Genomic DNA, 72,089 nt, shown 5'->3' with positions numbered 1-72,089 from the left:
GATTCACGGGTGGTCAATCTGCTGAAAACAGAGCACTACATTTTAGCCACCGTGCTCGATCCTAGATTTAAAACCTACGTTGTATCTCTCTTTCCGGCAGACACAAGTCTGCAGAGGTTCAAAGACCTGCTGGTGAGAAAATTGTCAAGTCAAGCGGAACGTGACCCGTCAACAGCTCCTCCTTCACATTCTCCCGCAACTGGGGGTGCGAGGAAAAGGCTAAGAATTCCGAGCCCACCCGCTGGCGGTGATGCAGGGCAGTCTGGAGCGAGTGCTGACATCTGGTCCGGACTGAAGGACCTGGCAACGATTACTGACATGTCGTCTACTGTCACTGCATATGATTCTGTCACCATTGAAAGAATGGTGGAGGATTATATGAGTGACCGCATCCAAGTAGGCATGTCAGACAGTCCGTACGTATACTGGCAGGAAAAAGAGGCAATTTGGAGGCCCTTGCACAAACTGGCTTTATTCTACCTAAGTTTCCCTCCTTCCAGTGTGTACTCCGAAAGAGTGTTTAGTGCAGCCGCTCACCTTGTCAGCAATCGGAGTACGAGGTTACTTCCAGAAAATGTGGAGAAGATGATGTTCATCAAAATGAATTATAATCAATTCCTCCGTGGAGACATTCACCAGCAATTGCCTCCAGAAAGTACACAGGGATCTGAGATGGTGGATTCCAGTGGGGACGAATTAATAATCTGTGAGGAGGGGGATGTACACAGTGAAAGGGGTGAGGAATCGGAGGATGATGATGAGGTGGACATCTTGCCTCTATAGAGCCAGTTTGTGCAAGGAGAGATTGATTGCTTCTTTTTTGGTGGGGGCCCAAACCAACCAGTCATTTCATTCACAGTCGTGTGGCAGACCCTGTTGCTGAAATGATGGGTTCGTTAAAATGTGCATATCTTGTTTATACAACATAAGGGTGGGTGGGAGGGCCCAAGGACAATTCCATCTTGCACCTCTTTTTTCTTTCATTTTTTTTTGCATCATGTGCTGTTTGGGGACAATTTCTTTGAAGTGCCATCCTGTCTGACACTGCAGTGCCACTCCTAGATGGGCCAGGTGTTTGTGTCGGCCACTTGGGTCGCTTAGCTTAGTCACACAGCTACCTCATTGCGCCTCTTTTTTTCTTTGCATCATGTGCTGTTTGGGGACTATTTTTTTTAAGTGCCATCCTGTCTGACACTGCAGTGCCACTCCTAGATGGGCCAGGTGTTTGTGTCGGCCGCTTGTGTCGCTTAGCTTAGTCACACAGCGACCTTGGTGCGCCTCTTTTTTTCTTTGCATCATGTGCTGTTTGGGGACTATTTTTTTTAAGTGCCATCCTGTCTGACACTGCAGTGCCACTCCTAGATGGGCCAGGTGTTTGTGTCGCTTAGCTTAGCCATCCAGCGACCTCGGTGCAAATTTTAGGACTAAAAATAATATTGTGAGGTGTGAGGTGTTCAGAATAGACTGAAAATGAGTGTAAATTATGGTTATTGAGGTTAATAATACTATGGGATCAAAATGACCCCCAAATTCTATGATTTAAGCTGTTTTTGAGGGTTTTTTGTAAAAAAACACCCGAATCCAAAACAAACCCGAGTCCGACAAAAAAATTTCAGGGAAGTTTTGCCAAAACGCGTCCGAATCCAAAACACGGCAGCGGAACCGAATCCAAAACCAAAACACAAAACCCGAAAAATTTCCGGTGCACATCACTAGTATTAACCTTGGAGAAGTGATAAAGCAGTGATAAGCGCAGTGCCGTTTCTTGCGGCGGGTGAGCTGTGCAACCGCACGGGGCGCCCGCTGTGGCACTTCTTGAGAACTTTCAATCCCCCCTCCCCTCTCCTCCCGAGTGACAAATGTAATGTGTAAAATGAGGACTTTTTTCATCCTGTGGTGGCCGTGATGATGAGATCAGATGAGACCACGCCCATCTTAACAAAGCCATGCCCATTTTAACGAGGCCACACCCCTTGCCGGGTGCGCGCGCATGCTTTTACTCTTTATATCTATGGGTGGGGGGGGCACATTTTTTTTATGTGAATGGGAGGGGGGGCGCATTTTTAAATCTCGCAATGTGAGCCAAATTGGCTAGAAACGGCCCTGGATAAGCGGAAGGTGATAATGCACCAGCTAATCAGCTCCAATATGTAAATTTACAGTTAGAAGCTGATTGGCTGGTGCGTTATCACCTTGTACTTATCACTGCTTTTCACTAATCCAGGATTAGTACATCTGCCCCAATATTCAGTGACCCCAATTGTGCAGGCCTGTGTAATTGGTTTTGTCACTAGAGACCAAGCTTGGCAGAGAGACCTGGGACAGTGTGTATTTAAGGACAATTGGGAAGGCATTTCACAAAATACAGCCTCTAGTTCCATTTGTGCAAAGTTAAAAGAACAGCCCTATAAACTATTATATAGATGGTATCTGGTTCCAACCAATTCCCATAATTTCCCTATGTCTACCTCAATCTGATGTTGTAGATTCTGTACTGCAGGGTATGATTGGCCATCGATGATACGATCGATTATAACCATTGATGGCACATAAACCATCTATGGTGAACCATTGATGGTTTGCACCACTCGATGACCACTGCTGAAAGGTGCTGGCTGGGCCGCGTACCAATAAAAACAACATGGGCGGGGCTTGGTGGGTGTCAGGGGCGGAGCTATGCTCAGTGTACTGGCACCTTGTAAAAGAAAATATATATATATATATATATATTTGTTTATGGTTTTCTTCCATCGATGGTAAAAGTATTCAACATCGGCCATAAACCAACAATGTTTAGGAATCATCAATGGTCATCTCTACTGCAGGGTTGGGTACGAATTGTTGACATTCATCAAGTAGACAGTGCTGAAATGTCGTCATGTTAGAATATCTACATTACGTCCTGGTGGTTCAGTTGCGGACTTACCTGCTGCAGCTGCGTCTCCCGGTTCTCGGCGGGCATGTGACTCTCACATCCAGATCAGACATCCGATGTTGCAGCGGTCAACTATTTGCACCCTTTCCCTAACCCTAATCGTAGGGATTAACCCTAACCCTCCTGCCCGCAGCCTAACCCTAATATTGACATTCTGACAATGTCAACATTTTACCTGTCAACATTCTAAGCATGTCAACATTTTAGCAATGTCAACATCATAACTGTCGTCATTGGTATTGTCGACTTTTTGACTACATCCCGTAGTGCATATGGCACTTTAGCCACATCTGGTGGCACTGCTCTAAATTTCTGTGTTCTGGCTAGTCATCAGACATCTCCTGCCCACTGTCTCCCAGCAGCTTTTTCCTGCCACTGAATGCCCCTTCCCTCCTCCCCAGAATGCCCCTTCGCCTCCTAGCATGAAAATAAATGACTCTGCCATCTTGTATAAGCGACTATCCGTCAGACTGCAGTTAGCTGCTTACAATCTTAACCCCCATCCATCATCAAAATCTTCTGTGAAAGTGTGGGAACCTTGGGCTGCTCACCTCAATGTTCACCCCCCATATTTAGAGGTCAGTCCATCTGCCCTTTAATTAACTTCTACTGTGTATATGTGTGCACATACAGTATACTAGTATATTTCAGCATCATTAGTGATGCCAATTGCTCCAGCCCTATTTAAGGATGTCCTTACCTTCATACATTATTTATTATTTTCTTTTATAACGCAGCAAATTCCATTGCGCTTTACAATTCATTGATCAAAGGGCCTAATATAGAGTTGATCGCAGCAGCAAATTTGTTAGCAGTTGGGCAAAACCATGGCCCTCATTCCGAGTTGTTCGCTCGCAGGCTGCTTTTAGCAGCATTGCACACGCTAAGCCGCCGCCTACTGGGAGTGAATCTTAGCTTAGCAAAATTGCGAACGAAAGATTCTCTAAATTGTAAATAGAAATTTCTTTGCAGTTTCTGAGTAGCTCGATACTTACTCTGCCACTGCGATCAGTTCAGTCAGTTTCGTTCCTGGTTTGACGTCACAAACACACCCAGCGTTCGCCCAGACACTCCCCCGTTTCTCCAGCCACTCCCGCGTTTTTGCCAGAAACGGCAGCGTTTTTTCACACACACCCATAAAACGGCCAGTTTCCACCCAGAAACACCCACTTCCTGTCAATCACACTACGATCACCAGAACGAAGAAAAAACCTTGTAATGCCGTGAGTAAAATACCAAACTTCTTAGCAAATTTACTTGGCGCAGTCGCAGTGCGAACATTGCGCATGCGCAATTAGCGGAAAATCGCTGCGATGCGAAGAAAATTACAGAGCGAACAACTCGGAATGAGGGCCCATGTGCACTGCGGGGGACCCAAATATAACATGTGCAGAGAGAGTTAGATTTGGGTGGGGTGTGTTCAAACTGAAATCTAAATTGCAGTGTAAAAATAAAGCAGCCAGTATTTACCCTGCACAGAAACAAAATAACCCACCCAAATCTAACTCTCTCTGTACATGTTATATCTGCCCCACCTGCAGTGCACATGGGCCCTCATTCCGAGTTGTTTGCTCGCAAGCTGCTTTTAGCAGCATTGCACACGCTAAGCCGCCGCCTACTGGGAGTGAATCTTAGCTTAGCAAAATTGCGAACGAAAGATTCTCAAAATTGCGAATAGAAATTTCTGTGCAGTTTCTGAGTAGCTCGAGACTTACTCTGCCACTGCGATCAGTTCAGTCAGTTTAGTTCCTGGTTTGACGTCACAAACACACCCAGCGTTCGCCCAGACACTCCCCCGTTTCTCCAGCCACTCCCGCGTTTTTCCCAGAAACGGTAGCGTTTTTCCACACACTCCCATAAAACAGCCAGTTTCCGCCCAGAAACACCCACTTCCTGTCAATCATATTACGATCACCAGAACGAAGAAAAAACCTCGTAATGCCGTGAGTAAAATACCAAACTTCTTAGCAAATTTACTTGGCGCAATCGCAGTGCGAACATTGCGCATGCGCAATTAGCGGAAAATCGCTGCGATGAGAAGAAAATTACCGAGCGAACAACTCGGAATGAGGGCCATAGTTTTGCCCAACTGCTAACAAATTTGCTGCTGCGATCAACTCTGAATTACCCCCATAGTCATAGCTGGTGCTTTTGTGCTGACCTCATGACATCCTTTGCACCGACTCCAACATTCACGTTATGCCCACATTATTGCCTGTCCTGCTCTGTACCGATGCCCTTGCAATATAGTTCTCTTTAATACCTGTGCCGTGTATCTGGTGTACTTAATCTGGCTACCTTGACTTCACATTCTTTGCAAATGATGTTCCCCTGCAATTCATATATATCCAGACTGTCATTGTGTGTATTGTATCTAGCTTCTCCGATTGCGCATCTTGCATCTAGTCTTCCAGTGCTGTAAAGCAGCTGTAGAATATCTTGCATCCCCAGGCTCCAGCTAGTGGAAGTTCATCCATGGGTAACAAGCTTAATAAATACCCTGAGCGTGACAACAGATGAGATCATCTCCTAGCGCCACCTCTCCCTATGCAGTAAACTGGCCCCAGGTCACATCGACTTGGCTTATCCATTTACACTGCACCGCAACCAGAGTCCTTCCCACGACCAACCCTGCAAGATAGTCAGGTTGGATTCCCGGGTCACTGGACCCGGATTAACACTTTTACACTGAGCCGCTCACGGGTTATCACAGCAATAACCAGGGTTGTTAGTGGCAGTGGAAAAGGGGTATCAAAATGCAGGTTTTAGTGATACCCAAGCTTCAGCACAGATGGTTGAATTAAAATAACAGAGGTACTAATTAAGCCACCTGTGCTCAAGCATGGATATCTCTAAAACCTGCGCTGTTAGTGTGCCTTGAGAACAGAGGATGAGAATGCCTGCACTATAGTCACAAAAGTTTCACTAAAACCTGTCCAGATCTTATTGTCAGTGATCTATTGATTGTCATTTTGACGCTCCGGTAGATACACGGCAACACAGCATGATCAGTTGATTAAACTGAGTGAACCCAAAGGCTGGCAGCAATTAGGCTGATAGGGTCAAGGCTGGCGGCAGTTAGGCTGATGGGGTCAAGACTGGCAGCAGTTAGGCTGATGAGGTCAAGGCTGGCAGCTGTTAGGCTGATGGGGTCAAGGCTGGCAGCTGTTAGGCTGATGGGGTCAAGGCTGGCAGCTGTTAGGCTGATGGGGTCAAGGCTGGCGGCAGTTAGGCTGATGGGGTCAAGGCTGGCGGCAGTTAGGCTGAAGGGGTCAAGGCTGGCAGCAGTTAGGCTGAAGGGGTCAAGGCTGGCAGCAGTTAGGCTGAAGGGGTCAAGGCTGGCAGCAGTTAGGCTGATGGAGTAAAGGCTGGCAGTAGTTAGGCTGATGGGGTCAAGGCTGGCAGCAGTTAGGCTGATGGGGTCAAGGCTGGCAGCAGTTAGGCTGATGGGGTCAAGGCTGGCAGCAGTTAGGCTGATGAGGTCAAGACTGGCAGTAGTTAGGCTGATGGGGTCAAGGCTGGCAGCAGTTAGGCTGGTGAGGTCAAGGCTGGCAGTAGTTAGGCTGATGGGGTCAAGGCTGGCAGCAGTTAGGCTGATGAGGTCAAGGCTGGCAGCAGTTAGGTTGATGAGGTCAAGGCTGGCAGCAGTAAGGCTGATGGGGTCAAATTGTTCATGTTTCCGGTTTGATGAAAGCTCTTAAAACTTCTTATTTACATTTCTAGACATTACTAGCTCTTTTTTTTTTCTTTGAATATTCTTTTAATTGAAATATTTAAAAGGGGAATGTGCAACTGTAGGAAAAAAAATAAGATTTTACTTACAGGTAAATCTATTTCTCGTAGTCCGTAGTGGATGCTGGGGACTCCGTAAGGACCATGGGGAATAGACGGGCTCCGCAGGAGACATGGGCACTTTAAGAAAGAATTTAGATTCTGGTGTGCTCTGGCTCCTCCCTCTATGAGGTCTGGAGGAGGGACAGTTAGAGAAACTGTGCCCTGAAGAGCCGACAGTACAAGGAAAGGATTTTGGTAATCCAGGGCAAGATACATACCAGCCACACCAATCACACCGTATAACTTGTGATAAACTTACCACAGAGGTTCTCAAACTCGGTCCTCGGGGGCCCACACAGTGCATGTTTTGCAGGTCTCCTCACAGAATCGCAAGTGAAATAATTAGCTCCACCTGTGGACCTTTTAAAATGTGTCAGTGAGTAATTAATACACCTGTGCACCTGCTGGGTTACCTGCAAAACATGCACTGTGTGGGCCCCCGAGGACCGAGTTTGAGTATCCTCTGACTTACCCAGTCAACAGTATGAACAACAACAGAGCATCAGTACAACCCTGATGCAACTATAACATAACCCTTATTGCAGCAATAACTATATACAAGTATTGCAGAAGAAGTCCACACTTGGGACGGGCGCCCAGCATCCACTACGGACTACGAGAAATAGATTTACCGGTAAGTAAAATCTTATTTTCTCTAACGTCCTAGTGGATGCTGGGGACTCCGTAAGGACCATGGGGATTATACCAAAGCTCCCAAACGGGCGGGAGAGTGCGGATGACTCTGCAGCACCGATTGAGCAAACACAAGGTCCTCCTCAGCCAGGGTATCAAACTTATAGAACTTTGCAAAAGTGTTTGAACCTGACCAAGTAGCCGCTCGGCACAGCTGTAATGCCGAGACCCCTCGGGCAGCCGCCCAAGAAGAGCCCATCTTCCTAGTGGAATGGGCCTTAACTGATTTTGGCAGCGGCAATCCAGCCGCAGAATGAGCCTGCTGAATCGTATTACAGATCCAGCGAGCAATAGTTTGCTTTGAAGCATGCGCCCCAAGCTTGTTGGAAGCATACAGGATAAACAATGATTCTGTTTTCCTGACCCTAGCCGTTCTGGCTACATAAACCTTCAAAGCCCTGACCACATCAAGTAACTCGGAATCCTTCAAGTCAGTAGTAGCCACAGGCACCACAATAGGTTGGTTTATATGAAAGGATGAAACCACTTTCGGCAGAAACTGTGGGCGGGTCCGCAATTCTGCTCTATCCGCATGGAAAACCAGATAGGGGCTTTTATGTGACAAAAGCCGCTAATTCTGACACACGCCTAGCCGAAGCCAAGGCTAGCAGCATGACCACCTTTCCACGTGAGACATTTCAATTCCATCGTTTTGAGTGGTTCAAACCAGTGGGATTTCAGGAAACTCAACACCACGTTAAGTTCCCAAGGTGCCACTGGAGGCACAAAAGGGGGCTGAATATGCAGCACTCCCTTTACAGCGTCTGAACTTCAGGTAGAGAAGTCAACTCCTTTTGAAAGAAAATGGATAGGGCCGAAAGCTGGACCTTAATGGACCCCACTTTTAAGCCCAAATTCACTCCTGACTGTAGGACGTGAAGGAAACGGCCCAGCTGGAATTCCTCCGTAGGGGTATTCCTGGCCTCACACCAAGCAACATATTTTCGCCATATACGGTGATAATGTTGAGTTGTCACGTCCTTCCTAGCCTTTATCAGCGTAGGAATGACCTCATCCGGAATGCCTTTTTCTGCTAGGGGACGGCGTTCAACCGCCATGCCGTCAAACACAGCCGCGGTAAGTCTTGGAACAGACAGGGCCCCTGTTGCAACAAGTCCTGTCTTAGAGGCAGAGGCCACGGGTCCTCTGTGAGCATTTCTTGCAGATCTGGATACCAAGTCCTTCTTGGCCAATCCGGAACAATGAGTATTGTTCTCACTCCTCTTTTTCTTATGATTCTCAGCACCTTGGGTATGAGAGGAAGAGGAGGAAATACATAGACCGACTGGAACACCCACGGTGACACCAGTGCGTCCACAGCTATCGCCTGAGGGTCTCATGACCTGGCGCAATACCTCTGTAGCTTTTTGTTGAGGCGGGATGCCATCACGTCCACCTGTGGCAGTTCCCACCGACTTGCAATCTGCGTGAAGACTTCTTGATGAAGTCCCCACTCTCCCGGGTGGAGGTCGTGCCTGCTGAGGAAGTCTGCTTCCCAGCTGTCCACTCCCGGGATGAACACTGCTGACAGTGCGCTTACGTGATTCTCCGCCCAGCGAAGAATTCTGGTGGCTTCTGACTGAATCAGAACCGGTTGGTCGCGAAGCAGGGTCTCCGCTTGACGTAAGGCGTTGTATACGGCCCTTAATTCCAGGATGGTGATGTGAAGGCAAGTCTCCTGACTTGACCACAGACCTTGGAAATTTCTTCCCTGTGCGACTGCTCCCCACCCTCGGAGGCTTGCATCCGTGGTCACCAGGACCCAGTCCTGAATGCCGAATCTGCAGCCCTCGAGAAGGTGAGCACTCTGCAGCCACCACAGGAGAGACACCCTGGCCCTGGGGGATAGGGTGATTAACCGATGCATCTGAAGATGTGATCCGGACCACTAGTCCAGTAAGTCCCATTGAAAAGGTCCTCGCATGGAACCTGCCGAAGGGAATGGCCTCTTATGATGCCACCATCCTTCCCAGGACTCGAGTGCAGTGATGCACTGACACCTGTTTTGGTTTTAATAGGTTCCTGACCAGTGTCATGAGCTCCTGAGCTCTCTCTATCGGGAGATAAACCCTTTTCTGGTCTGTGTCTAGAATCATGCCTAGGAAAGGCAGATGAGCCGTAGGAACCAACTGCGACTTTGGAATATTTAGAATCCAGCCGTGTTGCCGTTACACTTCTAGAGAAAGTGATACGCTGTTCAGCAACTGCTCTCTTAATCTCGCTTTTATGAGGAGATCGTCCAAGTACTGGATAATTGTGACACCTTGCTTCCGCAGGAGCACCATCATTTCCACCATTACCTTGGTGAAGATTCTCGGGGCCGTGGGGAGATCAAACGGCAACGTCTGAAATTGGTAATGACAATCCTGTACCGCAAATCTGAGGTACGCCTGATGAGGTGGATAAATGGGGACATGAAGGTATGCCTCCTTTATGTCCAGAGACACCATAAAATCTCCCCCTTTCAGGCTTGCGATGACCGCTCTTAGCGATTCCATCTTGAACCTGAACCTTTTCAGGTATATGTTCAGGGATTTTAAATTCAATATGGGTCTGACCGAACCGTCCGGTTTCGGGACTACAACATGGTCGAATAATAACCCCCTCGTTGTTGAAGGAGGGGAACCTTGACCACCACCTGTTGAAGATACAATTTGTGAATTGCAGTTAACACTATTTCTCTCTCGTGGGGGGAAGCCGGCAGGGCCGTCGGTGAGGGGGCATTCCTCAAAGTGCAGCTTGTATCCCTGAGACACAATATCAATTGCCCAGGGATCCAACAGGGAGTGTACCCACTTGTGGCTGAAATTACGAAGACGTGCCCCCACCGGGCCTAGCTCCGCCTGTGGAGCCCCAGCGACATGCGGTGGATTTTGTAGAGGCCGGGGAGGACTTCTGTTCCTGGGAACTAGCTGTGTTGTGCAGCTTCTTTCCTCTGCCCCTGCCTCTGGCAAGAAAGGACGCACCTCGGACTTTCTTGTTTCTTTGTGATCAAAAGGCTGCATTTGATAATGTCGTGCTTTCCTAGGCTGTGCAGGAATATAAGGCAAAAGATAAGAATTACCAGCTATAGCTGTGGAGACCAGGTCCGAGATCCCTTCTCCACACAATCCTCAGCCTTCCATATGCCTCTTAAGTCGGCATCACCTGTCCATTGCATATTCTACAGGACACGTCAAGCAGAAATCGACATAGCGTTGACTCTAGAACCCAGTAGACTAATGTCTCTTTGGGCATGTTTTTATATATATATATATATATATATATATATATATATATATATATATATATATATATGTATATATATATATATATATCTTAAGACAGCATCTTTAATATATATATATATATATATATATATATATATATTTCTCTGACGTCCTAAGTGGATGCTGGGGACTCCGTCAGGACCATGGGGATAGCGGCTCCGCAGGAGACAGGGCAGAAAAGTAAAAGCTTTAGGATCAGGTGGTGTGCACTGGCTCCTCCCCCTATGACCCTCCTCCAAGCCTCAGTTAGATCTTTGTGCCCGGCCGAGAAGGGTGCAATCTAGATGGCTCTCCTAAAGAGCTGCTTAGAGTAAAAGTTTTGTTAGGTTTTTTATTTTCAGTGAGTCCTGCTGGCAACAGGCTCACTGCATCGAGGGACTTAGGGGAGAAGGAGTGAACTCACCTGCGTGCAGGATGGATTGGCTTCTTAGGCTACTGGACACTAGCTCCAGAGGGACGATCACAGGTACAGCCTGGATGGGTCACCGGAGCCGCGCCGCCGACCCCCTTGCAGATGCTGAAGAGAGAAGAGGTCCAGAAATCGGCGGCTGAAGACTTCCCAGTCTTCTTAAGGTAGCGCACAGCACTGCAGCTGTGCGCCATTGCTCTCAGCACACTTCACACCAACGGTCACTGAGGGTGCAGGGCGCTTGGGGGGGCGCCCTGGGCAGCAATGAAAGTACCTATGCTGGCTAAAAATACATCACATATAGCCCCTGAGGCTATATGGATGTATTTAACCCCTGCCAGGTTGTCAGAAAAACGGGAGAAGAAGCCCACCGAAAAGGGGGCGGGGCCTATTCTCCTCAGCACACAGCGCCATTTTCCCTCACAGAACTGCTGGTGGGAAGGCTCCCAGGCTCTCCCCTGCACTGCACTACAGAAACAGGGTTAAAACAGAGAGGGGGGGGGGCATTTTTGTGGCGATATTATTACATATTAAGATGCTATAAGGGAAAACACTTATATAAGGTTGTCCCTGTAAAATTATAGCGTTTTGGTGTGTGCTGGCAAACTCTCCCTCTGTCTCCCCAAAGGGCTAGTGGGGTCCTGTCCTCTATCAGAGCATTCCCTGTGTGTGTGCTGTGTGTCGGTACGTGTGTGTCGACATGTATGAGGACGATGTTGGTGAGGAGACGGAGCAATTGCCTGTAATGGTGATGTCACTCTCTAGGGAGTCGACACCGGAATGGATGGCTTATTTAGGGAATTACGTGATAATGTCAACAAGCTGCAAGGTCGGTTGACGACATGAGACGGCCGGCAAACCAATTAGTACCTGTCCAGGCGTCTCAAACACCGTCAGGGGCTTTAAAACGCCCATTACCTCAGTCGGTCGACACAGACACAGACACGGACACTGACTCCAGTGTCGACGGTGAAGAAACAAACGTATTTTCCATTAGGGCCACACGTTACATGTTAAGGGCAATGAAGGAGGTGTTACATATTTCTGATACTACAAGTACCACAAAAAAGGGTATTATGTGGGGTGTGAAAAAACTGCCTGTAGTTTTTCCTGAATCAGATAAATTAATTGAAGTGTGTGATGATGCGTGGGTTTCCCCCGATAGAAAATTAAAGGCGCTCACACGCTTATCAAAACAAGTGGCGTTACCGTCTCCAGATACGGCCGCCCTCAAGGAGCCAGCTAATAGGAGGCTGGAAAATATCCTAAAAAGTATATACACACATACTGGTGTTATACTGCGACCAGCGATCGCCTCAGCCTGGATGTGCAGCGCTGGGGTGGCTTGGTCGGATTCCCTGACTGAAAATATTGATACCCTTGACAGGGACAGTATTTTATTGACTATAGAGAATTTCTATATATACGAGATGCACAGAGGGATATTTGCACTCTGGCATCATGAGTAAGTGCGATGTCCATGTCTGCCAGAAGATGTTTATGGACACGACAGTGGTCAGGTGATGCAGATTCCAAACGGCACATGGAAGTATTGCCGTATAAAGGGGAGGAGTTATTTGGGGTCGGTCCATCGGACCTGGTGGCCACGGCAACAGCTGGAAAATCCACCTTTTTACCCCAAGTCACATCTCAGCAGAAAAACACACCGTCTTTTCAGCCTCAGTCCTTTCGTCCCCATAAGGGCAAGCGGGCAAAAGGCCAGTCATAACTGCCCAGGGGTAGAGGAACGGAAGAAGACTGCAGCAGGCAGCCCCTTCCCAGGAACAGAAGCCCTCCACCGCTTCTGCCAAGTCCTCAGCATGACGCTGGGGCCGTACAAGCGGACTCAGGTGCGGTGGGGGGGGGTCGTCTCAAGAGTTTCAGCGCGCAGTGGGCTCACTCGCAAGTGGACCCCTGGATCCTACAAGTAGTATCCCAGGGGTACAGATTGGAAATTCGAGACGTCTCCCCCTCGCAGGTTCCTGAAATCTGCTTTACCAACGTCTCCCTCCGACATGGAGGCATTATTGGAAACAATTCACAAGCTGTATTCCCAGCAGGTGATAATCAAAGTACCCCTCCTACAACAAGGAAAAGGGTATTATTCCACACTATTTGTGGTACTGAAGCCAGACGGCTCGGTGAGATCTATTCTAAATCTGAAATCTTTGAACACTTACATACAAAGGTTCAAATCAAGATGGAGTCACTCAGAGCAGTGATAGCGAACCAGGAAGAAGGGTACTATATGGTGTCCCTGGACATCAAGGATGCTTACCTCCATGTCCCAAATTGCCCTTCTCACCAAGGGTACCTCAGGTTCGTGGTACAGAACTGTCACTATCAGTTTCAGACGCTGCCGTTTGGATTGTCCACGGCGCCCCGGGTCTTTACCAAGGTAATGGCAGAATTGATGATTCTTCTTCAAAGAAAAGGCGTCTTAATTATCCCTTACTTGGACGATCTCCTGATAAGGGCAAGGTCCAGAGAACAGTTGGAGGTCGGAGTAGCACTATCTCAAGTAGTTCTACGACAGCACGGGTGGATTCTAAATATTCCAAAATCGCAGCTGATTCCGACGACACGTCTGCTGTTACTAGGGATGATTCTGGACACAGTCCAGAAAAAGGTGTTTCTCCCGGAGGAGAAAGCCTGGGAGTTATCCGAGCTAGTTAGGAACCTCCTAGAACCAGGCCAAGTGTCAGTGCATCAATGCACAAGAGTCCTGGGAAAAATGGTGGCTTCTTACGAAGCGATTCCATTCGGCAGATTTCACGAAATAATTTTTCAGTGGGATCTGCTGGACGAATGGTCCGGATCGCATCTTCAGATGCATCAGCGGATAATCCTGTCTCCAAGGACAAGGGTGTCTCTTCTGTGGTGGCTGCAGAGTGCTCATCTACTAGAGGGCAGCAGATTCGGCATTCAGGACTGGGTCCTGGTGACCACGGATGCCAGCCTGAGAGGCTGGGGAGCAGTCACACAGGGAAGAAATTTCCAAGGAGTGTGGTCAAGTCTGGAGACTTCTCTCCACATAAATATACTGGAGCTAAGGGCAATTTACAATGCTCTGAGCCTAGGAAGACCTCTGCTTCAAAGTCAACCGGTGCTGATCCAGTCGGACAACATCACGGCAGTCGCCCACGTAAACAGACAGGGCGGCACAAGAAGGAGGAGGGCAATGGCAGCAAGGATTCTTCGCTGGGCGAAAAATCATGTGATAACACTGTTAGCGGTGTTCATTCCGGGAGTGGACAACTGGGAAGCAGACTTCCTCAGCAGGCACGACCTCCACCCGGGAGAGTGGAGACTTCATCTGGAAGTCTTCCACATGATTGTGAACCGTTGGGAAAGACCAAAGGTGGACATGATGGCGTCCCGTCTGAACGAAAAACTGGACAGGTATTGCGCCAGGTCAAGAGACCCTCAGGCAATAGCTGGGACGCTCTGGTAACACCGTGGGTGTACCAGTCGGTGTATGTGTTCCCTCCTCTGCCTCTCATACCCAAGGTACTGAGAATTATAAGAAGGAGAGGAGTAAGAACTATACTCGTGGCTCCGGATTGGCCAAGAAGGACTTGGTACCCGGAACTTCAAGAGATACTAAGAAGGGACTTGCTTCAGCAAGGATCATGTCTGTTCCAAGACTTACCGCGGCTGCGTTTGACGGCATGGCGGTTGAACGCCGGATCCTAAGGGAAAAAGGCATTCCGGAAGAGGTCATCCCTACCCTGGTCAGAGCCAGGAAGGAGGTGACCACACAACATTATCACCGCATTTGGCGAAAATATGTTGCATGGTGTGAGGCCAGGAAGGCCCCCACGGAGGAATTTCAACTCGGTCGATTCCTACATTTCCTGCAAACAGGAGTGTCTATGTGCCTCAAATTGGGGTCCATTAAGGTTCAAATTTCGGCCCTGTCGAATTTCTTCCAGAAAGAATTGGCTTCAGTTCCTGAAGTCCAGAAGTTTGTCAAGGGAGTACTGCATATACAACCCCCTTTTGTGCCTCCAGTGGCACTGTGGGATCTCAACGTAGTTCTGGGATTCCTCAAATCACATTGGTTTAAACCGCTCAAATCTGTGGATTTGAAATATCTCACATGGAAAGTGACCATGCTGTTGGCCCTGGCCTCGGCCAGGCGAGTGTCAGAATTGGCGGCTTTGTCTCACAAAAGCCCATATCTGATTGTCCATTCGGACAGGGCAGAGCTGCGGACTCGTCCCCAGTTTCTCCCTAAGGTGGTGTCAGCGTTTCACCTGAACCAGCTTATTGTGGTACCTGCGGATACTAGGGACTTGGAGGACTCCAAGTTGCTAGATGTTGTCAGGGCCCTGAAAATATAGGTTTCCAGGACGGCTGGAGTCAGGAAAACTGACTTGCTGTTATCCTGTATGCACCCAACAAACTGGGTGCTCTTGCTTCTAAGCAGACGATTGCTAGTTGGATGTGTAGTACAATTCAGCTTGCACATTCTGTGGCAGGCCTGCCACAGCCAAAATATGTAAATGCCCATTCCACAAGGAAGGTGGGCTCATCTTGGGCGGCTGCCCGAGGGGTCTCGGCTTTACAACTTTGCCGAGCTGCTACTTGGTCAGGGGCACACCCTGGCTGAGGAGGACCTGGAGTTCTCTCACTCGGTGCTGCAGAGTCATCCGCACTCTCCCGCCCGTTTGGGAGCTTTGGTATAATCCCCATGGTCCTGACGGAGTCCCCAGCATCCACTTAGGACGTCAGAGAAAATAAGAATTTACTTACCGATAATTCTATTTCTCGTAGTCCGTAGTGGATGCTGGGCGCCCATCCCAAGTGCGGATTGTCTGCAATACTTGTACATAGTTATTGTTACAAAAATCGGGTTATTATTGTTGTGAGCCATCTTTTCAGAGGCTCCGCTGTTATCATGCTGTTAACTGGGTTCAGATCACAGGTTGTACAGTGTGATTGGTGTGGCTGGTATGAGTCTTACCCGGGATTCAAAATCCTTCCTTATTGTGTACGCTCGTCCGGGCACAGTATCCTAACTGAGGCTTGGAGGAGGGTCATAGGGGGAGGAGCCAGTGCACACCACCTGATCCTAAAGCTTTTACTTTTGTGCCCTGTCTCCTGCGGAGCCGCTATCCCCATGGTCCTGACGGAGTTCCCAGCATCCACTACGGACTACGAGAAATAGAATTATCGGTAAGTAAATTCTTATTATATATATATATATATATAATATATATACATACATACATACTAGGGTCTCAATCTCTGCTGATAAGGTACCTGACCACGCTGCTACAGCGCTATAAACCCATGCCGACACAATCTGAGTAGTGTACCAGAATGTGCACGCTATCTGCAGGATCCCTGAGGATAGCTGTTAAGTCAGGGCTACCTTTTGGGCAAACGTGACACCCTAGGGGAAGATTCCCATCGTATCCTGGCCCTAGTAGGGAAAGGATACTCCCTGAGAATTCTTTCTGGGAAACTGCAGTCTCTTGTCTGGAGATTCACGCTCTTTTTCATCATGAGAGGAGGGAAATTTACCTCAGCTTTCTTCCCCTTAAACATGTGTACCCTTGTGTCAGGGACAGATGAGTCATCAGTGATATGCAAATCATCTTTTATTACAATAATCATATATTGAATACTTTCCTGCCATTTTGGCTGTAACTTTGCATTATCGTAGTCGACACTGGAGTCAGACTCCGTGTCAATATCAGTGTCTATTATTTTGGATAGTGATCATTGATAGACTCTGAAGGTCTCTGTGACATAGGGACAGACATGGGTAGATTCCCTGTCTGTTCTCTAATCTTTTGTGCAATAATTTCACCTTAGCACTTAATTACACATATCCAAACAGGTGTCGGCGTTGTCGACGGAGACACCGCTCACATACACACATTTGCTCCATCTGCTCCTTAGGGGAGCCTTTTACCTCAGACGTGTCGACACACACGTACCGACACACTACACACTCAGGGAATGCTCATCTGAAGACAATTCCCCCACAAGGCCCTTTGGAGAGACAGAGAGAGAGTATGCCAGCACACACCCCAGCGCTATTAACCCAGGAATAACACAGTAACTTAATGTTAACCCAGTAGCTGCTGTTTATATTGATTTTTGCGCCTAATTATGTGCCCCCCCTCTCTTTTTACCCTCTTCTACCGTGTATCTGCAGGGGAGAGGCTGGGCAGCTTCCTCTCAGCGGTGCTGTGGAGAAAAAACATGGAGCTGGTGAGTGCTGAGGAAGAAGCCCCGCCCCCTCGACGGCGGGCTTCTGTCCCGCTTAAATATAAATTTTCTTGGCGGGGGCTCATACATATATACAGTGCCCAACTGTATATATGCTAAACTTTTGCCAAAGAGGTCCCAATTGCTGCCCAGGGCGCCCCTACATGCGCCCTGCACCCTTACAGTGACCGGAGTATGTGAGGTGTGTGTGGGAGCAATTGCGCACAGCTGCAGTGCTGTGCGCTATCTCAGTGAAGACCGGAGTCTTCTGCCGCCGATTTCGAAGTCTTCTTGCTTCTCATGCTCACCCGGCTTCTGTCTTCCGGCTCTGCGAGGGGGGCGGCGGCGCGGCTCTGGGATCGGACGACGAGGGTGAGATCCTGTGTACGATCCCTCTGGAGCTAATGGTGTCCAGTAGCCTAAGAAGCAGGACCTATCTTCAGAGAGTAGGGCTGCTTCTCTCCCCTCTGTCCCACGATGCAGGGAGTCTGTTGCCAGCAGAGCTCCCTGAAAATAAAAAACCTAACAAAATACTTTCTTACAGCAAGCTCAGGAGAGCTCACTGAACAGCACCCAGCTCGTCCGGGCACAGATTCAAACTGAGGTCTGGAGGAGGGACATAGAGGGAGGAGCCAGAGCACACCAGAATCTAAATTCTTTCTTAAAGTGCCCATGTCTCCTGCGGAGCCCGTCTATTCCCCATGGTCCTTACGGAGTCCCCAGCATCCACTAGGATGTTAGAGAAATAAATGTTTCCTTTACATCAAAACTTACATTTTTATAGAGGATCTCCACTGAGAAGGGAGAGGCAGTGGTGTAACTAAACTCCATGGTGCAGAGGGCAAATTAAAAACTGCACCCCCTAAAACTAGTTCTGTAAAAGCTGGACAGAAATCTTCTATAGGTAATAAAAATGGGTAATTGCTATGATATTGGTTACAAAGTGAAATACAAACAACACTGATCTTTAAAAACATGAAACTTTTATTGTTGCCAATATATATTTGTAAACAGTAACATAATTTATTCCACATTGTAGTGCCTTCAGTTCTCAGTATGTCACATAGTAGAGCCCCAGGTGCACAGTATGTCACAAAGTAGTGCCACCCACTTCACAATATACCACATTATTATACCAAATTGCAGTGTTCTAAGGCAGGCCTGGCCAACCTGTGGCTCTCCAGCTGTTGTACAACTACAAGTCCCATCATGCCTTGCCACAGTTTTGCTATTAGGAAATGCTAAAACTATGGCAGGGCATGCTGGGATGTGTAGTTTCACAACATCTGGAGAGCCACAGGTTGGCCAGGCCTGTTCTAAGGTAACAATACCAGAGTGTAGAGCAGAGGTTCTCAAACTCGGTCCTCGGGGGCCCACACAGTGCATGTTTTGCAGGTCTCCTCACAGAATCGCAAGTGAAATAATTAGCTCCACCTGTGGACCTTTTAAAATGTGTCAGTGAGTAATTAATACACCTGTGCACCTGCTGGGTTACCTGCAAAACATGCACTGTGTGGGCTCCCGAGGACCGAGTTTGAGAACCTCTAGCGTAGAGCATCCAGTTCTCAGATTGCTATATAGTAGTGCCCCTGTTCACAGTATACCATTTCATAATGCTCCCAGCTCACAGTATGTCACATTGTAGTGCTCACAGATCCTTGTATGTCACTTTGTAGTGCTCCCAGTACAGTACTGTATGCCACATTTGTAATCAATTTAAATTAAATCAAATTTAAATGAGCCCAGGCAAGAATGCCTGTTCCTAGGCCCACAATGCTTAACACGGCTCAGACAGACAAAAATGTCTATTCTGTGTTTACAGCAGCCTTAAGGTACACACTGACCGATTTATCTGTCCAATCTGTCTGGTGAGAACAAAATTCTGGTAATGTATGGAAGCAAATGACAATCGACCATTTTCTCCCCAACACTGGTAAATGGATTGAAACAATTGTTTGGATAAATTTGTTAAATAAAACAGTTTTAACCTATTTGTTTGAACAACCATTATCTGTTTTTCAGTGGTTGGGAGCATATGGTCGATTGTCGTTTGCTCCCATACATTATCAGATTTTTGTCCTCACCTGACAGAATGGACAGATAAATCTGCCAGTGTGTACGCACCTGTTTAAATTAGACTTTGCAGCTAAATGCACCTGGATGGCAACAGCTCAGGAGATCCTCACTTACTGCTGTGCTGCTGAAATACTCGATTGCAGGGCTACAGTAACACCATACAATCAAGTTGTTGGCAGCTCTCAGTCCAATCCTGACACACTCTCCTCCCACCCTTGTGACGCATTGACGCTACAGGCACATCTGTCTGCCAGACCCCAAAACGAGTAGTGAACACCGTTGGAGGTGAGATACTCCATACCCTATAGATAGCAGTAAACACAGTATGGGAGTAGGATCCTCCGGCAGGGCAGCATCGCACCAAAGACTACACTGCCCTGGTGCCCCTTTCCCTGCTGGGCCTACCCTGGCACCCAAGTATAGGTACGCCGCATGCCCCACCCTAGTTACGCTTACATGTAATGTGCACCCATTGTCTTCCCACATAGAGGAAGCAGTCATTGTATAGTGTAGATCCTACTTACATCCACCCGGCAGCTGCACCGTATCTTGGAGTGCCCCTCAATCTATATATACACTGCTCAAAAAAATAAAGGGAACACTAAAATAACACATCCTAGATCTGAATGAATAAAATATTCTTATTAAATACTTTGTTCTTTACATAGTTGAATGTGCTGACAACAAAATCACACAAAAATTATCAATGGAAATCAAATTTATTAACCCATGGAGGTCTGGATTTGGAGTCACACTCAAAATTAAAGTGGAAAAACACACTACAAGCTGATCCAACTTTGATGTAATGTCCTTAAAACAAGTCAAAATGAGGCTCAGTAGTGTGTGTGGCCTCCACGTGCCTGTATGACCTCCCTACAACCCACACAAGTGGCTCAGGTAGTGCAGCTCATCCAAGATGGCACATCAATGCGAGCTGTGGCAAGGTTTGCTGTGTCTGTCAGCATAGTGTCCAGAGCATGGAGGTGCTACCAGGAGACAGGCCAGTACATCAGGAGACGTGGAGGAGGCCGTAGGAGAGCAACAACCCAGCAGCAGGACCGCTACCTCCGCCTTTGTGCAAGAAGGAACAGGAGGAGCACTGCCAGAGCCCTGCAAAATGACCTCCAGCAAGCCACAAATATGCATGTGTCTACTCAAACGATCAGAAACAGACTCCATGAGGGTGGTATGAGGGCCCGACGTCCACAGGTGGGGGTTGTGCTTACAGCCCAACACCGTGCAGGACGTTTGGCATTTGCCAGAGAACACCAAGATTGGCAAATTCGCCACTGGCGCCCTGTGCTCTTCACAGATGAAAGCAGGTTCTCATTGAGCACATGTGATAGACGTGACAGAGTCTGGAGATGCCAAGGAGAACGTTCTGCTGGCTGCAACATCCCCCAGCATGACCGGTTTGGCAGTGGGTCAGTAATGGTGTGGGTTGGCATTTCTTTGTGGGACCGCACAACCCTCCATGTGCTCGCCAGAGGTAGCCTGACTGCCATTAAGTACCGAGATGAGATCCTCAGACCCCTTGTGAGACCATATGCTGGTGCGGTTGGCCCTGGGTTCCTCCTAATGCAAGACAATGCTAGACCTCATGTGGCTGGAATGAGTCAGCAGTTCCTGCCAGACGAAGGCATTGATGCTATGGACTAGCCCGCCCGTTCCCCAGACCTGAATCCAATTGAGCACATCTGGGACATCAAGTCTCGCTCCATCCACCAATGCCACGTTGCACCACAGACTGTCCAGGAGTTGGCGGATGCTTAGTCCAGGTCTAGGAGGAGATCCCTCAGGAGACCATTCGCCACCTCATCAGAGGCATGCCCAGGCGTTGTAGGGAGGTCATACAGGCACATGGAGGCCACACACACTTCTGAACCTCATTTTGACTTGTTTTAAGGACATTACATCAAAGTTGGATCAGCCTGTAGTGTGTTTTTCCACTTAAATTTTGAGTGCGACTCCAAATCCAGACCTCCATGGGTTTATAAATTTGATTTCCATTGATCATTTTTGTGTGATTTTGTTGTCAGCACATTCAACTATGTAAAGAATAAAATATTTAATAAGAATATTTCATTCATTCAGATCTAGGATGTGTTATTTTAGTGTTCTCTTTATTTTTATATATATATATATATATATATATATATATATATATATATATATATATATATATATATATATATACACACATCAGATTTTTTTGTAGGTCCTTGTGAATTGATAGGCTGCATTCCCATTCATATTTCCTCAGCCCTTAACGGCTGACTTTACGTTGTTCAGATGAAGGACATGCTTTAATTTACAGTAAGCAAATTGCATTTTTGTGCACCGCAATTGCCCAATGTCTTGTCATAATTATATCCTAATAAGGATAACTGGAAAAATGTTATATCACTGTGGTCAGTCCAAGTTCAGTGTGTATGAAGCAATACTTTACATAATCCACATTTCAGAATTTTATGAGTATATAAATCTAGAAACACTGGAACTAGCCATATACTATTGCGAGTGATTCTTATTTGGGAGCAAAGCAAAAAATATAAAACAAGTAACTTTTCACATGGACAAACCATGCTGCAATTAAAGAGGTAGTTAATAAATGTATTGTTTTTGCATGCAGAGTAAATACTGGCTGCTTTTGCACGTATCCCACAAATGCTGGACGGCTTTATTTTTACACAGCAATTTAGACTGAGTTTGGACTCGGTCCTCTCACATGTAAATCTCTCTGCACATTTTATATCTGCCCCTCCTGCAGGGCAAAATGGTTTTACTTGTTGTTTTTGCTGTACTTCCAACTCAGAATCAGTTCCTATATGTCAGACACATATACAGACACCATACGAAACATATATAGTGAGAATGGGGCAGATGTATTATAGCGGCATGGATCGTGCCGCTATAGCACTTCCTGTTTAGCCTTATTACTGATACGAAGCAGCAAGCTACACCGACAAGATGTATGAACATCTTGTCTGGCAAAGCAGGGGGCTGAAAACTACCCCCTCCGGCAATACTCGCCACAGCACACACTGCATCAGCCACAACGTGTGCTGATACCACTTCTCCCCTATAACAGGGGCTCGTACAATGGGGCCATAGTATCTTCCCGAGGAATCCATATACCTTAATCATGGTTCTTATGTAATCATGCTAAAAATCATACTACTCTATGTTTAGCAGAATTAATACAGTTTCTATACTGTGTTTTAGAAGATATACATGTTAACTGTTCAAGAGGCAGGGTTCTGGAGTCGGTATGCCGAACCTTCGACTCTTGATTCCTATCCCCCACTTCTCTCTATAGCCATACGAAGGTTTAAAAAGTGTTCAAATGTGGTGATGTATGGTATTTAGCTTTCTTAGTACTTTATTACTTTTTTTTTTGTATTATTGTTTTGACTGAATAAAAATATATATTTTTAAAAAAGTATTACAATTATTTTAGAAATTGTGTTTTGGGGGTTCTGTCTTCTATTACTGAAATGTAGATACCTTCCAGGAGAATACAGGAGTATAATTTGCCTGTTTCTGCGTTCTAAAGGGCTGTACTAACGGGGAGATTTCCCCAGAGATGTGTGCTGAGCGGTCTAGCACAGACTGCTCAGCAAACATCTCTCCCCACGCTCAGCACAGCGCAGCGCAATGTGCTGAGGCGGTGGTGGGAGCGTGGGAACGACACGGGAAACTGCTCATTTCATCCAGCGGTGAAATGTGCGGCCTGCTAGATTGTGCCTGCACGCAGGCCAATCTAGCAGCGGCGATAGTGACTGACCGCGCATCGCTGTCGCCGGCACCCCTACACACGGAGCGATGTTCTAAGCAATCTAGTCAGATTGCTTAGAAATTAGCTGAACATCGCTCCGTGTGTACCTCCCTTAAGACTTGGTTTTGGATCGATAATTCTGTATGCCAGTTTGCCACCTGATAAGCATTGTTACTTTTTGTCTAATTAAATCTCATTTATTAATGTTCTGTAGAAATCTTCAAGAATTTGACACGTCTGTAAGATGGAGTATTTTACCTGTATTCTAAAGACCACACTTTATCACAGGTTACCATTCTAATAAACAGCCTGTAATGATGTTTTCCCCTGTGTCTTTCCCTGGGCTGTTCTATGCTATAGACCTATGACAAGCTGACGGACTTCCTTACCTCTCCAACAACCACCTTCCTCCGGAGTGTGGTATAACAGATCCACAATGGTTGACATACATTAGATTGACAGGTAAAAAAGGTCGGCAGAAGTGTAAGGTTGATAGGTACAAAAGGTTGACAAGGTCAAAAGGTCATCATGGCAATGGTCGACACAAAAGTGGTTGACAATTTTTGTATCTTTCATGTTCTGTGACCACCTATTCCCAATAGATTTCCATGTGGATATTAAATCAAGCAGATGTTGGTAAAACATGTGAAAAAAAAAAAGTAAAAGTAAAAGTATGTGTAAACCGTAGTCGACCTTTTGAATCCGTCCGCCATAAGCACTGTTGACATAGTGACTGTCCACCAAAACACTGTCAATCTATCATCCAGATTTCATTTCTCCCTACCTTTCATGATATCCCCGATTTATTGTCTCCCCACCCTTTTCTTTAGTTAGCCGACAGGGATCTTGTTTCAGGTCATCTTACAGTGGTACTCTGTATGTTCTTTATTGTTATTGGATAATTACTAAGCTTTGCCATGTTTTTCTGTCTTTGCATACTTAAAGACTTTTCCAGTTATATAGACATTTAGTGTATGGGGAAGATTCTATTAATGTTTAGACAGATCAGGTGATATTATGCTGGATTAACCCTTTCACACCCAAACCAGCCCCTTGTTGTGACAGCTCAGTGGTGTTATTTTCAAGTATAAAAGACACGGTCATGAAATACTTTGTTGTGCACACAAAATAAACTTTTATTATTATCACTGAAAAAGAACAGGTATCCGTAACCACAAAAGTGGCAATGGTTCTAACACAGATTACAATGCTCTATAGCAGAAACAGACACGTTCCGTGAGACAACAAACCCTCCTGAAATCATGAAGAAAAGGATTGGTGTGTTTAGTTGCACTTTGCATGCATGTCATTAGTTAACACACTGCTTTCAAAATGACTTCACGGCAGCACAATTAGTTCTCAGGAATTAACAATTTAACAGTCCCTTCCATAAGAGTCTGTCCACTTTCCGTTGCAATACATGACACACTCATAAACACCACGGATCTCTTTAACGTCTTCACTTCTGCTCTTGCCACCACCTCCTGCCCGGCATGGAGAGGTGCTGTGAAGCTAATGTCCTGGGAAACGAGCACACAGCCCTCCCCCGGCAATTTAGTGCCCAGAACGGCAGATACCAAACCATTAAGGAGTATACCATGGACAATGGGCTTCCCAAATCTTGTGTTCTTGGCAAATGCCTCATCCAGGTGCAGGGGATTTGTATCACCAGTCAGTTCAGAGAAGAGCTTAACATCATTCTGGGTGAAGGTCTTGGTGATCTCAGCACTATCACCAACCTGTAGGTGTACCAGCCGGTACAATGTTAGTTTACTGAACCAATTAGACAATGAAAGAGCGGTACAAAGTGCTGTCCTGCAGGTGACCAAATGACGGAACATCCTTACAAATCGCTAGTCCAGAGCTAGTTCTCTGCTGTTACCAGCTAGCGCCAGCAAGAAAGGGGATGCCTTAATAATGAGAAGAACGGAATGTTAGTCTGTGTAGAACAGTGTTTCCAAACTCGGTCCTAAAGGCACCCTTACAATCCAGATTTTACGGATTTACATGCTTGAGCACAGGTGACTTAGTCATTTTGATTTAACCATCTGTATTTAACAATGGATATCGTTAAAACCTGGACTGTTAGGGTGCTTTAAGGACAGAGTTTGGGAATCACTGCTGTAAAAGAACTTTACCTAGTTAAAACTAAAGTATAAAAATGTTCAAACAGTACAATCCATAGGTAATGAGTAAGGAAGTTGTGCATACCTCTATTTAAACAAATATAAATATACTGTTGTACTGACACAGACAGGCAGCTGTATTAAGCCTGGAGAAGTGATAAAGCAGTGATAAGTGCAAGGTGATAATGCACCAGCAACTCAGCTCCTAACTGTAAATTTAGAGGGGGGGGGGGGGGGGGGGGGGAAACTTTCCATTTCCCAAAGCAGACATTGAACTGCAAACATCAGCCAAGATGGGACAGAATAGGAAATCTAGCACTGTGCAGTACACAGGTATATTGTGTTTTACCTACCTGTAACTATAAATTTGCATTTACAATATACAGATCATGGCAGCCATTTGATTTTAGGATTCTTAACCTTGTTTTCCACATTGGTAGCAGTTTCCTAATGTAAAGAGCAGCCTATCAGATTGATAGTTCAGTGAAGGGGGGGGGGAATTGCATTTCAGCTAGAGAAACCCAGAAATATTTCCTTTCAAGCAAGGTAGAAATAACACAGAGATCAAGGGGTATATGCAATTGCGGTCGAATTCCCGAAAATGTCGAAAAACGGGACATTTTCACCAAAAAAAAAAAAAAAATTCGGCAATGCAATTCAGTACTTTGACAAAAAAACTGACTTTTACAAATTCGACATTTCTGCAATGGTACAAATTCGACAAAAGTACATTCAATTGAAGATTGTAAATTCGACAACAGTGCTTTTAGACAGTAAATTCGTCATTTTCAATCCGCCACACTTTGCTGGCGGAATCTAATAAAAAAAATTTGAAAACATGTTTTTTTTTTATTGGTAATAGCATATCTATTTATATTAGAAGGGATTAGGTACTTGGTTTGTCTATTTTGGAGGCACAAGTATTATTTATATATTTTTGAAAATATTATTGTTGGGGTTTTTTTTTAAATGGAATGTTAAAAATCAGAAGAAAAAAAATTGCGTGGGGACCCCTTCCTAAGCATAACCAGCCTCGGGCTCTTCGAGCCGGTCCTGGTTCTAAAAATCCGGGGGGGAAAATGACAGGGGATCCCCCGTATTTTTAAAACCAGCACTGGGCTCTGCGCCTGGTGCTGGTGCAAAAATACGGGGGACAAAAAGCGTAGGGGTCCCCCGTATTTTTTACACCAGCATCGGGCTCCACTAGCTGGACAGATAATGCCACAGCCGGGGGTCACTTTTATACAGCGCCCTGCGGCCGTGGCATTAAATATCCAACTAGTCACCCCTGGCCGGGGTACCCTGGGGAGTGGGGGCCCCTTCAATCAAGGGGTCCCCCCCCCCCCCAGCCACCCAAGGGCCAGGGGTGAAGCCCGAGGCTGTCCCCCCCCATCCAAGGGCTGCGGATGGGGGGCTGATAGCCTTGAGAAAATTGAAAGAATATTGGTTTTTCCCGTAGTACTACAAGTCCCAGCAAGCCTCCCCCGCAAGCTGGTACTTGGAGAACCACAAGTACCAGCATGCGGGAGAAAAACGGGTCTGCTGGTACCTGTAGTTCTACTGTAAAAAAAAAATACCCAAATAAAAAACAGGACACGTACACCGTGAGAGTAAAACTTTATGTCACACACATACTTACCTATGTTCACACGCCGACCTCTGTCCACTTGTCCAAGTAGAATCCACGGTGTACCTGTGAATAAAATTATACTCACCTCAATCCAGTGTCCGGATCTTTTAAAATAATCCTCGTACTTGGCAAAACAACAAAAAGGTGAGGTGAGTATAATTTTAGTCACAGGTACACCGTGGATTCTACTTGGACAAGTGGACAGAGGTCGGCGTGTGAACATAGGTAAGTATGTGTGTGTCGACATGTGTGAAATAAAGTTTTACTCTCACGGTGTGCGTGTCCTGCTTTTATTTGGGTATTTTTTTCCCCAGTAGAACTACAGGTACCAGCGGGCCCGTTTTTCTCCTGCATGCTGGTACTTGTGGTTCTCCAAGTACCAGCTTGCGGGGGAGGCTTGCTGGGACTTGTAGTACTACTGGAAAAAACAATATTCTTTCAATTTTCTCAAGGCTATCAGCCCCCCTTCCGCAGCCCTTGGATATGGGGGGGGGGGGGGGGGGGGGGGAGCCTCGGGCTTCACCCCTGGCCCTTGGGTGGCTGGGGGGGGGGGCCTTGATTGCAGGGGTCCCCACTCCCCCAGGGTACCCCGGCCAGGGGTGACTAGTTGGATATTTAATGCCACGCCGCAGGGCGCTGTATAAAAGTGACCCCCGGCTGTGGCATTATCTGTCCAGGTAGTGGAGCCCGATGCTGGTGTATAAAATACGGGGGACCCCTACTCTTTTTGTCCCCCGTATTTTTTGCACCAGCACCAGGCGCAGAGCCCGGTGCTGGTTTTAAAAATACGGGGGATCCCCTGTCAGTTTTCCCCCCGGATTTTTAGAACCAGGACCGGCTCAAAGAGCCCGAGGCTGGTTATGCTTTGGAGGGGGGGACCCCATGCAATTTATTTTCCAGTTTTTTAAAAATCGGATCAAAATCCGTCAAATCGGCCATTTTTCGACAGCGGGACTGTCGAATCCGTTTTTTAATGAATATGTTGATCCGGCACCCACTTGCCGGAATTCGACGGTTGAATTGTGTAGAATTAAAAAACGGGCGAAAAATTGTCGCGATTCGCCGGTAATTGCATATACCCCCAAGTCTGTCCAGTGTTCAGCTTTTTCCTGTTTGTGTCCATTGCTAAGGATGAGATGACAGCTCTGACATAAGTGTAAAGCCAGTTTGGTGGCTCATTACCTACCTGTATCACACGAATGCTGCACTCGTGATTCTGGTAGTGTCCCAGCAGGGTCAGAGAGGTCCACAATTTCACAAGACCACTGCAAGGGAAGATTTAAAGCCTCAGTGAAATGACATATTTCTCAGTAACTAATACAGCACAGTACTAATCTTCATCCCTGTTCTCACTAAACCCCCTCTCTCCGCTGTCCCGACATTACCAGTGTCCCGGACTATTTCATTCCAGTTGTTACTTCCTGCCTCACTCTGGCTGCTTCACCTGGTGACCTCGGCCCCACATACAGGAGTCACTGGAGCTGAAGGTCAGGTGACTGTCACTGGCAACCTGCCAGTTTTATTTCTTGATAGCTATATCATTCTATGGACAAAGGGATTTGCTTTGCTGGGTCAGGTTTTGTTCTTCTGTCATTTTGTTTTTATTTTATTTTTTCTCTGCCAGACTCGTGCGTGACAGATGCCGGTACATGCACTAACCCGATCTAAGTGGGAGATAATAAATGCAGACATTAAACAGCCTATACAGATGGGTTCTCATACACTATTGCCATAGCTGCATCAAGCTGCCCTTCTCTTGCCAAGCCCTGTGTGACTCTGTTACGCCAAGCGTCTTACTCATTGGAATGTGCATCTTAGTCGCACAAAATAAACAATCGGATACGACATAACAAGGCTGCACTGATTCATTTATTGAGACACTTGTACATCTGTGTGCGAATGAGTCTGAATCTGTATACATAGTGCTGTGATGCAGAAGCCGCAGTTTTCCACGTCAAGTACCGCTGTGCTTCATCTGCGACTATGGGGGTAATTCAGACTTGATCGTAGATGTGCTAAATTTAGCACATCTACGATCACTTTCACAGACATGTGGGGGGACGCCCCGCATGTCGGGCATTGCCCCACAGCACAGGTACAAAAGCATTGCACCATGGTGATGCTTTTGTACCTGAAGAGTAGCTCCCTACCAGCGCAGCTCCTGCACGCTGGCAGGAAGCTACCCGTCACTCTCCGGGTCGCAGCGGCTGCGTGTGACATCACAAAGCTGCCGCGGCCCGCCACCCGCACGGGCCAGCACATGCGCAGTTCAGACCTTATAGCACGCTGTGCGAAAACGCAAAGCAGCGATCAGGTCTGAATTAGCCCCTTTGTGGTTAAAGTCGCAGCCTGGCGTCTCTGGTACAGACTGGGAGTGTTACGCTGCGACTGCATTGCGAATAAGGTGCATATTTAAAGAAAAAGTCGCTATGCCACACTGTTCTGTGTGGCTCACTCATGCTGGGTGGTTTGCGCTGTATGGCATATTAAGGTTTGGTGTATGAGGACACATCTGTACTTGTCAGTTTCCCAAGCAACACGTACCCATGTAATGCCACTGTAGTGCAACCTTGAAATATAATGGCACTGGCACAATCTACAAGGAACTCAACATAATCATGAAGCTCCAGAGTTTTCCAGTCCTTCGCCCTACTTGGGTCTTATTTGGATCAGTTATAGGTGCCTCCACTTATTTGCTGGTGGCCCATACGCAATATCAGTGACCCTCTAAACGTAGTGACTTGCAGTCACACCACACTCCATTGGGCTGACTGAAGGGATCACCTCCACTGGTTAGGAAAGCATGTTGTGAATTAGAGACACAATTATGAGACTTGGCTATGACACAATTCATCCTCAGGTGACGGTCTTTCTGCAAAGACAACACTTATTTCCATCAGGTACTTCCAAAGGTCTCTGGTAGCTTCCAAGGACAGGGTAGAGCAGTGGCTAGTTAGAAGCAATGTTGGTGAGCAGCACAGGGGCGTTCCACTGCTTGTGCTGTTCTTTGGGGCTGGCTGTTGCCTGACTGGCACTTCTGCCAGTGTGGTAGAACAGCCATATACTGGTCTGCCAACCAGGCAGCTGGTTCTAATGTAGAAGGTTCCCATTCCAATAAATCCATCTTTAAAAGCAAGGGTAGCCCCGAGTCTGTGACTGCCAGCATAGTGGAGATCTTCTGAGTCTAAAAAAGCTAGGAAGGAGTAGAACTTCTGAGTCCGTGAATGTCTGGTTGGGGGAAGATCTCCTGAGTCATGTGTGATCATTAAAATGAAAGAACACCCCTTTTACGAAGAAGAATACTCCTGAGTCTGTGGGTGCCAGGAATGTGGAATTTGGCTGCTTCTAATGTCCTCCATCCCATTCCCTGATAGTTTACAATCACCTGTCGTGTACTGGTTGGCAGGGGGTGCGACTTTATGTTACCCTTTGTGCTGTGAAATCATTACGTCCCACCTACTCCATGACTCCCAAGTAATTAGCAGTGCTGGAGTTTTAGGTAGGTTTTACACCTGTTTGAACTCCTGTAGTGCTGAGGATGAGTGGGACTCATCCTTAGCACTTTTGAAGTATAGGGGTATATTTACTAAGGTATGAGTTTTTAGAAGTGGAGATGTTGCCCATAGCAACCAATCAGATTCCACTTAACATTTGTCTGTCTGCTTCTACAAGATAATAGCTAGAATCTGATTTGTTGCTATGGGCAACATCTCCAGATCTAAAAAAAAACAAAAAAACCTCACACCTTAGTAAATATACCCCATAGGATCAGGGCACATACCACTTATCTTTAGTATATATGCGCACAGCACCGAGATTTCATTTATCAATTTAACTCTTATATGACCATACCACTTTTGGGGTTTGGACGGAGGGGAACCCAGTCACAATGTATACTTAATAACATTCAACATTGACTGTGATAAGTTTCTCAGCTTTTCAGTGGTCAACGAGCTCTTCTCAGCCTATCTTCTGAAGTGTGAGGTTTAAGAGCAGAAATGGGCCCACGCTTATTGCTGGACTGGGATTATAAATTAATTAGCACCCAGCTGGTGGCAGTGTTTCTTCTTGCTTCACCCAGAGCGAAAGAGGCTGGGGAATCAGAGAACCAAAACACTTGGTTTTGGTCAGGGGTCTTATCCCAGTAGCCTTGGCAAAGAGGAGTTTTGGAGAAAAGAGTCTCTGATGAGGCGATTCTCAGCCTTCCTGCTCTGTGAGGGTTGTTGAACGTAACTATTGGGAAATAAAACTACGAGTAGCCTGGGAACTGAGGACCTCACTGCATGCATAGATTGTTATAGCTACCGTTGTGAACAAGCTACATTCACACATTAGTTTGTACCCTGGTTAAAGATTTCAGCTCTGCTTTTTATTACTGGCAAGCTAAAACTTGGAATATTTTTTAATCTAGAACAAGGATGCATCTTGATTAATAGAACTCATTAACAGTGGGTTTTGTTTGACTTTTGGTACCTAACACTACTCTAAAAGGTGATGGCTAAGGTCAGCATGAACTTCACGTGATATGGCTATGCCAACATATTAGCTAATGTAAAACTATCAAAAAACATTTTCCAAAGCTGTGTTACATTAAATGCAGATGTAATTGCTGGAGACCTTAGCTATGATTTTCCTGTTATACTGAATATATCTGCATACCTGCTACAGATTCTCACTATGGCACACAATGTCTTTTCATCAAATTTTAACAGGTCCAACGGGAAAGAGGCTCCCACCTAGAAATGAATATGGAGAAAGTAGACAGATTCCTACAATTATCTAGGAGTTCAACACTCACAACTTGTTATGAACAACGTCAACCTCAGTTAGGGTGAGGGCTACACAGGTGACTGTGTAGTGGTTATGAAGATGTGACAAAGTGTACAGCAACAACGTGCTATTGAGACAAAGGGGTAAATGTATGAAGCAGTGATAAGAGTGGAGAAGTGAGCCAGTGGAGAAGTTGTCCATGGCAACCAATCAGCTGCTCTGTATTATTTTAGATTATGCAAATTAGAAATGTTACTTCAATGCTGATTGGTTGCCATGGGCAACTTCTCTACTGGCTCACTTCTCCATTCTTATCACTGCTTCATACATTTACCTAACAGTTTTGATAATGAGGGAGGTTTTTTCCGTATGCATATCAAACAAGACGGCTGTTATGTAGTAGGGCTTCCAGGGCAGGATGTATGCAACAGTGAAGAGTAGAAAAGTGTGCAGTGGAGAAGTTGCCCATGGCAACCAACCAGCTACTACCTATAAATTTATAGAATGCACTTGATAAATGTTACTTCAAATGCTGATTGGTTGCCATGGACAACTTCTCCACTGGCTCACTTCTCCACTCTTTTCACTGCTTCATACATCTCCTTCTCACTGTCTAAAGATGCTCATACATAGGCAGGTCCAGCTACTCTAGCTGAGCACTGTGGGCCTCATTCAGATGCGGTCGCAATGCTGCTATTGTAAGCAAATCAGCCGATGTTTTCTTACTGTACAGGTGTCTGAGCTACAGTGCGCATGTGCAGCGAGTCGCACCAAGGAATTAGTGGCGAAGTGAGTGACAGGAAGACAGCGTCTGGGGGTGGTAGCGGGGAGTGGTCAGATAAACACAGGCATATCATGGCCATTCAGACAACATTTTCTGGGTATGTATAAATGGGTGTGGATCATTAGATCGACAGTGTCTAGGTCGACAATGTTTAGGTCGACAGGGTTTTAAGGTCGACATGTCAAAAGGTCGACATGAGTTTTTCATGGGTTTTTTGGTGTCGTTTTCTCCGTACAGTGACTGGGAAGCCTAATTAGTGTACCATGTCCGCTCGCCATGCTTCAGGCAAGGTGCCTCGCTGCGCTCGGCACAGGTTACTATTCCCAATCGAAGTCCGCGTGGATCGTTAAGTATGAAAAAGTTCAAAAAAGAATTTAAAAAATAAAATATGTCGACCTTTTGACCTAGAACATGTCAACCTAGAAACCCTATCGACCTTCAAACCCTGTCGACCTAGTGACTGTCGACCTATAGTGGTCGACCTAGACACTGTCGATCTTCAGACCGGATCCCGTATAAATTAGCAGCTGCGCTCTTACTTGCTATATAAACAATAGTAATATATACTGATGAGTGTTATTAGTAACGCATTCATATAAGTTAACGTGAGCATTAAGATGGTGGTATTTTAATACTGAATACCTTGTATTACACTACGGTTGGCCCCACACACTGTTATACTGTATTGTGCATGACGTCCAAAGGAGTGATGCACGGTAAATCCATCTAATCCTAGGGACCACTCAGCACAAGTGACGCACAGCCAAATCTGCCCACAGTTATGGTGACAATTATCAGAGACACTGTGGCTTTGGGTTCCGCCCATGTGGCAAGTTAAACGATTGCTGAAAATCATTAACGGATAGTTAAAGTTTGCATATACCTCTCCGTGCAATTCCTTTAAAGCTGAAATGACCAATAACTTGAACTGAGCCGCAGACAGCTTGACGCCCTGCTCCTGAAATACTCTGCAGACCAAACACAAGTATATCAGCAACTATCCAGCACTATTATAATCACTGTAACTAAGCTCTGCAACTTACAACTGAATCTTCAGATAGTGATACTCAGAGGTGTTCTTCAGTACAATCCTTTCATAGGAGATTGGTTCTGATACCTTGGAGGGCTCTTTCATGTTTACACAATAATCTCACTGCTGTGAATAGACAGGGAATACATTAAGAAAAACAAAAAACATCTCTAAACTTGTTAGAAGGGTCACATGGATGTTACAACTGATTGTTTACAATTTTAAATCCACCAGCATTGGACAGCAAGCTAAGGCTAAAACTCTGCACACCTTTCATATGGAGTGTATATGGAAAGGTTTCCATACATTACACAACTAGAAAGATATTTTAGGCAGTAATGATCGTAACGTCACACATTTTTTCAACACCGTCACAAGCCTCAAATATGGATTATAATATTTTAATACAATGCTGTCCATAATGTTTAACATTCATGATTAATCTAAAAGTATAATTATTATTGTGAATTACTTTCATACCTTTTTCCTTAATACCTCTCACCTATGTAAGACTCCTTAACAAATAGCTTATGATTCTTACCTGCACCCCTTTTCCACTGTAGCACGGGTCGCAGCCGTGTCGCCTGACACGGCTGCGACCCGTGCTACAGCCCCCTTTCACACAGCGCAGACCAACCCGGCATATTGCCGGGTTGGTGTTGCTGCTAGTGACGCGGCAGGGGCGGCGCTGGGAGATCACATGATCTCCCAGCGCCGCCCTCCCATACACTGTGAACGGGAGCCGTTCAAGCTACCCGGGTAGGATTCCCGGAATTTGCGGGGGGACCCTTTTCCACTCGGGAAAAAACACAGGTCAATGCGTGGCCCCGCGCATTTACCCGTGTTTTAAAAGCTAGTGGAAAAGGGGTATTATTAACACTCACTAACACTTTAATCTCTCACTATTGTGGTGCCTTGGGGCGTCTGGCATGTGCTGATTTGGTGGGGTCCCGCACAGAGTCGGCCCTAGACATAGGTAAACTAGGCAAATGCCTAGGGTATTTTGTATACCTAGGGGGCACAAATCGCTTCTGCTGATTAAAATGATATGCGGCATGCCCATATTGTGTGTGACTGTGGCTGTATCTGCATACGAAGTGCTACGTTACAGTGTATTCCTGGAAATCACTGTAATGTAGCATTTCATATGCAGATACAGCCACAGTCGCACACAGAATATAGGCATGCCGCATATCATTTTAATAAGCAGAAGCTGTATGTGCCTCCTAGGTATACCAAATACCCTAGGAATTTGCCTAGTTTGCCTATGCCTAGGGCCGGCTCTGCGCGGGACCTCATCAAATCACCACAGGCCAGACGCCCCAAGGCACCACACTAGTGAGAGATTAAAGTTTTAGTGAGTGTTAATAAGTAAGAACCATAAGCCATTTGTTAAGGAGTCTTACATAGGTGAGAGGTATTAAGGAATGTGGTGCACCCTAACCACATAGCGATGCAAATAAGACGCATTTTCATATAAAAAAAAGGCGCCAGACACCAGCAGAGCTGCCAGCTGACTCACGCCAGGCATCTCCTGCTGCATGGCGTATTGAGGCAAGATGTATGAGGACGCATCTGTATCCAAGCAGTGGTCACAGTGTTAGCAGCCATGCGAGTGCTGTGTGCAGGTGGGTTGATTGTGCAGCAGTGTTCGGCATATGTGTATGGGGCATTATGTGTGTCATGTGTATAAATGCATTAATAATGTGCGGCAAGTGTGTAAGGGACAGTATGTGTGTCATTATGCATTTAAGTGCATTAATAATGTGCGGCATATGTGAAAGGGACATGGGGGTCGATTCTATTCGGCAACTAATGAATAGCGCCGGGAATTAGCTCCCGACGCTATTCAATTCAGCAACTAGTTACGTCGGCGATGGCCCGTTCTCGCCGACAAAATAGGTAGTTTTGTCGGGAGAACGGGCATTCTCCGACTTAACTCCCCGGCGCGAGGCTGATTCCCGACAGAATCAGCCTCGCGCCGGCCGCGAGGCAGCACTTTTGTAGGGTTTCTCTTCTCATCCCCCGGGGATGAGAGAAGAATTCCCGACAATTGCAAGTAATTAGTTGCTGAATTGAATAGCGTCGGGAGCTAATTCCCGGCGCTATTCATTAGTTGCCGAATAGAATCGACCCCATGATGTGTATAAGGGCATTAATAATGTGTTTCATGTATAAGTGGCATTACTGTGTGGTATTATGTGTATAAAGGCATTACTAATGTGTGGCATTATGTGTATAAGGTGCTCTACTGTGTGGCGTAACGTATAGAAAGGGCACTACTATGTGGTCTAATGTGAACTGAATAAGGAGAAATGCAGTGTGATGTAATGTGAATAAGGAGTACTGCTGTGAGGAGTAACGTACAGTATAGAAGGTAAAGTGGTACTACTGTGTGATGTAAAGTGAATAAGGGACACTAGCACATGATAAAATGTGAATAAAGTTGTACTACTGTGTGGCGTAATTTGAGTTGGGGGTACTATTGTGTGGCCATGTGCCTTTAAAATATCGGAGGTAGGAACACCAAAATGAGGGCTGCTATGGGTGAGGGGTGATGGTGCTGTTAAAGGGGCGCAGGGTCAGAAGAACTAGCGGTGGTGCTAGGGGGCACCAGCCAAAATCTTGCCTAGGGCATCATATTGGTTAGGGCCTGCTCTGGTCTGGCGCCCTGGAATTGAATCTTAGTATTAGGGACCCACCAGATTAGGTCACCTGAACGTTGGTTGGTGGGCCCATATTTTTTGGCCAAAAATTATCGATTTTATCCTTTGCGAGATTGCAAAGTTTATTAGAATTATTCTGATTAGCAGTGCTTGGTACTATATGCATTTTTTTTATTTCTGTGTGGAACTACAAATCTCAGTATGATAGCATCTCTCATTATGTTTGGAAGTAGGGTGTGCAGTCCAACCCCCACCCTTTAATATATTATACTGAATGAGCAAATGGGGTTATGGCTCCTGAAAACAATAGATAATGAACGCTAACTTTTTCTCCGTTGGCCAATGTTTAAAGATCTCCACATGTTCAGACCTGGGGAGGCGATGTCGCTCGCAGTGCCCCAAACGTTGCAGACCAATTGACAACTGGCATTTGGTAGTGGCATCAGTGAGTGCTCCTGCAGCTGTTACATATTTAGCACAGCTGCTGCATACAAAGACGTAGTGGATGTGCTATAGCGTCCACCTCTGAACGAAAGGGAGCACTTCAGTGGTCCTCAAACATTTTCAGAGGAGGCCCAGAGGAAGTTTGCTAGTTGCACCTAAGATTAATTGAATAACAATTTACGCTAAGGTTGGGTGCAGTTTTTTTAAACAATGAAAGCTAGAAAAATGGTGACAGCTGTGAATTGTATAAAAAAAAATTGTTACAAAATGTGGTCGTTCTGCAATAAAGATGATAGCAATCCACTCTAGATGGCATGTCTGCTTATCCCAACACTCATTGTAATGTCTCTTCAACGTACCACGAGTATGCTGTGAATGCAATTTCCAGACTGCCACACCCATAAATTACACAGATGCAGCATAAATAAATCTCTAATAGTACCCATGCATAACTTAAGGCTCCATCATTTTGGCTGAAGACAGTGCCGTAACTAGGTATGTGCCGGCGGTGCCTGGCACACAGCGCATGTGCACTGAGGGCGCAGGACCGCCGGCAACACCTGTGGGCTCCCGCTGCTTCGTGCTCGTCTGCAGAAGCACTGTAGCTGCAGCGGCAGAGCAGGACACTGGGTGTGATTGCCGTATGTCCGGTCCTGTGAAGCTAACTTCAGCCTCGTGGTCCTGTGCCTCCTTGTCTCCCAGGCCGTCTGTCTGTGCTGAAAGGAGGCGTGGCCACGGGTCCGTGATTAGGCCACGCCCCCAACTTTGCTGTTTGGTCTGTCTGACTCTGCATCCGTCTCTGCTACAGCGCCTCTTCTTGAGGTAAAGTTGGCACGAGGGGGAGGGAGGGGGGGGGGGGGAGTTCTGTGTGTGTGGTGTGACTTTAGGTGACAGGGTGTGTGTGTGTGTGTGTGCGTGTGTGTAGGGACTGTCTGCCGTAATGTGTAAAACAGGGGACGCTGTCTGCCGTAATGTGTAAAACAGGGGACGCTGTCTGCCGTAATGTGTAATATGGGGACGCTGTCTGCGGCAATGTGTAATATGGGGACGCCGTCTGCCGCAATGTGTAAAACAGGGGACGCCGTCTGCCGCAATGTGTAAAACAGGGGACGCCGTCTGCCATAATGTGTAAAACAGGGGACGCCGTCTGCCGCAATGTGTAAAACAGGGGACGCCGTCTGCCGTAATGTGTAAAACAGGGGACGCCGTCTGCCGTAATGTGTAAAACAGGGGACGCCGTCTGCCGTAATGTGTAAAACAGGGGACGCCGTCTGCCGTAATGTGTAAAACAGGGGACGCCGTCTGCCGTAATGTGTAAAACAGGGGACGCCGTCTGCCGTAATGTGTAAAACAGGGGACGCCGTCTGCCGTAATGTGTAAAACAGGGGACGCCGTCTGCCGTAATGTGTAAAACAGGGGACGCTGTCTGCCGTAATGTGTAAAACAGGGGACGCCGTCTGCCGTAATGTGTAAAACAGGGGACGCTGTCTGCCGTAATGTGTAAAACAGGGGACGCTGTCTGCCGTAATGTGTAAAACAGGGGACGCCGTCTGCCGTAATGTGTAAAACAGGGGACGCTGTCTGCCGTAATGTGTAAAACAGGGGACTCTGTCTGCCGTAATGTGTAAAAAGGGGGACGCTGTCTGCCGTAATGTGTAAAAAGGGGGACGCTGTCTGCCGTAATGTGTAATATGGAGACGCTGTTTGCCGTAATGTGTAATATGGGGACGCAATCTGCCGTAATGTGTAATAAGGGGACGCTGTCTGCCGTAATGTGTAAAAAGAGGAGGCAGTCTGCCGTAATGTGTAATATGGGGACGCAGTCTGCCGTAATATGTAAAAAGGGGACGCTGTCTGCCGTAATGTGTTAAAAGGTTAATCTGTCTGCCATAATATGTAAAAGGGGCTCTACCTGGTGTAGTGGCGCTACTGTGTGGCGTAATTTGAATAATAGAGACTACTGTGCACAGTAATATGAATTGGTATTATTTTGTGGCCACACCCCTTCCCCATGAAGCCGCGTGCCTACGGCGCGCACTGCCCCTGTTTTGCATAGAGGGGGGGGGGGGGGGGCGCCGAGGCTGTTTCTTGCACACAGCGCTAAAATGTCTAGTTACGGCACTGGCTGAAGATAACGAGGACGCTGACATCACATCCCCTCCTTTTGGGTTTCAATGCAACAGAACTGTTCAATTAGAACTTGCGTAGCCACCTCACCCCTTTAACAAACGACATATATGAATTACACAGGTTCTGTGGCTGACTTCAAGTCTCCATTTCACCTGGTTTTAACCAGCCACAGAACCTGTGTAATTAGGAATGAACAGGCAACCCTGGTTCCTACTGTCTCTACCAGTGCTTAAAGTGGTCCTAGAGAGGTGGTGGAACTCACCCCTTTCCCCCCCAGCGCCCAAGTAATAAAGGTATTGCGCTCGCGAAAAAGGGCGCGGTCTCAAAAAGAAAGGGGCGTGGTCACACAATAGTAATAATGCCCACAGTAGAAGCACCCCTAATACACATAATGCCCACGGTAGTAGCACCCCGTAATACACAATGGCCACAGCAGTAGCGCCCTTATACAATGCCCACAGTAGTAGTACTCCTTATGCAATGTCCACTGTACTGGTAGTGCCCCTTATATAGAGCCCATAGTAGTGGTGCCCATTATGCAATGCCCCCAGTAGTAGTGCCCCTTATGTCCCCAGGAGTGATGCCCCTTATGAAGTGCCTCCTTTACAAAGCCTCATTAGTAATACCCTTAATGGTAATGCCCCTGTGTAGTATTGCCCCCAGTAGTAATGTCATCTGTAGTAATGCCCCCTGTAGTTTAGCCCCCAGTGGTAATGCCCCTGCAGTTATGACCCCAGTAGTTTACCGCCCCAGTGGTAATGCCCCCAGTAGTTTAGCCCTCATGTAGTTTGCCCTATGTAGTTTATCACACCCCCCCCCTCTGTAGTTTAGCCCCCAGTGGTAATGCCCCCAGTAGTTTGGCCCCTGCAGTTATGACCCCAGTAGTTTAGCCCCCCTGTAGTAATGTCCCTGTAGTTTAGCCCCCAGTAGTAATACCCCTGTAGTTATACCCCCAGTAGATTAGCCCCCTTGTAATGCTCCCAGTAGTAATGCCCCCCCCTGTAGTTAGCCCGTCTAGTTTGCCCCCAGTAACTTGCCCCCTCGTAGTTTGCTCCCTTGTAGTTTAGCCCCCAGTAGTAATGCCCCTGTAGTTATACCCCCAGTTGATTAGCCCCCTTGTAGTAATGCTCCCCTGTAGTTAGCACGTCTAGTTTGCACCCAGTAACTTGCCCCCTCATAGTTTGCCCCCAGTAGTTTGCTCCCTTGTAGTTTAGCCCCCAGTAGTTTGCTCCCTTGTAGTTTAGCCCCCTTGTAGTAATGCCCCCCTGTAGTGGTTATGCCCCCCTCATAGTTTGCCCCCTTGTAGTTTAGCCCCCAGTAGTAATGTCCCTGTAGTTATACCCCCAGTAGATTAGCCCCCCTGTAGTTATGCCCGTCTAGTTTGCCCCCAGTAGTAATGGCCCTGTAGTTAAACCCCCAGTAGATTAGCCCCCTTGTTGTAATGCTCCCAGTAGTAATTCCCCCTGTAGTTAGCCCGTCTAGTTTGCTCCCAGTAACTTGCCCCCTTGTAGTTTAGCCCCTAGTAATGCCCCTGTTGTTATACCCCCAGTAGATTAGCCCCTTGTAGTAATTCTCCCTGTAGTAATGTCCCCCTGTAGTTAGCCCGTCTAGTTTGCACCAAGTAACTTGCCCCCTTGTAGTTAGCCCCTGTCTAGTTTGCCCCCTTGTAGTTAGCCCCTGTCTAGTTTGCCCCACTGTAGTTTGCTCCCAGCGCCTCTTACATTGAATCTTATTTACAAAAAAAAACGCCATACTTACCAAGCCGCGCTCCCACGACCAACCGCAGCAGTCCTCCAGGCTTCTGCTATAGAGTCGTCTCTCTCATAGGGTTGTGTCTATGTTGCCTTCGTGCTAAGGACCAGCACGCACTGACAGGGACGGAAGCCGGAGCGCTTCCGCTGTGAAGAGCAAAAGAGCCTAGTTCCCCTTCCGTAGATGTAATCTGATGACGTCACATGCCATGTGACCAGAGCATGTGTCCAGAGCATGTGACTTTTACACTACTGCGTTTTTTGGCGCGCACTTCAAAATGAGTTACCTGTTACGACAGGTAACAAATTATATTCTATAGAGCTGTGGAGCAGAGCAAATTAGGCACATGGAGGGAGCAGGCTGCAAGGGGTGGACGACGAGGAGCCCTTGGAGATCGGGCTGTAGCGGGCGGGGGCACGGAGCACATGGGGAGCAGCCTGCAGGGGGTGCATGGAGCACATGGGGGGAGGGGGGGTACGGACTACGGAGCACATGTGGAGCAGGCTGTATGGGGGGGACGAGGAGTAGGCTGCAGAGGGGCAGGGAGCAGGCTGTAGGGTGGGCACACAGCACCTGGGGAGCAGTCTGCAGGGGGGGTGCGGAGCACTTGGGGAGCATGGGAGGGGGAGCAGGCTGGAGGGGGGCACTGATTACTAGGGGAGCAGGCTACTGGGGGGCACGAAGCACTTGGGTAGCAGGGGAGGGAGCACTTGGGGAGTGGGGCACTGAGCACTTGGGGTGGGGGGCACGGAGCACTTTGGGAGCAGGCTGCAGGGGGAGCACGGAGCTCATGGGGAACAGGCTGCAGGGGGAGCACGGAGCTCATGGGGAGCAGGGGGTCACGGGGAGCAGGCTGCAGGTGGTCAAGGAGCACTTGGGGAGCAGGGGAAGGTAGCACAGAGCACTTGGGGAGCAGGCTGCAGGGGGAACACGGAGCTCATGGGGAGCAGGCTGCAGGGGGAGCACGGAGCTCATGGGGAGCAGGCTGCAGGGTGAGCACGGAGCTCATGGGGAGCAGGCTGCAGGGGGTCACGGAGCACTTGGGGAGCAGGCTGCAGGGGGTCACGGAGCACTTGGGGAGCAGGCTGCAGGGGGTCACAGAGCACTTGGGGAGCAGGGGAGGGGGGGTACGGAGCACATGGGGAGCAGGCTGTAGGGGGGGCACACAGCACATGGGGAGCAGTCTGCAGGGGAGGCACGGAGCACTTGAGAAGTAGGCTGCAGGAGGGGGGGGGGGTCACAGAGCACCTGGGGAGCAGGCTGCAGGGGGTCACAGAGCACCTGGGGAGCAGGCTGCAGGGGGTCACAGAGCACCTGGGGAGCAGGCTGCAGGGGGTCACGGAGCACCTGGGGAGCAGGCTGCAGGGGGTCACGGAGCACCTGGGGAGCAGGCTGCAGGGGGGCACGGAGCACTCATACCTGTGACTCTGTCTGGGGCCGAGAAGCCCGGTTCCCTGGAGCTCCTGTGAAAGGACCCATGGCAAAGGAGGCTCGGAGAGTGGCCGGGCCGGGGCCTTCTCTCGTTCCAAGGCTGCCCAGGCAGGGCTCCAGGAGCCCTGGACCAGCTCACCCCATCCGCCAGCCTTGGCTGCGGAGAGCGGACGCGGTTGAACTACCGAACCGGGGAGAGGGTCGAGGAGGGAGCCCAGGAGTCCCAGCCGGGCGCGCGATGCCCCCCGGTGGTCGGCGGAACCGCAGGCGCAGTGCTCTCTCCGGCACTTCCAGCCTCCCCGTTCCCCGACTCCCCCTTCGAGGCCGAGATAGGGCGACGCCAGGCATTCGTCCCGTCTCCCTCCCAGCGGTAGCGCCCCCCCCCGGCGGACTGAATCGGGTACTGCGATTTGCGGAAGTCCACTGGGGGAGGGGGCCGGAAGACCACCACCTTCTTCCCCGTGCTTAAGTGTCGGGCTGTCCGGGTGGGAGCGAGTCCGGGCGTCGCGTCTTCCCCCCGGACTCAGCCTGGGCGACCACTGTCCGTCCCCCGCTGCAGCTCCCTCACTGGGCTTCCTATCCAGCGGTGGACTCCCCTCCTACTCACCTGGCTTCACCAGTCTCCCCCTTCCGCCCGTGGCTGACGCCCGCAAAGGGAACCCGGCAAGAGCCCGGGATGTTCTTTTCTATCCATCCATCCGTTCATTAATTAATTTTCTATCTGTACGGACGTGAGTACGTATGTATGTACTGTTTGTATATAGTAGATATAGGCAGATTGTTTTCTCTTACGTCCTAGAGGATGCTGGGGACTCCAAAAGGACCATGGGGTATAGACGGGATCCGCAGGAGCTTGGGCACACTGAAAAGACTTAATCTGGGGGTATGAACTGGCTCCTCCCTCTATGCCCCTCCTCCAGACCTCAGTTAGACTTTGTGCCCAGGAGTGACTGGACACACACTAGGGGAGCTCTCCTGAGTTTCTCTTGAAAAGGCTTTTGTTAGGTTTTTTATTTTCAGGGAGACCTGCTGGCTACAGGCTCCCTGCAGTGTGGGAGTGAGGGGAGAGAAGCAGGACCTACTTCTTCTTAGTTTAAGGGCTCTGCTTCTCGGCTACTGGACACCATTAGCTCCAGAGGGTTCGATCACTTGGTGCGCCTAGTTGCTTGTTCCCGGAGGGGGGGCCCTGGGCAGCATGTTGCTGGGGTCCGGGAGCCGGCAGAAGCCGTTTCGCAGACCCCCGCCGGCATTTTAAAATCTGGCGGGCTGAAGCGTGCCGGGAAGGGGCGGAGCTTAGCCACGCGTCTCACAGCGCCATTTTCTCCTCCACACGCGGCTGAAGGAGATGCTGGCCCGGGACCTCCACAGCTCCTCTCAAGTAACAGGGAGCTAATCGAAGCGGGGGGGGGGGGGGGGGGGGGCGCAGTTGTGGTGCATTTTTATGATAATTTAAGCAGCGCTGGTCACATATATCCCTTGCCGGGATATTGGGGCGCTGGGGTGTGAGCTGGCATACTCCCTCTGTGTCCTCTATCTGGGCTTCATTGTGGGCCTGTCCCCTAGCTGAGACATTCTGTGTGTGTCCGTGTGTCGATAATACGTGTCGGCATGTCTGAGGCTGAATGTTATTCACCGGAGGAGGTTGTTGGGGGAGCGGATGCGGGTCTAGATTTGGGCCTGTCGGCGCAGCCGACACCTGATTTACTCACATTGCTAAGTACAATCAATACGAATGTAGCTTCTTTATCAAAGAGATTGGATAAGTCTGAGTCACAGACGCAGGTGTGGAAAAAGTCCATAGAGGAGGCTTTGTCTCAGGTGCAGACCCCATCGGGATCGCAAAAGCGTCCATTTACACAAGTGGTAGATACGGATACCGACATGGACTCTGATTCCGAGGTCGATTTCACTGAGGCTGCTTTGCATCCACGTTTAGTGAAGAGTATTCAATACATGATTGTGGCTATAAAAGATGTTTTACGCATTTCTGATGAACCTGCGGTACAGGAAACAAGGATTTGCTTGTTTAAGGGAAAAAAACCTGAGGTGAAGTTTCCTCCCTCTCATGAAATGAATACTCTTTGTGAAAAGGCTTGGGAGTCGCCGGACAAGAGGTGGCAGATTCCCAAGAGGATTTACATGGCGTATACTTTCCCCTCTGATGACAGTGAAAAATGGGAATCGTCTCCAAATGTTGACAAAGCTCTATCTCGTTTGTCTAAGAAAGTGGTGCTTCCGTCTCCTGACACGGCAGCTCTCAAGGATCCGGCGGATCGCAAGCTGGAGACGTCTCTGAAGTCCATTTTCGCTAATTCAGGGGCATTGCTCAGACCTGCGGTGGCGTCGGTATGGGTGAGTAGTGCTATTGCTAAATGGGCTGAGAATTTAGCTAATGATATGGATACCCTTGATAAAGATAATGTTCTTTTGACTCTTGGTTATATCAAGGACGCCGCAGATTACCTGAAGGATGCGGCGAGGGATGTTTGTCTCTTGGGATCAAGAGCCAATGCCATGTCGATATCGGCCAGGAGGGCGTTGTGGATCCATCAATGGAATGCTGATGCCGACTCCAAGCGAGCTATGGAAGCTTTACCCTTCAAAGGTAATGTCTTGTTTGGGGACGGCTTGGCGGACCTAGTCTCTACCGCGACGGCGGGTAAGTCCTCTTTTCTTCCCTATGTTCCCACACAACACAAAAAGGCACCACATCAGCAGATGCAGTCCTTTCGTCCCAATAAATACAGGCGTGGAAAAGGTTCGTCCTTCCTCGCTTCAAAGGGTAGAGGAAGGGGAAGGAAGTCGCCTGCCGTGTCCGGCGCCCAGGAAGTCCTCCCCAAAAGTTCTCCCCTGCCTCTACCAAGTCCACCGCATGACGCTGGGGCTTCCCTGGGGGACTCCGGACTGGTGGGGGGCTGTCTGCGAGTCTTCAGTCAGGTCTGGATTCAATCAGACCTGGATCCTTGGGTCCTAGAGATTGTGTCTCAGGGATACAAGCTGGAGTTTCGGGAGGTGCCCCCTCACCGGTTTTTCATTTTGGCCTTACCAGTGTCTCTTCCGGACAGGGAGCTGGTGCTGGCAGCGATACAAAAATTTTGTCAACAGAGGGTCATTGTTCCCGTTCCCCCGTCACAACGGGGGGAGGGGTTCTACTCGAGCCTGTTTGTTGTGCCGAAACCGGACGGTTCGGTCAGACCGATTCTGAATCTAAAATCCCTCAATCCATACTTGAAAGTTTTCAAGTTCAAGATAGAATCTCTTCGAGCGGTCATTTCCAGCCTAGAAGGGGGGGATTTTATGGCGTCAGTCGACATAAAGGATGCCTACTTACACGTCCCGATATATCCTTCGCATCAGGCCTTCCTCAGGTTTGCGATACAGGATTCTCATTACCAATTTCAGACGTTGCCGTTTGGGCTTTCCACTGCCCCGAGGATTTTCACCAAGGTCATGGCAGAAATGATGGTTCTCCTTCGCAAGCAAGGGGTTACAATTATCCCGTACTTGGACGATCTCCTGATAAAGGCGAGGTCCAAGGAACGGTTGCTGGGGAGTGTAAATTTGGTGCTATCGGTGCTGCGACAGCACGGTTGGGTGCTAAATTTGACAAAATCTCAGTTGATCCCGACCACTCGGCTGTCTTTTCTGGGCATGATTCTGGACACGGAGTTACGGAGAGTATTTGTTCCAGAAGAGAAAGCTCTGGAACTGCAGTCGATGGTCAGGGAACTTCTGAGGCCGACGAGTGTGTCAATCGATCACTGTACTCTGGTTCTGGGAAAAATGGTTGCAGCATACAAAGCCATTCCGTTTGGCAGGTTTCATGCCCGGGTGTTTCAGTGGGACTTACTGAGCAAATGGTCCGGGTCTCACCTGCACATGCACCGGAAGATAAGTCTATCTCCCAGAGCCAGAATTTCTCTACTGTGGTGGCTACAAAGTTCTCACCTCCTAGAAGGACGCCGGTTCGGTATCCTGGACTGGGTACTTCTGACAACAGATGCAAGTCTCCGGGGCTGGGGTGCAGTCACCCAAGGCAGAAACTTCCAGGGGAGATGGTCGCTCCAGGAAGCGTGTCTCCACATAAATGTTCTCGAGTTAAGAGCCATTTACAACGGCCTACTACAAGCAAGAAGCCTTCTTCAGGGTCGGCCTGTCCTGGTACAGTCAGACAACATCACAGCAGTGACACATATAAACCGTCAAGGCGGAACAAGGAGCAGAGCGGCAATGGCGGAGGCCACAAGAATCCTTCGCTGGGCGGAACAACACGTGAGCACCCTGTCAGCAGTCTTCCTACCGGGAGTGGACAACTGGGAAGCAGATTTCCTCAGCAGACACGATCGCCATCCGGGAGAGTGGGCTCTTCACCAAGAAATATTTGCAGAGGTGACGGAGCGTTGGGGAATTCCGTTGATCGACATGATGGTGTCTTGTCTCAACAAGAAGCTCCCGAGGTATTGTTGCAGGTTAAGTGACCCCCAAGCCAGTGCGGTGGACGCCCTGGTGTCTCCGTGGGTGTTCAAGTCGGTGTATGTGTTCCCTCCACTTCCTCTCATTCCAAAGGTACTGGGGATCATTCGTCGAACAAGGGTTCAGGCGATTCTCGTCGTTCCAGATTGGCCACGAAGGACCTGGTATCCGGATCTGCAGGAAATGCTCAGAAAATCCGTGGCCTCTTCCTCTAAGATAGGACCGGTTGCAACAGGGGCCATGTCTATTCCAAGACTTACCGCGGCTGCGTTGGACGGCATGGCGGTTGAACGCCGAATTCTAGCGGATAAGGGTATTCCGGAAGAGGTCATTCCTACGCTAATAAAGGCTAGGAAGGACATGACATCTAAACATTATCACCGTATATGGTGAAAATATGCTTCTTGGTGTGAGGCCAGGAATGCTCCTACGGAAGAATTCCATCTGGGCCGTTTCCTTCACTTCCTGCAAACTGGAGTGAATTTCGGCCTAAAATTAGGACCTATTAAGGTTCAGATTTCGGCCTTATCCATTTTCTTTCAAAAGGAATTGGCCTCTCTCCCTAAAGTACAAACTTTTGTGAAGGGAGTACTGCATATTCAGCCTCCTTTTGTACCTCCGGTGACGCCTTGGGACCTTAACGTGGTGTTAAGTTTCATTAAGTCACACTGGTTTGAACCACTTAAAAAACGGTGGAGTTGTAAAATCTCACTTGGAAGGTGGTCATGTTTTTAGCCTTTGCTTCGGCTAGGCGAGTGTCGGAATTAGCGGCTTTATCACATAAAAGCCCCTATCTGGTTTTCCATATGGATAGAGCGAAATTGCGGAACCGTCCTCAATTCCTGCCAAAAGTGGTTTCATCCTTTCATATGAACTATTGTGGTGCCTGTGGCTACGCGTGACTTGGAGGATCCCGAGTCCCTTGATGTGGTCAGGGCTTTGAAAATTTACGTGGCCAGATCGGCTACAGTCAGAAAAACAGAAGCACTGTTTGTCATGTATGCAACCAACAAGATTGGTGCCCCTGCTTCAAAGTAGACTATTGCTCGCTGGATCTGTAACACGATTCAGCAGGCGCATTCTACGGCGGGATTGCCGTTACCTAAATCGGTCAAGGCCCATTCCACTTCTTGGGCGGCTGTCAGAGGGGTCTCGGCGCTACAGCTGTGCCGAGCTACTACTTGGTCGGGTTCAAACTCCTTTGCAAAGTTCTATAAGTTTGATACCCTGGCTGAGCAGGACCTCCTGTTTGCTCAATCGGTGCTACAGAGTCATCCGCACTCTCCCGCCCGTTTGTGAGCTTTGGTATAATCCCCATGGTCCTTACGGAGTCCCCAGCATCCTCTAGGACGTAAGAGAAAATAAGATTTTAAACCTACCGGTAAATCTTTTTCTTTATCATCCACTAGGGGTCACTGGAGTACTCTTGGGATATGGACGGGCGTAGCCGAACAAAGGCACTGAATATTTAAATTTAGGACTCTTCCCCCCCCCCTCCATATCCCCGAGTACCTCAGTGTACTCTCTCAGTGTTTTTTCGGTGCTCACAGCACGAACATCGGCTTGTGGTATACCCACACTTGGATTTTTATTTTTAATTTTTATTTTTACACATAGCACATCCCTTCCCAGTTTCTGGAAAAACATGGGTCCGGGATAGTGCCGCTGCAGGGGCAGCGCATGGCGTGTCGGTCCTCACAAAGAGCACCCTCACAGCCACAGACAGCATGGCGTGTCGGTCCTCACAAAGAGCACCCTCACAGCCACAGACAGCTCACTGCTTCTAAAAGAGCAGCCAGGACTAGAGAGCTGGACGGGCTTGCACAAAAGAAGCCCGTCGCAGCCATAGATCACTGGGACGCTGACTGGAGCTGGACGGGGCTTACACATAGAAGCCCCGTCACAGCCAGGACTACAAAGCTGAACGGAGCTTACACAAAGAAGCTCCGTTGCAGCCAGGACTACAGAATGACAACCATGAGTCACATCAATGAAGACTGGACGGAGCTTACACAGAAGAAGCCCCGTCACAGCCATGACTCACTTCACTGAAACTGGACGGAGCTTACACACAAGAAGCCCCGTCACAGCCAGGAGTTACAGCGTCACAAGGAAGGTAGGCTGGGGAACGGGGCGGTCAGCGCAGGCTGCCGCCCCGCTATGTAGGGGTTAACATGCCTCGCGCTCATACTGAGCTCCGTCCGGCAGCACAGCAGGGGGAGCTCAGACGCGCTATGCCCAGCCGCTACGCACAAGGTAAGCGCTCCGTTCGGCCGCTGCTTCGCCCGGCCGCACGGCACGCGGCTGCTCTCCCCACTCAGACACAGCAGAGCAGGGGGAAAACCACAGAGCAGGGGGAAAACCATATTTATCAGCCGCTCCGTCCGGCGTCCGTGTTTCCCAGCGGTGGAAAGCGCTCCAGGCACGCCGCTGCTCTCCCCACTCAGGCGCCCTCACAACGGCCACAGCAGACCTCAGTGCAGGTGATGACAAAGGCTGTCGGCCGCCGCAGCTCTCTCAGTCTCAGTACAGAGACGGTGGGGGGAAGAGACCCGGTGGAAGTTGCCAGGTTAAATATAAGATATTTATAAGGATGGCCTGATAGTAATGGGCTATTAAATCTATATTACTGTCTGTGATGTAGCAGTATAATAGGCTTTTGAGCCTATATATTAATGGCTGTTATTAACATTGTAAAAAGGCTATTGAGCCTATATATTGATGCTGTATAAATATATTAATGTCTGGAATATATATATATATTTATTCATAGAGCATGTGTTGTACCCGGCCTGTGATTATACTGTATAATAGGCTAGATTAACACGGGAACATTTGTAATTTGTTCTGTGATTATCACGGTCAGCATGGCAAAGGGGCCATTTTAACCATGCTTCCTGTTGTTTTCCAGTTTGTAATTCTGGAACATTCCTGCCCTACATCTCTAAGCCACCAGAGGCGCAGGGGTGTTAGGGGGAATTTTTGGTCAGCATAAGTTAGCCATGTAAACTGTATTTTTACATAATTCTAGAACATTCCTGCCCTACATCTCTAAGCCACCAGAGGCGCAGGGGTGTTAGTAGGAATTTGGTTCGGGTTTCATATGCCATGTGAACTGCTTTTCACATAAAGATTACTCTGGTTTCTCTTCACAGCCAATAAATCTTTCGGTTTTTACTAAAGATTTCCGTAGAGAGAAACAACCATGAGTTTAATATTAATATGCTGTTCAGCAATAAAATATATATATGACATGATAACGTCATAAGGCGTGCAATGGCTGTCCGTTGCCTATTGTGGTGTCTGTCTGCATAGCGAGTAAGGCTAGCGCAGACTAAAAATAATTTTCAAGTCCTATTTTAATGGCAATTCAAATAAACATCGGAGTCTCGGAAGTTATTCCGCCAGCTCTAACAAAAGACAGTCTTTCCAAAGGGCCAATTTCCCTTTGGGTACCATAGTGTTTATTTAACTGGTCTTATAATTTAATGCACGATTCTATGTCAAATCTCACACCGATAACTACGAGTGAGAAGGGTACATTAGACCAGCACTCAGATAGTGCAGGGTTGTTGCCAACATACATTGATAAATTACAGTGAGTCAATGTCTCCATTGTTACACTTAGTAGACTTTGACCACTATTTAATCGTTTCCAAGATGACGCCATCCGCCATTGGTAAATGCGTCTGTGTCAAACATTATAAAGACCCAAGAAACATTTGGGTCACTAGACTATGTATGGAAACAATGACATTACTGTTAAAAGAAGCTGCAGAGTATATCTGTAAAGCCTCTTCTAACGACGGTACTTCGATTCTCACTTTTCATCGTCGCTAGTTCAGCACGACAAGGCCACAGCTTGTTGGTCCTAAATTTGATATTCAGCCATTACCGCATCCAGTATCAAAACGGAATACTTGTGCCGGCGTTTAATCCCTTTAGACTTCAGTTTTTCAAGGCGGTGGTACAAAACACTCACGCCTTGTAACGACAGGACGCTACGGTCAGCAAGCCAGTAGTTTGATGATCTCTTTTCCAATTGTGGAAGCGCGTCTTTACATGTTACTTTTGCGGGGTTTCCAGACTTCAACTCATGGAGGTCTCAGCTAGTTACAAATTAAAGGACATGACTGCCTCAGTCGAACGGTTTGGCAGGTAGTCATTTGGTCTCTGCTGGGTTTTCAGCTGTCTTTATAATACAGGCAGTAGTACAACAACAGAGTGAGGGTTGCTTATTCCCCTCTGTTTGGGGTAACAAAACCATACAGCTACGTCGCAGTTTCAATCAGCAAGTCACTTACTGCAGTTTGAAAATAGATTTGCTGCGGTTAGTATTGGCAGATTGGAGCCACAAAATTGCATACTTGCACTTGATCTGCACAATGCAGATATACCCATTCCGGTTTGTTCATCACAGGTTTTAGCGTTTGCAAATCGCCACAACCATTAACCATTTCAGGTCTACCGTTTCTTATACTCTGGTATTTACCAAAGTGATGTTGGAAGATGATAGTTCATCTCACATAAGAACTCTGTCGCAACAGAGTTTCTCTATCTTAGATGATCTGCTCATAAGAACTCTGTATCAACAAAGTTCCTCTAACTTGCGCTACTAATGTATACTGCGGTGGCAGATCACGTTCACAATTCCTAGGTAAGATTATAAATACGGTAATTCAAAGCATTTACCTACTACACCAGCAAGAACAAATGTACATCTAGTAATTAGTGCAATTCACGCACACTAACGGTACATTGGTGTATTCACCTAGTTAAGATAATAATGCGTTTTAAGCGATTTAGTTCGCCGCCCTTGACTCGCGGTTCCCACAGAGGGGCGAGGGTGTCTGGACGAGAGTCGCAGAGGTTCAGGAGTTGTAGTTTACAAAAAATCAGCGACAGAGGTTCTAAAACACGAAAGATTGCTGTCGATAAATGTCCTGGAACTACGTGAATTTTACAATGCACTACATGCTTCGCTTTCAGTCTGACCACGGGCAGTCAGACAACGCAACGGCAGTTGCATACAGAGAACAAAAAAGCCGCATGGCAATGCGGCAGGTAACTCCAATCCTCAATGGCTCAGAACACCATTATGTGAAAATGTCAAGAGATTATTCCGTGAGTGGACATCTGTTAGACAGATGATCTCACCCGTCAGAATTTGGATCCTGAAAACTGGACATTAAATCCAGAGGTGTTTCATATGTGAGTCCACAGAAGGGGGTTACCCTCAGGTATACATGATGGTATCTCGCCACAATTACAAAAGCTCAGTATGTGTACAAAACAACAGATCACAAGGGCAGTGGCGGTGGAGTCTCTCACATTCATGTGGTCATTCAGCATCGTGTATCTGGCTCCACCATTTTCCGCTGCTCTCTCTCTCTCCGTTGTCAAAACGGATCATAAGACAGTTCGTCACAGTCATACTGATGGTATCTCATGTGTGTCAGAGAAGTTGCTTCTCGAATTTCCAAGGAATACTTGCACACGATCTTGGGCCGCTCATAATACGTCCAACCTGGTACATCAGGGAACGTTTTTTTACCCATAGTTACCTATGTACTTGTTACCTATGTACCGCAGCTGCGGTTGATGGGGTGAGGGTTCAAACCGCCCTCTTAAGAAATAGAGCATTACAGTGTCGGTTATACCAACCAGGTTACGAGCTAGTAGACCGCTTAAGGCAGCTCATTATTACAAAATTTCGTGTGCTTACATAAGTCGTAAACCTCTGAAGTTTCCGACATCATCCTTCAAGTTATCCGTATTCTGTTAAACGGGGTGGTATGGAAAACTGCGTTTACTTGCACGGAGGGTGCAGGTATCTGTGTAGTAAACTTATCTTCAAAGACGTTTGTCTTTATTGCGTCTGTACACACCGTTATACAAGGTGTCACCAAAGTTCAGATTCTATTTATCTCACCTACAGCGCCAGGTGGCTTGAGGTTGGGTTCAGATTTCTTACAGTTTTCATATTTTGAACCCTTACAACAAATGGGGATTAAGTTTCTCACTTTGGAAAACATTTTTATTCTAGCCTTGGCTTCGGCAAGGGTTTTGTTTTCATATTTGGGTGCCTTGTATTCCAACCAAGCCACCGTATTTGAGTTTTCTCATGACAAAGCAGATCTTCGGACGAATTCCGCTTTCGTATTCTTCACATCAATATACCAATAGTGGTTCCTGTGTGGACAGCACATTCTAGAATTCTGAATGTGGTACACGCATTACGCGTTTATATATGTCCCGAATGTCTACAGTACGTGATATCAATACGTTGTTTGTTCTCTATGATTCTGCCAACTGGGGTTAGCCAGTTTCTCAGCAGACATCCAGTGGGATAATAATAATGACTACAAGTCAGGCTTACTTTAAGGCTAAGTTACAATCGCCTACGTCAGTAATAGCTCATCCCACAGGTTCTGTGGGAATGTCAGACCCAGCGGGTCGTGGAGCGTCTACGACGCGGCTACATAGCCGTGCACGTTTACACGTTATGAATGGTGGCGCCATCAGCATCTAGCTTTGGCCTGCCTACTGTTACAAGTATCAAACAGCTCTCCCGCCCACGAGGGAAGCTTTGGTACGTCCCAAGAGTACTCCAGTGACCCCTAGTGGATGATAAAGAAAATAGGATTTTGGTACTTACCAGGTAAATCCTTTTCTTTGAATCCATAGGGGGCACTGGACGCCCACCCAGAGCAGTTTTACCTGGGTTGTTTTAAGCTCAAGGGAGCTTAGGGTAACAAGTTTTACTTGATTGATATTAAGCTCAGAGGAGCTTATGGTAACACATTTTCACCGATTGGTTCAAATTATAAAGTTCTATCGGTTATGGTGTCAACTGTTTAGTTGACCGTAAGGTTATGGGTCAACATTGTTGTTGTCCGTTATGTTATGGTTATGGTGTCAACTGTTTAGTTGACAGTAAGGTTATGGGTCAACATTGTGGTTGTCCGTTATGTTATAGGTTTTCTCCATTGTCAACCTCTCTATATAGTTCCTGTTCGCTCAGTAAAAAACACTGAGAGAGTACACTGAGGTACTCGGGGATATGGAGGGGGGGGAGAGTCCTAAATTTAAATATTCAGTGCCTTTGTTCGGCTACGCCCGTCCATATCCCAAGAGTACTCCAGTGCCCCCTATGGATTCAAAGAAAAGGATTTACCTGGTAAGTACCAAAATCCTATTTTCTCGTAGTCCGTAGAGGATGCTGGGCGCCCGTCCCAAGTGCGGACTACTTCTGCAAGACTTGTATATAGTTATTGCTTAAATAAGGGTTATGTTATAGTCTCATCGGTCTTGGACTGATGCTATGTCGTTTTCATACTGTTTACTGGATAGTATATCACAAGTTATATGGTATAGATTGTAAGCTTGCGAGCAGGGCCTTCCTACCTCTGTCTGTCTGTTTTTACCCAGTTTGTTCTATTACTGTTGTTCTAATTGTAAAGCGCAACGGAATATGCTGCGCTATATAAGAAACTGTTAATAAATAAATAATATGGTGTGATTGGTGTGGCTGGTATGAATCTTGCCCTTGGATTAACAAAAATCCTTTCCTCGTACTGTCCGTCTCCTCTGGGCACAGTTTCTCTAACTGAGGTCTGGAGGAGGGGCATAGAGGGAGGAGCCAGTGCACACCAGATCTAAAGTCTTTTTTAAAGTGCCCATGTCTCCTGCGGAGCCCGTCTATCCCCATGGTCCTTACGAAGTCCCCAGCATCCTCTACGGACTACGAGAAAAAGATTTACCGGTAGGTTTAAAATCTTATTTTCTCTATCGTCCTAAGTGGATGCTGGGGTTCCTGAAAGGACCATGGGGAATAGCGGCTCCGCAGGAGACAGGGCACAAAAAAGTAAAGCTTTACTAGGTCAGGTGGTGTGCACTGGCTCCTCCCCCTATGACCCTCCTCCAGACTCCAGTTAGATTTTGTGCCCGAACGAGAAGGGTGCAATCTAGGTGGCTCTCCTAAAGAGCTGCTTAGAGAAAGTTTAGTTTAGGTTTTTTTCTTTACAGTGAGTCCTGCTGGCAACAGGATCACTGCAACGTGGGACTTAGGGGGAAAGTAGTAAACTCACCTGCATGCAGAGTGGATTTGCTGCTTGGCTACTGGACACCATTAGCTCCAGAGGGATCGAACACAGGCCCAGCCGTGGAGTCCGGTCCCGGAGCCGCGCCGCCGACCCCCTTGCAGATGCTGAAGCGTGAAGAGGTCCGGAAACCGGCGGCTGAAGACTCCTCAGTCTTCATAAGGTAGCGCACAGCACTGCAGCTGTGCGCCATTTTCCTCTCAGCACACTTCACTGGGCAGTCACTGAGGGTGCAGAGCGCTGGGGGGGGGCGCTCTGAGAGGCAAATATAAACCTTATACAAGGCTAGAAATACCTCACATATAGCCCATAGGGGCTATATGGAGATATTTAACCCCTGCCTGACTGGAAAAATAGCGGGAGAAGAACCCGCCGAAAAAGGGGCGGGGCCTATCTCCTCAGCACACGGCGCCATTTTCTGTCACAGCTCCGCTGGTCAGAACGGCTCCCAGGTCTCTCCCCTGCACTGCACTACAGAAACAGGGTAAAACAGAGAGGGGGGGCACATTAATGGCTATATATATATATATATATTAAAGCAGCTATAAGGGAGCACTTAATATAAGGATATCCCTTGTATATATAGCGCTTTGTGGTGTGTGCTGGCAGACTCTCCCTCTGTCTCCCCAAAAGGGCTAGTGGGTCCTGTCTTCATTAGAGCATTCCCTGTGAGTTTGCGGTGTGTGTCGGTACGTGGTGTCGACATGTATGAGGACGATATTGGTGTGGAGGCGGAGCAATTGCCAAATATGCAGATGTCACCCCCCAGGGGGTCGACACCAGAATGGATGCCTTTATTTGTGGAATTACGTGATGGTTTATCTTCCCTTAAACAGTCAGTTGAGGACATGAGGCGGCCGGACAATCAATTAATGCCTGTCCAGGCGCCTCAAACACCGTCAGGGGCTGTAAAACGCCCTTTGCCTCAGTCGGTCGACACAGACCCAGACACGGGCACTGATTCCAGTGACGACGGTAGAAATTCAAACGTATTTTCCAGTAGGGCCACACGTTATATGATTTTGGCAATGAAGGAGACGTTACATTTAGCTGATACTACAGATACCGTAAAACAGGGTATTATGTATGGTGTGAAAAAACTACAAACAGTTTTTCCTGAATCAGAAGAATTAAATGACGTGTGTGATGAAGCGTGGGTTGCTCCTGATAAAAAGTTGATAATTTCAAAAAAGTTATTGGCATTATACCCTTTCCCGCCAGAGGTTAGGGCGCGCTGGGAAACACCCCCTAAGGTGGACAAGGCGCTCACACGCTTATCCAAACAAGTGGCGTTACCCTCTCCTGAGACGGCCGCACTTAAGGATCCATCAGATAGAAAGATGGAAGTTATTCAAAAGAATATATACACACATGCAGGTGTTATACTACGACCAGCTATAGCAACTGCCTGGATGTGCAGTGCTGGAGTAGTTTGGTCAGAATCCCTGATTGAAAATATTGATACCCTAGATAGGGACAATGTTTTACTGTCGTTAGAACAAATAAAGGATGCATTTATCTATATGCGTGATGCACAGAGGGATATTTGCACACTGGCATCTCGGGTGAGTGCTATGTCCATTTCAGCCAGAAGAGCCTTATGGACACGACAGTGGACAGGCGATGCGGATTCAAAACGTCACATGGAGGTTTTGCCGTATAAAGGGGAGGAGTTATTTGGAGTTGGTCTATCAGACTTGGTGGCCACGGCTACTGCCGGGAAATCCACTTTTTTACCTCAAGTCACTCCCCAACAGAGAAAGGCACCGACCTTTCAACCGCAGCCTTTTCGCTCCTACAAAAATAAGAGAGCAAAGGGCTTGTCGTACCTGCCACGAGGCAGAGGAAGAGGGAAGAGACACCAACAGGCAGCTCCTTCCCAGGAACAGAAGCCCTCCCCGGCTCCTGCAAAAACCTCAGCATGACGCTGGGGCCTCTCAAGCGGACTCGGGGACAGTGGGGGGCCGTCTCAAAAATTACAGCGCGCAGTGGGCTCACTCGCAGGTAGACCCCTGGATCCTGCAGATAATATCTCAGGGGTACAGGTTGGAATTAGAGACGGATCCTCCTCATCGTTTCCTGAAGTCTGCCTTACCAACCGTCTCTTCCGAAAGGGAGAGGGTGTTGGAAGCCATTCACAAGCTGTACGCTCAGCAGGTGATAGTCAAAGTACCCCTATTACAACAAGGAAAGGGGTATTATTCCACTCTATTTGTGGTACCGAAGCCGGATGGCTCGGTAAGGCCTATTTTAAATCTGAAGTCCTTGAACCTCTACATAAAAAAGTTCAAGTTCAAGATGGAGTCACTCAGAGCAGTGATAGCGAACCTGGAAGAAGGGGACTTTATGGTATCCTTGGACATCAAGGATGCGTATCTACACGTTCCGATTTACCCCGCACACCAGGGGTACCTCAGGTTCATTGTTCAAAACTGTCACTATCAGTTTCAGACGCTGCCGTTCGGATTGTCCACGGCGCCTCGGGTCTTTACCAAGGTAATGGCCGAGATGATGATTCTTCTTCGAAGAAAAGGCGTATTAGTTATCCCATACTTGGACGATCTCCTAATAAGGGCAAGGTCCAGAGAACAGCTGGAGACAGCTTTAGCACTATCTCAAGAGGTGCTAAGACAACACGGGTGGATTCTGAATATTCCAAAATCCCATTTAATCCCGACAACTCGTCTGCTGTTCCTAGGAATGATTCTGGACACGGTTCAGAAAAAGGTTTTCCTTCCAGAGGAAAAAGCCAAGGAGTTATCCGATCTGGTCAGGAACCTCCTAAAACCAGGAAAAGTGTCAGTACATCAATGCACAAGAGTCCTGGGAAAAATGGTGGCTTCTTACGAAGCAATTCCATTCGGCAGATTCCATGCAAGAATATTCCAAAGGGATCTGTTGGACAAATGGTCAGGGTCGCATCTGCAGATGCACCTGCGAATAACCCTGTCACCAAAGACAAGGGTGTCACTTCTGTGGTGGTTGCAGAAGGCTCACCTATTAGAAGGCCGCAGATTCGGCATTCAGGATTGGATCCTGGTGAACACGGACGCCAGCCTGAGAGGCTGGGGAGCAGTCACACAAGGAAGAAACTTCCAGGGAGTATGGACGAGTCTGGAAAAGTCTCTTCACATAAACATTCTGGAACTAAGAGCAATCTACAATGCTCTAAGCCAGGCGGAACTTCTCCTGCAAGGAAAGCCGGTGTTGATTCAGTCGGACAACATCACGGCGGTCGCCCATGTAAACAGGCAGGGCGGCACAAGAAGCAGGAGTGCAATGGCAGAAGCTGCCAAGATTCTTCGCTGGGCGGAGAATCACGTGATAGCACTGTCAGCAGTGTTCATCCCGGGCGTGGACAACTGGGAAGCAGACTTCCTCAGCAGACACGATCTTCATCCGGGAGAGTGGGGTCTACATCCAGAAGTCTTCAACATGTTAATAGACCGTTGGGAAAGACCAATTGTAGACATGATGGCGTCTCGCCTCAACAAGAAACTGGACAAATATTGCGCCAGGTCAAGAGATCCACAGGCAATAGCTGTGGACGCACTGGTAACTCCTTGGGTGTACCAGTCAGTGTATGTGTTTCCTCCTCTGCCGCTCATACCAAAGGTATTGAAGATCATACGGCAAAGAAGAGTAAGAACAATACTAGTGGTTCCGGATTGGCCGAGAAGGACTTGGTATCCGGAACTTCAAGAGATGCTCACGGACGAACCGTGGCCTCTACCTCTGAGAAGGGACCTGCTACAGCAGGGTCCCTGTCTTTTTCAAGACTTACCGCGGCTGCGTTTGACGGCATGGCGGTTGAACGCCAGATCCTAAAAGGGAAAGGCATTCCAGAAGAAGTCATTCCTACCTTGATTAAGGCACGGAAGGAAGTCACCGTGAAACATTATCACCGCATTTGGCGAAAATATGTAGCGTGGTGCGAGGATCGGAGGGTTCCGACGGAGGAATTCCAACTGGGTCGTTTCCTACATTTCCTGCAATCAGGATTATCTATGGGTCTCAAATTGGGATCCATTAAGGTTCAAATTTCGGCCCTGTCAATATTCTTCCAAAAAGAATTGGCCTCTGTCCCTGAGGTCCAGACCTTTGTCAAGGGAGTACTGCATATACAGCCTCCTGTGGTGCCTCCGGTGGCACCGTGGGATCTAAATGTAGTTTTAGATTTCCTCAAATCCCATTGGTTTGAACCATTGAAAAAGGTGGATTTGAAATATCTCACATTGAAAGTGACTATGTTACTAGCCCTGGCCTCTGCCAGGAGAGTATCTGAATTGGCGGCTTTATCTTATAAAAGTCCTTATCTAATCTTCCATTCGGATAGGGCAGAACTGCGGACTCGTCCGCATTTTCTCCCTAAAGTGGTATCAGCATTTCATCTGAACCAACCTATTGTGGTGCCTGCGGCCACTAGCGACTTGGAGGACTCCAAGTTGTTGGACGTTGTCAGAGCCTTAAAAATATACATTGCATGGACGGCTGGAGTCAGAAAATCTGACTCGCTGTTTATATTGTATGCACCCAACAAGTTGGGCGCACCTGCTTCTAAGCAGTCGATTGCTCGTTGGATTTGTAACACAATTCAACTTGCACATTCTGTGGCAGGCCTGCCACAGCCTAAAACTGTAAAAGCCCACTCCACAAGGAAGGTGGGCTCATCTTGGGCGGCTGCCCGAGGGGTCTCGGCATTACAACTCTGCCGAGCAGCTACGTGGTCGGGGGAGAACACGTTTGTAAAATTTTACAAATTTGATACCCTGGCAAAGGAGGACCTGGAGTTCTCTCATTCGGTGCTGCAGAGTCATCCGCACTCTCCCGCCCGTTTGGGAGCTTTGGTATAATCCCCATGGTCCTTTCAGGAACCCCAGCATCCACTTAGGACGATAGAGAAAATAAGAATTTACTTACCGATAATTCTATTTCTCGGAGTCCGTAGTGGATGCTGGGCGCCCATCCCAAGTGCGGATTATCTGCAATACTTGTACATAGTTATTGTTAACTAATTCGGGTTATTGTTAAGGAGCCATCTTTAAGAGGCCCTTTCTGTTGTCATACTGTTAACTGGGTTTAGATCACAAGTTGTACGGTGTGATTGGTGTGGCTGGTATGAGTCTTACCCGGGATTCAAAATGCCTCCCTTATTGTGTATGCTCGTCCGGGCACGGTACCTAACTGGAGTCTGGAGGAGGGTCATAGGGGGAGGAGCCAGTGCACACCACCTGACCTAGTAAAGCTTTACTTTTTTGTGCCCTGTCTCCTGCGGAGCCGCTATTCCCCATGGTCCTTTCAGGAACCCCAGCATCCACTACGGACTCCGAGAAATAGAATTATCGGTAAGTAAATTCTTATTATTCTTCAGGTGGGAAATAGGAAAACTACGTAATTAGAATTTTAATAAACCTGCCCTAAGGGGATGTACAGAGGGATGACATAATTACATCATTACCGATGCGTGGATTGCACCTCCAGTGTGTAGAATTTAATAAACTACAAAAATGGTCCTGTCACTTTTTAGCGTATCTGCTACGGGTGCTCCTCAGGTAACACCAAGAACCATGGATTAATATTTGCTTACATTAAGACGTGTCAAATTTACATCTCTATAGATCTACCAAATTTTTAACACTCATATATATTTACAACTGTGAAAATCAAAAACTCCTGTTTGAAGAACGGGTGGAACAGCTCGTTGATAAATAATTTTATTTTATAGTTTACTGATCACAATAGTCACTGCCCAGTCCTAGCTGTCATTATGACATCACAGAACGCATCATAATAGAGCTTTGGCTCATGGTGATATCAGAGGCTTTAAGTGACGTTTGAGAGCTTGAAGAAAAAACATGCATATAGGTAAATGGATACTTTAGTTATTTTTTATAAAGCAGGTTATGTTTCGTATTTATAATACACAATGGGGCAGATGTATTAACCTGGAGAAGGCATAAGGAAGTGATAAACCTGTTATATGTGCAAGGTGATAAACACACCAGCCAATCAGATCCTAACTGTTAATTTACATATTGCAGCTGATTGCCTGGTGCCTTTATCACCTTGCACATATCACTGGTTTATCACTTCCTTATGCCTTCTCCAGGTTAATACATCTGCCCCATTGCTTTTTCTTTTGTATTGTTTTCCCTAAGGCCTTTATATCAGACAGGGAGCTTTGCTTACTTTTCTCTATCGTCCTAGTGGATGCTGGGGTTCCTGAAAGGACCATGGGGAATAGCGGCTCCGCAGGAGACAGGGCACAAAAAGTAAAGCTTTAGGATCAGGTGGTGTGCACTGGCTCCTCCCCCTATGACCCTCCTCCAAGCCTCAGTTAGATTTTTGTGCCCGGCCGAGAAGGGTGCAATCTAGGTGGCTCTCCTAAAGAGCTGCTTAGAAAAGTTTAGCTTAGGTTTTTTATTTTACAGTGAGTCCTGCTGGCAACAGGATCACTGCAACGAGGGACTTAGGGGAGAAGAAGTGAACTCACCTGCGTGCAGGATGGATTGGCTTCTTGGCTACTGGACATTAGCTCCAGAGGGACGATCACAGGTACAGCCTGGATGGTCACCGGAGCCTCGCCGCCGGCCCCCTTGCAGATGCTGAAACGAGAAGAGGTCCAGAATCGGCGGCAGAAGACTCCTCAGTCTTCTTAAGGTAGCGCACAGCACTGCAGCTGTGCGCCATTTTCCTCTCAGCACACTTCACACGGCAGTCACTGAGGGTGCAGGGCGCTGGGAGGGGGGCGCCCTGGGAGGCAAATGAAAACCTTTTTTGGCTAAAAATACCTCACATATAGCCTCCGGGGGCTATATGGAGATATTTAACCCCTGCCAGAATCCGTTAAGAGCGGGAGACGAGGCCGCCGAAAAAGGGGCGGGGCCTATCTCCTCAGCACACAGCGCCATTTTCCCTCACAGAAAGGCTGGAGGGAAGGCTCCCAGGCTCTCCCCTGCACTGCACTACAGAAACAGGGTTAAAACAGAGAGGGGGGGCACTAATTTGGCGTTAGAAATATATAAAAAAGATGCTATAAGGGAAAACACTTATATAAGGTTGTCCCTATATAATTATAGCGTTTTTGGTGTGTGCTGGCAAACTCTCCCTCTGTCTCTCCAAAGGGCTAGTGGGTCCTGTCCTCTATCAGAGCATTCCCTGTGTGTGTGCTGTGTGTCGGTACGTGTGTGTCGACATGTATGAGGACGATGTTGGTGAGGAGGCGGAGCAATTGCCTGTAATGGTGATGTCACTCTCTAGGGAGTCGACACCGGAATGGATGGCTTATTTAGGGAATTACGTGATAATGTCAACACGCGCCAAGGTCGGTTGACGACATGAGACGGCCGACAAACAATTAGTACCGGTCCAGACGTCTCAAAAACACCGTCAGGGGTTTTAAAACGCCCGTTTACTTTAGTCGGTCGACACAGACAGGGACACTGAATCCAGTGTCGACGGTGAATAAACAAACGTATTCCTTATTAGGGCCACACGTTAAGGGCAATGAAGGAGGTGTTACATATTTCTGATACTACAAGTACCACAGAAGAGGGTATTATGTGGGATGTGAAAAAACTACCGTAGTTTTTCCTGAATCCGATAAATTAAATGAAGTGTGTGATGATGCGTGGGTTCCCCCCGATAGAAAATATGGGCGGTATACCCTTTCCCGCCAGAAGTTAGGGCGCGTTGGGAAACACCCCTTAGGGTGGATAAGGCGCTCACACGCTTATCAGAACAAGTGGCGGTACCGTCTATAGATAGGGCCGTCCTCAAGGAGCCAGCTGACAGGAGGCTGGAAAAATATCATAAAAAGTATATACACACATACTGGTGTTATACTGCGACCAGCGATCGCCTCAGCCTGGATGTGCAGAGCTGGGGTGGCTTGGTCGGATTCCCTGACTAAAAATATTGATACCCTTGACAGGGACAGTATTTTATTGACTATAGAGCATTTAAAGGATGTATTTCTATATATGCGAGATGCACAGAGGGATATTTGCACTCTGGCATCAAGAGTAAGTGCGATGTCCATATCTGCCAGAAGATGTTTATGGACACGACAGTGGTCAGGTGATGCAGATTCCAAACGGCACAAAGGTGTATTGCCGTATAAAGGAAGAGGAGTTATTTGGGGTCGGTCCATCGGACCTGGTGGCCACGGCAACTGCTCGAAAATCCACCGTTTTTACCCTAAGTCACATCTCTGCAGAAAAAGACACCGTCTTTTCAGCTTCAGTCCTTTCGTCCCTATAAGAGTCATATCTGCCCAGGGATAGAGGAAAGGGAAGAAGACTGCAGCAGGCAGCCCATTCCCAGGAACAGAAGCGTTCCACCGCTTCTGACAAGCTCTCAGCATGACGCTGAGACCGTACAGGACCCCTGGATCCTACAAGTAGTATCCCAGGGGTACAGTTTGGAATGTCGAGACGTTTCCCCTGCGCAGGCTCCTGAAGTCTGCTTTACCAAGGTCTCCCTCCGACAAGGAGGCAGTATGGGAAAAAATTCACGAGCTGTATTCCCAGCAGGTGATAATTAAATTACCCCTCCTACAACAAGAAAAGGGGTATTATTCCACACTATATTGTGGTACTGAAGCCAGAAGGCTAGGTGAGACCTATTCTAAATCTAAAAAAATTTGAACACTTACAAAGGTTCAAATCAAGATGGAGTCACTCAGAGCAGTGATAACGAACCGGGAAGAAGGGGACTATCTGGTGTCCCGAGACATCAGGGATGCTTACCTCCATGTCCCAAATTTGCCCTTATCACTAAGGGTACCTCAGGTTCGTGGTACAGAACTGTCACTATCAGTTTCAGACGCTGCCGTTTGGATTGTCTACGGCACCCCGGGTCTTTACCAAGGTAATGGCCGAAATGATGGTGGTTCTTCGAAGAAAAGGCGTCTTAATTATCCCTTACTTGGACGATCTCCTGATAAGGGCAAAGTCCAGGGAACAGTTGGAGGTCGGAGTAGCACTATCTCGGATACTGTTACAACAGCAGGGGTGGATTCTAAATATTCCAAAATCGCAGCTGATCCCGACAACAAGTCTCCTGTGCTTAGGGATGATTCTGGACACAGTCCAGAAAAAGGTGTTTCTCCCGGAAGAGAAAGCCAGGGAGTTATCCGAGCTAGTCAGGAACCTCCTAAAATCAGTGCATCATTGCACAAGGGCCATGGTAAAAAAAATGGTGACTTCCTTCGAAGCAATTCCAGTCGGCAGATTTCATGCAAGAACTTTTCAGTGGGATCTGCTGGACAAATGGTCCGGATCGCATCTTCAGATGCATCAGCGGATAACCCTATATCCAAGGACAAGGGTGTCTCTCCTGTGGTGGTTACAGAGTGCTCATCTTCTAGAGGGCCGCAGATTCGGCATTCAGTTTTGGATGTTGGTGACCACGGAGGCCAGCCCGAGAGGCTGGGGAGCAGTCACACAAGGAAAAAATTTCCAGGGAGTGTGATCAAGTCTGGAGATTTTTCTCCACATAAATATAGCTAAGGGTAAATTTATAATGCTCTAAGCTTAGCAAGACCTCTGCTTCAAGGTCAGCCGGTATTGATCCAGTGGGATAAAACATCACGGCAGTCGCCCACGTAAATAGACAGGGCGGCACAAGAAGCAGGAGGGCAGTGGCAAAAACTGCAAGGACTTTTCGCTGGGCGGAAAATCATGTGATAGCACTGTCAGCAGTTTTCATTCCGGGAATGGAAACTGGGAAGCAGACTTCCTCAGTAGGCACGACCTCCACCCGGCAGAGTGGGAACTTCATGGGGAAGTTTTCCACATAATTGTAAACCGTTGGGAATTACCAAAGGTGGACATGATGGCGTCCCGTCTGAACAAAAAACGGGACAGGTATTGCGCCAGGTTAAGAGACCCTCAGGCAATAGCTGTGGACGTTCTGGTAACACCGTGGGTGTACCAGTCGGTGTATGTGTTCCATCCTCTGCTTTTCATACCTAAGGTACTGAGAATTATAAGACGTAGAGGAGTAAGAACTATACTCATGGCTCCGGATTGGCCGAGAAGGACTTGGTACCCGGAACTTCAAGAGATGCTCACAGAGGACTTATGGCCTCTGCCGCTAAGAAGGGACTTGTTTCAGCAAGTACCATGTCTGTTCCAAGACTTACCGCAGCTGCGTTTGACGGCATGGCGGTGGAACGCCGGATCCTAAGGGAAAAGGCATTCAGGAAGAGGTCATTCCTACCCTGGTCAAAGCCAGAAAGGAGGTGACCGCACAACATTATCACCACATGTGGCGAAAATATGTTGCGTGGTGTGAGGCCAGGAAGGCCCCACGAAGAAATTTCAACTCGGTCGATTCTTGCATTTCTTGCAAACAGGAGTGTCTATGGGCCTCAAATTGGGGTCCATTAAGGTTCAAATTTCGGCCCTGTCGATTTTTCTTCCAGAAAGAATTGGCTTCAGTTCCTGAAGTCCAGAAGTTTGTCAAGGGAGTATTGCATATACAACCCCCTTTTGTGCCTCCAGTGGCACTGTGGGATCTCAACGTAGTTCTGGGATTCCTCAAAACACATTGGTTTAAAACCAGTCAAATCTGTGGATTTGAAGCATCTCACATGAAAAGTGAACATGCTCTTGGACCTGGCCTGGACCAGGCGAGTGTCAAATTGGTGGTTTTTTTCTCAAAAAAGCCCATATCTGTTTGTCCATTCGGACAGGGCAGAGCTGCGGACTCGTCCCCAGTTCTCTCCCTAAGGTGGTGTCAGTGTTTCACCTGAACCAGCTTATTGTGGTGTCTTGCGCCTACTAGGGACTTGGAGGACTCCAAGTTGCTAGATGTGGTCAGGGCCCTGAAAATATAGGTTCCAGGACGGCTGGAGTCAGGAAAACTGACTTGCTGTTATCCTGTATGCACCCAACAAACTGGGTGCTCTTGCTTTTAAGCAGACTTTTGCTAGTTGGATGTGTAATACAATTCAGCTTGCACATTCTGTGGCAGGCCTGCCACAGGCAAAATATGTAATGCCCATTCCACAAGGAAGGTGGGCTCATCTTGGGCGGCTGCCCGAGGGGTCTCGGCTTTACAACTTTGCCGAGCGGCTATTTAGTCAGGGGCAAACACGTTTGTAAAATCCTACAAATTTGATACCCTGGCTAAGGAGGACCTGGAGTTCTCTCATTCGGTGCTGCAGAGTCATCCGCACTCTCCCGCCCGTTTGGGAGCTTTGGTATAATCCCCATGGTCCTTTCAGGAACCCCAGCATCCACTAGGACGATAGAGAAAATAAGAATTTACTTACCGATAATTCTATTTCTCGGAGTCCGTAGTGGATGCTGGGCGCCCATCCCAAGTGCGGATTATCTGCATTACTTGTACATAGTTACAAAAATCGGGTTATTATTGTTGTGAGCCATCCTTTCAGAGGCTCCGCTGTTATCATACTGTTAACTGGGTTCAGATCACAGGTTGTACAGTGTGATTGGTGTGGCTGGTATGAGTCTTACCCGGGATTCATAAATCCTTCCTTATTGTGTACGCTCGTCCGGGCACAGTACCTAACTGAGGCTTGGAGGAGGGTCATAGGGGGAGGAGCCAGTGCACACCACCTGATCCTAAAGCTTTACTTTTTGTGCCCTGTCTCCTGCGGAGCCGCTATTCCCCATGGTCCTTTCAGGAACCCCAGCATCCACTACGGACTCCGAGAAATAGAATTATCGGTAAGTAAATTCTTATTTTATCATCCTTGAATGTGACACAGATACTGGTGTATTGGATACAATTATAGGGGTCTATGTACTAAAGGGCGGCACACACGGAGAGATCCGTGCTTAAATTCTAAGCAAACTTACTAGATTGCTTAGAAATTAAGCACGAATCTCGGTGTGTAGAGTGCCGGTGACAGGGGCCACGCATCGCTATCGCTGGCTCTAGATCATGCATGCATGGCAGATCTATTGAGATCGCTCACTTTACCCCCTCCCCCCTCTCGCTCAGCACACATCGCACTGTGCTGAGTGGGAGGAGAGATGTGTGCTGAGCGGTCTGTGCTACTAGATCGCTCAGTACACATCTCCCCCGTTTGTACAGGGCTTAAGCCTTGGAGAGAGCTAAAGTGGATGGAGCTAAAGTACCAGCCAATTAGCTCCTAACTGTACTGTTACAGGTTGTGTTTGAAAAATGACAGCTAGGAGCTGGTTGGTAGTTTATCTCTCACAAAGGTTTAGTACATCTGCCTTTTATGATAGTGAAAAATTGTTAGTACACAAGATATTTGGAAAATTAGGATTTTAACTGCCCATCCTAAATGACATGACCTCTCCATGATGTGGGTTCTGGCCAACAGTGTAAGAGCTCTTGATGTAGGCAATATATAAGTAAAGGGTGACCCAGGACATTACCATTTGTAATTAGATTTCTGAAATAGCAATTTTTATTTAACATTACATTGATACATTATTTCATAGTTTACTGATCAAAATAGTCACTGCCCAGTCATAGCTGTCATTATGACATCACAGAACACATAATAGAGCTCTGGCTCATGGTGATATCAGAAGCTTTAGCAGTTAGTGTCATTAGAGAGGAAGCATCTGGAGGAGAAAGAGCAATACATTAAGAAACAACATCATGGATACAGGTAAATTTATTTATTAACAGTTTCTTATATAGTGCAGCAAATTCCATTGCGCTTTACAATTGGACACAATGATAAAACAAAACTGGGCAATAAACAGTCATAGAGGTAGGAAGGCCCTGCTCACAAGCTTACAATCTATGGGGAAATAGGCATTGATACACAAGGAAAGGCATTATCTATTGCATATTTCTCTGACGTCCTAGTGGATGCTGGGAACTCCGTAAGGACCATGGGGAATAGACGGGCTCCGCAGGAGACTGGGCACTCTAAGAAAGAATTAGGACTACTGGTGTGCACTGGCTCCTCCCTCTATGCCCCTCCTCCAGACCTCAGTTAGAATCTGTGACCGGCTCAAGCTGGTTGCACACTAGGGGCTCTCCTGAGCTCCTAGTAAAAGTATTTATTAGGTTTTTTATTTTCAGTGAGATCTGCTGGCAACAGACTCACTGCTACGAGGGACTTAGGGGAGAGAAGCGAACCTACCTGCTTGCAGCTAGCTTGGGCTTCTAGGCTACTGGACACCATTAGCTCCAGAGGGATCGAACACAGGCCCAGCCTCGGTCGTCCGGTCCCGGAGCCGCGCCGCCGTCCCCCTTGCAGAGCCAGAAGACGAAAGATTCCGAGGAGAAAATCGGCGGCTGAAGACTCCGGTCTTCATTATGGTAGCGCACAGCACTGCAGCTGTGCGCCATTGCTCCCCATGCACACCACATACTCCGGTCACTGATGGGTGCAGTGCGCTGGGGGGGGGGGGGGGGGGGGAGCCCTGGGCTGCAATTAGATTACCTTAAAAATGGCAAAAAAACACATAATATAGTCTAATAAACTATATATGTGTAAAAATCCCCTGCCATAATATTAATATAAAGAGCGGGAGAAGCCCACCGAAAAAGGGGCGGGGCTATCTCCCTCAGCACACTGGCGCCATTTTCTCTTCACAGCTCCGCTGGAAGGACGCTCCCCAGGCTCTCCCCTGCAGTTTCCAGGCTCAGTAGGGTAAAAAAGAGAGGGGGGCACTAAATTTAGGCGCAATACTGTGTATTATAGCTGCTATAGGGAAAATCACTTTGTGTAGTGTAATATCCCTGTGTTATATAGCGCTGTGGTGTGTGCTGGCATACTCTCTCTCTGTCTCCCCAAAGGACTTGGTGGGGTCCTGTCCTCAGAGCATTCCCTGTGTGTGTGCGGTGTGTCGGTACGGCTGTGTCAACATGTTTGATGAGGAGGCTTATGTGGAGGCGGAGCAGGTGCCGATAAAAGTGATGTCACCCCCTGCGGGGTCGACACCAGAGTGGATGGATATGTGGAAGGTATTAACCGACAGTGTCAACTCCTTACATAAAAGACTGGATGACGTAACAGCCGTGGGACAGCCGGCTTCTCAGCCAGTGCCTGCCCAGGCGCCTCAAAGGCCATCAGGGGCTCAAAAACGCCCACTACCTCAGATGGCAGACACAGATGTCGACACAGAGTCTGACTCCAGTGTCGACGAGGATGAGACATACACAATCCACAAGGGGCATCCGTTGCATGATTACGGCAATAAAAAATGTGTTGCACATTTCTGACATTAACCCAGGTACCACTAAAAAGGGTATTATGTTTGGGGAGAAAAAGCAACCAGTGGTTTTTCCCCCATCAGATGAGTTGAATGAAGTGTGTGAAGAAGCGTGGGCTTCCCCCGATAAGAAACTAGTGATTTCTAAAAAGTTACTGATGGCGTACCCTTTCCCGCCAGAGGACAGGTTACGCTGGGAGACATCCCCGAGGGTGGATAAAGCGCTCACACGCTTGTCAAAAAAGGTGGCACTGCCGTCTCAGGATACGGCCGCCTTAAAGGAGCCTGCGGATAGAAAGCAGGAGGCTATCCTGAAGTCTGTATATACACACTCAGGTACTATACTGAGACCTGCTATTGCTTCAGCATGGATGTGCAGTGCTGCAGCAGCGTGGTCTGATTCCCTGTCTGATAACATTGATTCCCTTGACAGGGACACTATATTGCTAACCATAGAGCATATTAAAGACGTAGTCTTATCTATGAGAGATGCACAGAGGGATATTTGCCGGCTGGCATCTAGAATAAATGCAATGTCCATCTCTGCCAGGAGAGTATTATGGACTCGGCAGTGGACAGGTGATGCGGATTCTAAAAGGCACATGGAGGTTTTGCCTTACAAGGGTGAGGAATTGTTTGGGGATGGTCTCTCGGACCTCGTTTCCACAGCAACAGCTGGGAAGTTGACATTTTTACCTCAGGTTCCCTCACAGCCTAAGAAAGCACCGTATTATCAGGTACAGTCCTTTCGGCCCCAGAAAGGCAAGCGGGTTAAAGGCGCGTCCTTTCTGCCCAGAGGCAGGGGTAGAGGGAAAAAGCTGCACCATACAGCCAGTTCCCAAGAACAAAAATCCTCCCCTGCTTCCACTAAATCCTCCGCATGACGCTGGGGCTCCACTGGTGGAGCCAGGTGCGGTGGTGGCCCGTCTCCGGAACTTCAGCGACCGGTGGGTTCGCTCACAGGTGGATCCCTGGGTTCTACAAGTGGTATCTCAGGGATACAAGCTGGAATTCGAGACGTCTCCCCCTCGCCGTTACCTCAAATCGGCCTTGCCAGCCACTCCCCAGGACAGGGAGGTAGTACTGGCGGCAATTCACAAGCTGTACCTCCAGCAGGTGATAATAAAAGTTCCCCTCCTTCAACAGGGAAGGGGTTACTATTCCACAATGTTTGTGGTACCGAAACCAGACGGTTCGGTGAGACCCATTCTAAATTTGAAATCCTTGAACACTTTTATATAAGGAGGTTCAAGTTCAAAATGGAATCGCTCAGGGCGGTTATTGCAAGCCTGGAAGAAGGGGATTACATGGTATCACTGGACATCAAGGATGCTTACCTGCATGTCCCCATTTACCCACCTCACCAGGTGTACCTCCGTTTTGTGGTACAAGACTACCAATTCCAGACGTTGCCGTTTGGTCTGTCCACGGCACCGAGGGTATTTACCAAAGTAATGGCCGAAATGATGATACTCCTTCGAAAGAAGGGAGTTATAATTATCCCATACTTGGACGATCTCCTTATAAAGGCGAGGTCCAGGGAGCAGTTGTTGGTCGGAGTAGCACTATCTCAGGAAGTGCTACAACAGCACGGCTGGATTCTGAATATTCCAAAGTCGCAGCTGGTTCCTACGACGCGTCTGCTGTTCCTGGGTATGATTCTGGACACAGAACAGAAAAAGGTGTTTCTCCCGGAGGAAAAGGCCAAGGAGTTGTCATCTCTGGTCAGAGACCTCCTAAAACCAAAACAGGTGTCGGTGCATCACTGCACGCGAGTCCTGGGAAAGATGGTAGCTTCTTACGAGGCAATTCCATTCGGCAGATTCCATGCAAGGATCTTTCAGTGGGATCTGTTAGACAAGTGGTCCGGATCGCATCTTAAGATGCATCGGCTGATCACCCTGTCCCCGAGGGCCAGGGTGTCTCTGCTGTGGTGGCTGCAGAGTGCTCATCTTCTCGAGGGCCGCAGATTCGGCATACAGGACTGGGTCCTGGTGACCACGGATGCAAGCCTCCGAGGTTGGGGGGCAGTCACTCAGGGAAGAAACTTCCAAGGACAATGGTCGAGTCAGGAGGCTTCCCTACACATAAATATTCTGGAACTAAGGGCCATTTACAATGCCCTAAGTCAGGCAAGACCCTGCTTCAAAACCAGCCGGTGCTGATTCAGTCAGACAACATCACGGCGGTCGCCCATGTAAACCGACAGGGCGACACAAGAAGCAGGATGGCGATGGCAGAAGCCACAAGGATTCTCCGATGGGCGGAAAATCACGTGATAGCACTGTCAGCAGTGTTTATTCCGGGAGTCGACAACTGGGAAGTAGACTTCCTCAGCAGGCACGACCTCCACCCGGGAGAGTGGGGACTTCATCCAGAAGTCTTCCAACTGATTGTAAACCGTTGGGAAAGGCCACAGGTGGACATGATGGCGTCCCGCCTAAACAAAAAGCTAAAAAGATATTGCGCCAGGTCAAGGGACCCTCAAGCAATAGCTGTGGACGCTCTAGTGACACCGTGGGTGTACCAGTCGGTTTATGTGTTCCCTCCTCTTCCTCTCATACCAAAGGTGCTGAGGATAATGAGAAAGAGAGGAGTAAGAACTATACTCATCGTTCCGGATTGGCCAAGACGGATTTGGTACCCGTAACTGCAAGAAATGATCTCAGAGGACCCTTGGCCTCTGCCTCTCAGACAGGACCTGCTACAGCAGGGGCCCTGTCTGTTCCAAGACTTACCGCGGCTGCGTTTGACGGCATGGCGGTTGAACGCCGGATCCTGATGGAAAAGGGCATTCCGGTTGAAGTCATTCCTACGCTGATAAAAGCTAGGAAGGATGTGACCGCAAAGCATTATCACCGCATATGGTGAAAATATGTTGCTTGGTGTTAGGCTATGAAGGCCCCCACAGAAGAATTTCAGCTGGGTCGTTTTCTGCACTACCTACAGTCAGGACTGACTATATGGGCCTAAAATTGGGTTCCATTAAAGTCCAGATTTCGGCCCTGTCTATTTTCTTTCAAAAAGAACTGGCTTCACTGCCTGAAGTTCAGACGTTTGTTAAGGGAGTGCTGCACATTCAGCCCCCTTTTGTGCCCCCGGTGGCACCTTGGGATATCAACGTTGTGTTGGATTTCCTAAAATCACATTGGTTTGAGCCACTTCAGACCGTGGAATTAAAATATCTCACGTGGAAAGTAGTCATGCTTTTGGCCTTGGCTTCGGCTAGGCGGATGTCAGAATTGGCGGCTTTGTCCTGTTAAAGCCCCTATCTGATCTTCCATATGGACAGAGCAGAATTGAGGACGCGTCCCCAATTCCTCCCTAAGGTGGTATCAGCGTTTCATTTGAACCA

The 72,089-nt window shown here is 47.8% G+C and overlaps 2 protein-coding genes and 1 non-coding gene across 3 annotated transcripts; 1 reads left to right on the top strand and 2 right to left on the bottom strand.

Annotated features, from left to right (window-relative positions):
• Positions 1-24,330: 24,330 nt before the first annotated feature.
• On the bottom strand, positions 24,331-25,060 carry HTD2 (hydroxyacyl-thioester dehydratase type 2). Its single transcript, XM_063940872.1, has one exon. It carries the CDS (start codon positions 25,058-25,060, stop codon positions 24,572-24,574), a length of 489 nt encoding a protein of 162 aa, XP_063796942.1. The 3' UTR covers positions 24,331-24,571.
• RPP14 (ribonuclease P/MRP subunit p14) lies at positions 25,041-40,754 on the bottom strand. The gene is made up of 6 exons (XM_063940873.1): positions 40,558-40,754; positions 33,573-33,685; positions 33,413-33,497; positions 31,635-31,711; positions 28,162-28,240; positions 25,041-25,129 (listed from the first exon to the last, which is right to left on the bottom strand). Exons 2-6 carry the CDS (start codon positions 33,662-33,664, stop codon positions 25,073-25,075), a joined length of 390 nt encoding a protein of 129 aa, XP_063796943.1. The 5' UTR covers positions 33,665-33,685; positions 40,558-40,754; the 3' UTR covers positions 25,041-25,072.
• An 8,834-nt stretch (positions 40,755-49,588) lies between these two features.
• Positions 49,589-49,709, top strand: LOC134959536 (U5 spliceosomal RNA). The gene has a single exon (XR_010187559.1). It is a non-coding gene; the product is annotated as a U5 spliceosomal RNA (small nuclear RNA).
• Positions 49,710-72,089: the final 22,380 nt, after the last annotated feature.

Source organism: Pseudophryne corroboree, chromosome 9 (genome assembly GCF_028390025.1).
Source record: "Pseudophryne corroboree isolate aPseCor3 chromosome 9, aPseCor3.hap2, whole genome shotgun sequence".
NCBI lineage: Eukaryota > Metazoa > Chordata > Amphibia > Anura > Myobatrachidae > Pseudophryne > Pseudophryne corroboree.
The sequence above is the reverse complement of the archived record's forward strand: the minus strand, read 5'-3'. Positions and strand labels throughout refer to the sequence as shown.

Coding starts and splice junctions, on each gene's coding strand:
- HTD2 (XM_063940872.1), bottom strand. CDS start 25,060: ATGTTCCGTCATTTGGTCACCTGCAGGACAGCACTTTGTACCGCTCTT.
- RPP14 (XM_063940873.1), bottom strand. CDS start 33,664: ATGAAAGAGCCCTCCAAGGTATCAGAACCAATCTCCTATGAAAGGATT. Junction 33,498..33,572: donor CACTATCTGAAGATTCAGTT/GTAAGTTGCAGA, acceptor TTTGGTCTGCAG/AGTATTTCAGGAGCAGGGCG. Junction 31,712..33,412: donor TAAAGGAATTGCACGGAGAG/GTATATGCAAAC, acceptor ATTCATTTCTAG/GTGGGAGCCTCTTTCCCGTT.